Raw genomic sequence first — 56,025 nt, forward strand, 5'->3', positions numbered from 1 at the left:
AGGGCCAGCCCAAATCCAAGCTCTCGGAGAAAGGTTTGAGTCAGAGGGGACTGCGGGAGGGGGTGGGGTGGAGTGTTCAGAAAATAATGCATTTGCGGGGTGGTTGTTTCTATGCTCTTGAAAAGAAAAGAGGAAAAACATTCCTGATGTTTGCTGAGAAATGACGGTTTTTTTTTTTTTTTTTTTTTTTTTTTTACACCACGTGGGCCATTTGTAAGGCCCAATAGACCTATCCAAGTTACTCGCTGTAGACAGCGCTGGAAATAATCAGATTAAGGCCAATTATGCGTGAGATTATAAAGGCGAGTGCTGAGCGGCGGCGCGCGCTGTAGACAGACAGCAAGACATCTGGCCACTTCCCGAGTCACTTTTCTGGTCCTGCGGGCGCCAGCCGCGCGGAGCCCCGCCTGCCTCCAGCCGAGCCGGCGAGCGGACTGGAGGCGGTCACGCTCTGGCCTTCCTCGCCAGCCGCTCGCCGAGGTACGCGCGCCTCCCGACCCGCTCAACGGGCCCCGCTCCCGGCCTTGGGGTCGGCTGCCTTCCTGGCGGGGGCTGCCGCTCGCGGAGATGGCCTGGGGTGCTCGCCCGACCCGGCTGCGGTGGCCTGAGTGCGGGGCTGACGGCGGGGACCCCTGAGAGCCAGGAACCAGGCTGCGCGCGTTTGGTATTGGGGCCGAGGCGGGGGTGAGGGAGGTGGACCCGATCCGAAAGGCCGTCCCGCGGGGGGCCTGGCTTGCTACGGCGCTGCCACCCCCACCTCCAGTCCCCACAGTGGACTGAGCGCGTTGGGAGGAGGTTTTCCAGGAAGGCAGCGCCCGGTGCGCTCCAGGGCTGGGCCGGGGCGCAGGCAGAGGGAAATTCAGACTCTGTCAGTTTGCTTGGCAGCCAGGCCGGAGCTACAAGCGCCTCGTCGATCCCGCGATCACCCTCCCGAGTCCGGGCTGTCCAGCGGATCCGGCCGTCGGCGATGTTTTATTTCCACTGTCCTCCACAGCTAGAGGGTGAGTAAGCGCTGCGCGCCCGGGGCCGCTCCGAAAGGCTGGCGCCGGCCAGAAAGGGCCCGCGCGGCAGCGGGGCTGAGGTGGTGGGGTTCCCGCTCCGTGAGGGGCTCAGCCGCAGGGCGGTGGGTAGGGGCGTCCCTGGCCCCTCCCCCCCATCCCGCTCCAGCCTCCCGCCCCGTAGCCACCTGCCTCCCACCTCCCTCCCCGCTTGGGCCTGCGGCCCAGGGCTGTGCGCGCCGCAGGGACCGCTCGGGTCCTCCCAGCACAGATGCTGGTGTCACGCCTCTAATCGGGGCTCCCCTGCCCAGGGGGCCGCATCAATCTTTCACGGTGTTTTGCAAACATCCCGAAAAGCCAAGGTGGACTAGGGAGTCGGCCCCGCATTGGCCCGACCATGAGCCATGAACGACCCGTTACCAGCTTGTTCTCTCTACCAGCGCAGGGCAATACTGCTCCGGGCCCTTCACGTCTGCTCCCGGACCCCCGGCCCTCCGCAGCTAGATGGCCCTGCCCACCACGGCGCCGACTGCCCCGGCATGGCTCCTTCTCTGTGACTCGCTCGCTTTCCTGACCCCAGATGTCAACTACTCTCCACTCCCAGGGGCAGCCCCAGGGCCAGGGTTTGGGTCTTTTAGGGTCTCCAGGCCTTGGAAGAAATTTTGCCTCCCAATCCCTGGTGCAGCCTCTGCTCTGGATTGTTAGGTGGGGGGAGGTTGTTGAGGAGGTGACAGCTTGGATCTCTGGTGGCCCCACTCAGGGCCTGGGGGATCCCCAGGGGTGGGCCCTCTGGCCATGGGGGGATTATATGCATCAGGCAAATGCAGAGGCACAACCTCTGGCCTTTTAACAGCGCCATCCTGGGCGCAGTCATCTCAACCATAGGATGTGGACTTTATAACTGAGAAGGATACGACTTCACTTGGCAGCCCACTGCTTTGATTGATTTGTTGGGTGGGAGAGTTTTGGAGGCCAAGAAATTGAGGGATACATGGAGAGGGGCAGAAGGTGGTGAGACACTGAAGGACTTGAGACATCAGAGGATGCTCTTCCACCTTGTCCCATTTTTCCTGAGCAGTAGCTGAACCTCAGCTGGCCAGTGCACACAGGGATTTCAAAAAGTTTGTTTTTGTTTTTCCCATGGAATCTTTTTTTTTTTTTTTTTTGATGAGGAAGATTCGCCCCAACATCCATTGCCAATCGTCCTCTTTTTGCTTGAGGAAGATTGTTCCTGAGCTAAGGTCTGTGGCAGTCGTCCTCTGTTTTGTATGTGTGATGCCGCCACAGCACAGCTTGATGAGCGGTGTGTCGGTCTGCCCTGGGGATCTGAACCTGTGAACCCCAGCAGCCTAAGTGGAGGGGGAGAACTTAAGCACTAACATCACCAGGTTCCCCCCCACTCCCCCCACGGAAGGTTTTAAGAGTTCAGTAGGATTTTCTGAAGGGGGCTGATGAGCACCAGCATCTGAGCCCCACCAGCTCAGCCAGCGTTCCTAAGAGGGGAAGACCACACATTTGCCTGCATTTCACCTCCTTTATCTCCCAGGATCTGTGTTGATGGGCTTTCTGGAAAGAGGTCAGGTGCCTCCCCTGACACTGTAGCCCGGGACTGGAGGACGACCCTCCCCATGTGTGCCGGGCACGCCTTCTCTGTACTTCTGCACCTGGGGTTTGCACTGACTGACTTCTAGTGGCCCACCCATCCTGTCAAAGTGGGGAAAGCCAAGGTTTGGGGATTTAGCAGGTGGTAGGCTGCCTGAGTGACCTCAGGGGAGAGTCCTGTCTGCAGGGTGGGTTGCAGAAGTCACCTGGGGAGAGTCCTGGCCCAGCCCCTCCTGGCCCCAGAGCACTGAGCTGCTCGCTGCTCTCAGCTCAGCTCGGTCAGTCGGCGGCTCTCCTTTCCTTCCCACACCCCAGGCACGTCTCAGCGCTGCTTCGGCCTGCTGTGACCAGAAGAAAGGGAGATGGGTCCCTGAGAACGTTTATCCCTTTGCAGCTGCGTTCCTAAGCCCGTTTTGCAGAAAGGGGTGTTTTATTTCCATTTAGTGTTGCTGGGGAGGAGGTGATCTGTTGCAGACGGAAAGGCTGAGAACAGACCTTTGGAATAGGATGTCTCCTTATAGCCAATCGGCTTTTTTTTTTTTTGAGGAAGATTAGCCCTGAGCTAACATCTGCTGCCAATCCTCCTCTTTTTGTTGAGGAAGACTGGCCCTGAGCTAACACCCGTGCCCATCTTCCTCTACTTTATATGTGGGACGCCTGCCACAGCATGGCTTGACAAGCGGTGCCGTGTCCACACCCGGGATCTGAACCAGCAAACCCTGGGCCGACGAAGCGGAATGTGCGCACTTAACGGCTGCACCACCGGGCCAGCCCCACTGATCAGCTTTTTGATTTTTATTTTTTGTTGATCTAGAGAGGCGTAAAGGAGAAAGCAGAGCTTGGCGCATCATCTCTCTTCTCAGATAATTTTACTGATATGAGAGTGAAAGGTACAACACACACCTGCTTAGGAAATTCAAACAGAACAGAAACCTATAGGCTGAAAAGTGAAATCCTCTTTGTCCACCTCTTTTTCTGAAAATCCTCCCTATTGTTGGTTTCTAGTGATTCCTTCAAGAAAAACATGCTCTCACCCTCATTTACGTATTTTTCTCTCTGCATGTTATGCCTTATTTATGCTGAGACGGCACTGCCACACCATTCGACGCTTTGCTCTTTTTTGCTTCATAATATCTATTTTGGGGAGTTTTCCATGCCAATGTCTATAGGGCTACCGATTTATTTTCCACAGCTGTGTAGTATTCCCTTATATGTTGTACAGAAAGTGCCTGCTGATGGGAACTTTCGTTATTTCCAGTTTTTTTCTATTACCGTGTTTCCAGGAACATTTTTCTGTCTCTATTTTGGCACACTTTATAAGTATCTTCATAAATTAAATACCTGTGCGTGTGCTTAAATTGTTGAAGGATATTGTCAAATTACCCCGAATAAGGCTGCATCAATTGATGCTCAGTTGGTTAACCCACAAACTAATTAACCTACAAACGATTAATGAGCCTGCACATTTTATTACCCTCTTATCTGTATTGGGTATCATTATGCACCTTATTTTTTTTTTTTGCCAAAATGGTGAAAATACTGGTTCATCGTTCTGTTTTGTTTAATTATCAGCAAGGCTTAGCATTTCCGTAACATTATCGACCATTCTACTTATTTTTAAGTAAAAAGTCTCTCTTTATATTTTCCTCTTTTCTAGTTGTTCTTGTTAATTTGTTGAGCCATCAGTCTTTTTTAGGGTTCGGTTTGACCCACACTGTCTCACTGAAAGGCATACTGTGCACACGTTGTGAAACAGGTTGGGACCAGCAGCTGTAAGTTAGAAGAGTGAGGCTGAGTGTGATGACAGCACTTCAGAGTTTGTGTTTCGTCCTCACCAGTCAAGTGTTTTGTTTCAAAGGGAGACAATTTGGTTTCCCCAAAAATAACGGAAGTAAGACTGATTTGAGGCCGTCCCTTTGAGGTTTCTGATGAGCTGGAGAGAAATGCCTGTAACTAGGGATTTGAGGAAGAACATATCTGGACAGGAAGCTAGAGGGAGCGGGCTCCAGGAGACGGTGGGTGCACTGAAGCCAAGGATGTGGGCCTGGAGAATTGAATCCTAAGTAGGAGGGACTCTCTTTAGTAGATGGAGTTTTTAAACGCCCAAAGGACGTTGCTTCTTTGGGATCGAGGTCCTTCTGAGGGACGTTGTTTGGGTGGCGTGGTTTGTCAGCTCCTAATGCCGAACGCCAGAGATTCTGAGGCCAGAGCCCATGGCAGGTACAGCAATCACCGGCTAATGGGAACTTGCTCATTTGTTTTGCTAAGAAGTCACTGTGGACCGTCAAGTAAATGGCGCGCATTTGGAAAATAAGCTGAAGGCCCGTTTGGGGCCAAACTCTGTTCTGGCTTTATACGAGCTATGGAGGCTGCTGGGGAGGACAGTGGAAAGGACGCCTCTCTTCTTAGGGACATGGGAACCGTGGGTCCTTTATGAGCCTGGCTGCAGGGTGGGGTGCCCTTTGAGAGTGGCCCTGTCTGTCTGCTTGGAATTCAGGCCAGCTGCTGTTGGTGCAGCTCTCCTGTTAATTGACGTCCATATAACAGATCCACTATGGTGCTGATGAGCTGTGACCAATGGTAATTAATATTCATTTATAAACTTCTTACCTCCTTGTGTCCTGAAGTTCTAGGAGAAAAGTGCTGTGAAAGCTCTTGGTGGTTTCTTTCCTCCCCCATCCCCAGCCTTTATCCTTGTTTATAGAAACAGGGGAAAGGAAACTAACAGGTGAGCAAAAGGGAGACATAGAGGCTCCTATTAAAGGAGCTGAGGTAGAGGGACAGAGGTGCAGCTGGGAGCCAGAGGGCAGGTGAGGGCACCACCTCAGCCAATGACCCTTCCTGGCTAGAGTCCCGACTTTCAGAAGCAGCGGGCTTGGCTGTCTCGGGCAGTAAGGATGCCAGTCGCCCTATGAAACGGGCATAGCTGGGCCTACAATCAAAGGTTATTGGGAGAGAGAGGGCACAAGAGAGAGGAAGAGAGGGGGCCTTCATAAGAAGAAGGGAGAAAGATGCTTTGGGACAGACAGGGCTCTGTCTGGAGGGGACAGGTCCGTGCCTCTGAACGCGCGTGTGTGGCTGGGAGTTGAGGTGAGGACCGGGGACCTCTGGCTCAGGCTGACCCAGTGTGCTTCCAGTAGGCACGGCACCCTTTGGCAACCACTCTACGGGAGATTTCGACGATGGGTTTCTGCGCAGAAAACAGCGCCGGAACCGGACGACCTTCACTCTTCAGCAGGTAATGAGCCTTCTGAGACTCAGCTACTTCCTGCGTCCAAAAAAAAACCAAAAAAATCAGAGTTTCAGCGGCTCTTCTTTGTCTTTTCAAAGACGTCAACTGAGTGTGTTAACCAGATCTTTCCGTTTGCTTGAACAATTTACGTGTCAAGGACTGGGGCGAGAGGGCAGATGACCCTGACCTTATGATCCCAGATAGTGAGTGAAGAAGCTAGCCAGTAGCTCCCATTTGCCTTAGGCTGATAGTTTGAGGAATGTGCCCCATCAGAGATATCATTTGAACGTCGAAATAACCCTTTGAGGAAGGCAGCTAGGACATTGTTATGCCCAAAAGATAGATGGGTAGACTGGGGCCCAAGAAGTTGACTGATTCGTAGAAGGTATTGTCACCCACAAATTGAAGGGCTATAACTGGAACCCCAATATAGTGTTTCCTGGCCCGGGCTCCCTCTCTTAGGTCTATCCTATTCTTGGGGCAGACTGGAGTGTTCAGGAAGTGATCCAAATACCCTCACGCGGTTTCGGTGGGACTGACATAGCCAGGGCATCTGCAAGGTGTCTCATTTTCCCATGCCCTGTGGCAAGAGCTGTGAGGATTGCTCTAATTCACAAGGCCTCCTTAGATTTTGATTCCTATGAATATATTGAAATGTAAATGCCTATAAATCTTTGCGCCTCTCTTCTTATTTCTACTTCTGGAGAGAGCACTGAGGTTGTTAGCAAGTTTTCGCTCCTAAGTCATCCGTGGTTGAAATTTTAATTCTGCGGGATGTTTGCAAAGAGCTCTTTTCTTTCTCATCTTCCTCTATTTGATCCGTGAAACTATTTCCTCACCACTTATAGCAAATTTGAAATATGTATCTGCTTCCTCTCCTCAAGCCACAGCCACTCCCCAGTAAATATTTCTTCCTTTTACCAGCTGGAAGCTCTCGAGGCCGTTTTTGCTCAAACGCACTACCCTGACGTCTTCACTAGAGAAGAGCTAGCCATGAAAATAAACCTCACAGAAGCCAGAGTGCAGGTAAACCTTCTTTTTAATTATTTAACTCTCTGATATTAAAACTGGCAAACTTTTTTTTTTTTGACATCATGACTGCAGAGTGCACATTTGGCCAAAGAAAGCAAATGAAGACTATCTGTCATTTTCATGATGCACTTTAATAACATCAACATAATGTGGAATATTAGATTAGGTTGATTAATCGGTCATTCATAATTAACTAGTGATAATGTTCTACACTAATTTGTCCGCGTCTCTAAGGTACTAAATTACATCAATGCACATCCATTTCCTTGCTTTGGAAAAAAAAAAAAAAAGAGCTGAGATGCTATTCTCAAAGCTGCTCCGACCGCTCTGGGGTAAGGCCGGTCAATTGTAGAGAACTGTGTTTTCAGATGGGAACAGGATAAGGATCCGCTTTCCAGAAATTGCATCATGTCCAACTTTTCTCCGGCACGCGCACTCTTTTAGTGAAGTGGATCCGAAGAACATGGGCAATTTAAAAATCTTTAAACGGCAGCAGCGAGAGGGCTGCCTCAAAGGCGAGTGGGGCCCACGGTGACCATCTCTAAGCAGGATTTCTTTCTAGAAGCTACGCGGTGATTATGTTTAAGTGCACAAACCCGTCGAGCCCAGCAGATGTGCCCGAGTGCGAGAGGAACAGATTTGCAACGCCACCTCTCCGGGCGAGCTCTTCTCTGAGCACAATTATATATTCATTTTATTTATGGGGTTTCCTCCATGCTGTTTCTGTTCTTTTTTTATGTAGGGGCTTGGGGTTAAGACTATGCAAAGATCTAATTGTAGGAAATATAATAGTTTGCTTTCGGTTCCCCTGGGTCATGTTAGTATCTCTTAAAAACCAATGGCTGAAGAGAGATAATGGAATTCTGAGCAGTAAATTGGGGGTTGTAAACAAATTATTTCCCCTATAATCAGATTATGTGATCCTGATTATTAAATCTGAACATGAATCATTGGTCATATGCGGGCAAATTAAACTGATTATTATTTGGAAATGAAAATCTCCTTTGGCCAGGATGCCGTCTATCCTTTCTCCTTTTTTAATGCCGGCTTGCCAAGAGCTGCCTAAAGACTGAACTGCAAATTGAGATAAATGACACAATTATTGAGCATTCAGAAGGGGAAGATCATAACTTCTTCCTGAAAGGTGCAAGGGTGAGATAGGAGTGGCCACAATTAAAGCTGGGAATTGTTGTTCGGGTTGTTGTCGGCTATTATGCAAACAGACAATGGCCGTGGAGCGTGGTTTAGCGAGCCTCCGTGCGGGGACCAGGCTGGGCGCCGGTGGCGGGAAGGGAGCTGTGTTTACATCTCTACCCCTTGCTCATTCAAATATGATTAATGTTCTATAAAGCAGGGTCTTAATCGAAGCTGATGTTGTCAAACAGTAACTAAATAGGGAAATAAACGACTCCATCATGCTCTTTCCTCAGAAGCAGGCGAACTGTCAGTGCAAAGTCATTAAAATATGATAATGAAAAATAGCTCAATTAAATGTTGTTATAGCTGTGACCTTCATTCAATTAAGACGCAAGAAAGTGTCTGCATTTTGCTTTGCATTTAACTGCCCTAAATTTAGAATACAGATAAAATCATTATTCAATGGTTGCTGATATGTGCAATTAAAAGCCAACTAGATTAAAAAAGAAAGAAAGAAACCCAGTGAAAGGAGAATGAAAATTCAGAGGTGGGGTGGGCTGGCAGAGGGCTCAGCCTCAGGATCCGGGTTCTCTCCTGGGCCAGTGTGCCGGCAGGAGGAGGAGAGGATGCTAGGTGAGTAGGATAGAGGTCCAGCCAAGCGTTTTTTTCAGCCAGGAATTATCTCCCAGGGGGGAGAGAGGAGGTCTTGCTGGATGGAGTAAAGAGCAGCAGGATTTCACTGACCTCTGGGAACACCTTGGGCCCGAGGTGCCTGGCTCCCGTGAGGCTGTCCTTCTGCAGACGCAGTTTTGGTTCCCAAGGCATAAAGAGTCCCACAGCAGCCTCTAAGAAGGCACTCAGAGCAGGGGGATCATAAGCCTCCTCCTAAAACTAGCTAATGCTTACCGAGTGAGTGGTTGCTCCGTGCCAGGCACTGCGCTCCATGTTTTCATGCATCTCTGCGTTAATCTCCCTAAGGATGCCTGGGAGTGGCCACTGTTATTGCCCCCACCCAGTTTGGATGCTGGTCCTCAGCCAAGCCACTGGACTTCAAACTGTGGATCTGCCACTAACCATATGAATGACCTTGGGCAAGTTAATTAACCTCTCTGGGCTTAGTTTTCTCATCTGTAAAATGGGGATAGTGGGACTGCCTGCTTCGTAGGGTTGCAGTGGATTCTAAACCAGATTCACGGAGGGCCAGAATTCCAACCAGGGTTGACTCTGGAGTCAGTGTTTCTAACGGGTGCCCTGGGCTGCTGGTTATGAGCTTGGCACAATGTGTAAGAGATGATTTCCAGGTTAAATGATAGGTACCAGGCCAGACAGGCTCAGCTGCTCAGGCCAAATCTGCCGGCAGAGTGAAAGAGTATTTTTGAAGAGGAAAGTCCAGAGCAGTGTACGATCCTCTTTAACTATGACACCTCTCCTGCCCCGGGGAGGAGATACATTTCACATCATATCAGTGTCCTCGCCTACACTGAGATTTTCCACAAGATAACACTTTGCCCTTATTATGGGCAATGCATTTGGATACTTTCTATGGTTTCACACTCATTAAAAAATGCCCACCACGCCTTCTACACTGATCTTCTGACCCGTCGTGGGTCTGAAGCTGGAGTTCAGAGAGCTCTGCTTTGATAGATCTCTTAAAAAGGGGGGGCTGTGCCTTGCACACTTGGCTGCAAAATGCCCAGGGTCCAGGTCTTTGGGTTTGGGTTCCGGTTCCCTCCTGATGTCTGATCATCTGCCTCCGTTGCGTGTGTGTTTCTATCGGCGACTCAGGTTTGGTTCCAGAACCGAAGGGCCAAATGGAGGAAAACAGAGAGAGGAGCCTCTGAGCAGGAGCCAGGAGCCAAGGAGCCCATGGCAGAGGTGACGCCACCGCCCGTGAGAAACATCAATTCCCCGCCCCCCGGGGACCAGGCCCGGAGCAAGAAGGAGGCCCTGGAGGCCCAGCAGAGGTGAGGCTGGTTGGACCCCTGGGTCTGAAGGGCCGATGGGCACACAGGGTTAGGAACTCATGTGATTTTCCTTCTCTGCCAGCCTGGGGCGAACTGTGGGTCCCACAGGACCTTTCTTTCCCTCCTGCTTGCCGGGGACCCTCCTGAATACGGCCACATACGCCCAGGCCCTGTCACATGTCGCCTCCCTGAAAGGTGAGTTTTGGCTCTGGTGGGGCGGGGCTGGGGCTTTGCTGGCCTGGTGACGTCTCCGCGGGGATCCGGGATTGTCTGACTGTCCTGCTTTCTGGGTTAGGGTCCTTCTTGCACTGTGGGCAGGTGCAGCTCCTTTATTCCTTCTGTCAATCACCGCCAGCATCACTAACAGCATCCGTTTCCACACAGTCCTGTCTGGTTTGATTTCTGCATGGCTCGAGAATGTACGTGAATCTTGTAAATATCACTGTACCTGACGGGCTTGTCCGAGGGCTGGTTGTTTCCAGAGTGTCCACTCCCTGCTCACAGATTGCTCCCTCAGTGGATGCAGTTTTTGGTGCTCACCTGCAGCTCATGGGCGAGGCCCCTGAGTGGCAATCCTCCACCTTTTGAGGACACTCTCCCTATGTGCAGCTACCCACCTGTCTCCCCCGGGAGCTCCTGACGTCAGAAGTCTCAACTGTTAGGATTTGTGGTTGTCCAAGATTTGCTCTCTTCTCAGTGGCTGTCGTTGGCTGAAGGATGGAAACCATTAGTGATGTTTTGTCAGGCCGAGAGAGGAACGCCTGTGGGGCTGCCCCTTCCAGATTTCCTGGGTGTCCCTGCTGGATGAAGGGGCCCATCTACTGTCTCTCGATTTCTGGCCCAAACCTGCTCCTCGTGTGATGGGGTCAGGAGGCTGTGCTGGCCAGGATCAGGTTGGACCCCAGAGTGGGTCTCGGGGAGCCAGTGCTAGCATCCCCCTTGGGACTCGTCTGTGGCAGGGGTCTGGGAGCTGGGGCTGCAGGTGCCAGCTTGTAGGCTTTTTCCTGATAACAGGCAGTGGGAGGAAACCCCCCTTGGGTGTCCCTTGCTTGTCTGTATTAGGGTCTGGAGTCTCCTGCCCTTGAGGGGGTCCCCCTCCAGCAAGTGGGTCTCACACACACACACGCGCACGCGCACGCGCACGCACACACAGAGTGGCAATCTGCATCGCAAATGTGGTTTCTGGAGGCTGAATGAGGGCATGGTGGAGCCTCCCTAGGGAGTCTGAGGGGAGAGAAAGGCATTCTAGGCACAGGGAACAGCACTTGCGAGAGTGCCAGGAGGGGGAGGGGAACCAGGCTTGTCCGGAGAATGGCCAATGTGTTGGGGGCCCATGGGAGAGTGCCCAGAGATAAGGTGGAGGTGCGCGAGCTTGAAGGCCCTGAATGCCACGCTCCTGGGTTTGCACTTTCCACAGTAGGAGCTGGAGCTCCGAGGCCCAGAGCCTCTTCTGAGTGGTCCAGGTGGCTGGGCAAATCCCGGTGCTCAGCAGGCTGGCATGATTGGACGGGCTCAGCTCTGTCCGGCTCTGGACTCCTAGTGTTTCCTTCAGCTCCAGGGGCCCGTGCTCCAGGCTGTGCGTATCCCCTCAGAGCGGCCTTGGGAATATTCACAGGACACAGGCGGCTGACAGGGCCCTACGGAGGTGGGGTCGGCCAATTAGAAGGGGCTTCCAGAAGGAGACTGCCAGTGGGACTCGGGGATCACTCAGGGATCTGGTCCTTGCAGAGGAGTGATCCCGTGTCCATCCTTTGAATCCTCTCCGCCTTGGTGAGGGCCAGCTCAGTTCCTGAGCATAGCCATCTCTTGTATAAACCTTCTTTGCTTGCTCTGCTCCAGCCTCATGAAAGGGAGGCCATTCTCGTGTCTCTCTGCCTTGGAACCACTTGGGGGTCTCTGGCTAGCCAAACTGAGGCCCTGGTGAGGCCTGCGGTGGCTGAAGGAGGGGCAAGACAGCCAGACTGCCAGGCAGGGAGAGTGGGACAGCATCTGGGGCTGGGAGACCAAGGGCAGTAAATCTGTCACTCTCCTCTTCGTCCCTCACCACTCCCCTCTCGGGCCCTTCCCTAAGCTTTTCTAGCTGGGCTCTGGCCCCTGGGGCCTGCCCTGTGCCTGCTGGAAACAGATTTCCATTTGATGCTGCTCTTGCCATGGTGATGGGGGAGCTTAGGGCGTGCAGGAGCCTGCAGAGGTGACAGAAATCACAGCATGCTTACCAAACTAGGGTCCATCTTTGTGCATCGTGGTGGCACTGCTTGGGAAGCCTGTGCATCCCCATGAGAAATCCTTCCTGACTACAGTTGGGGGTGAGGCATGCTGGAGCAGGGGACACGCTCAGATGTTTCCAGAGCCTGGCAGACGAGGAGAGAAATGAGCATGTGCAGGCATTGTCTTTGCTTCCCCAAATACAGAGGAGCTCTTGCTCACTTTTGTTGAGACATGTAGCCTTCTTGGTCTATTTGTCATTTTCCCACTTTTTTTTTTTTTTGCTGAGGAAGATTAGCCCTGAGCTAACATCTGTGTCAGTCTTCCTATATTTTGTATGTGGGATGCCGCCATCACGTGGCTGATGAGTGGTGTAGGTCCACACCAGGGGTCTGAACCCGTGAACCTGGGCTGCTGAAGTGGAGTGCGCCCAACTTAACCGCTACTCCGTGGGGCCAGCCCCCATCATTTTCCCACTTTTGAAAGGCGCTGGGAAAAGGCACATTTCTCTACTGTCAGAAACACTTATGCAAGGAGCATGCTAGGGGACACCCTCACATCCGGGCTGGGCAGAGTTGGGAGGGGGGACTGAGGAGCACTTGCCATCAAAGGTCAGCTATTGCTCAGGCCAGCTGATCGTGTCCACGTGGGAATGTGGATGCAGCACTGCCAGAATGTTGAATTTTCAGGACCAGCTGGAACTCCAGATTTTTATTTGAAATATTCCCATTTTCAAGGGTTGCCTTCAAGTGTTTGGGCCAAATCGGCACATCCTTGGTTAGACCAGCCTGTGCCCGGCCGTTTTGTGAGGGGGGCTTTTCCTCTGCCCCCTCCCATCTCTGCTTTCCACATTCTTCTCCCTGCACACTCAGCTCCTCCTCGGGCCTTCACCCCAGCAAAGTTCCCTTCCTCATCCTGACCCCATCACCCACCAAGGCACATACCTGCTGGCCTCTCTGAGCAGCTTGCTTTAGTCTCTGGTCTGCTAAGTCATGTTGAAAGGAATGGAAATGAGCAGTTATTGAAAACTCCTGTGCGCTGCCAGGTGGTCTCACGTTATAGCCTCTTTAACGGTTGTGATAACGCAGTAAATATTAGACAAGGAAGGCTTCCGGAGTTGCGCAGCTGGTAAGTGGAGCTGGGATGGCTCTGAGATAAAGGCTGGTATTGGTTGGGGAACTTTGTGTTGTGAGGTATTCTGAGTTGGCAGTCTCTGGGCTGCCTTTGGGTCGGCTGGGCGGCATAGCCTCGCTCCAGTCTGGGTGAGCTGGGCGTACCCGGAGATGTGCATGGGGAACTGGCCTCTGCTTCAGGATTTAGGGGTAAGTGTGTACCTGCAAGTCAGGTTCTAAACACCCCGAGGGTCAACCCTCAATTGTTTTGCAGAACATTTGTTAAGTAGTTGGGGCCAGGATGTCTTTCTCACTCTTGCAGCCCACATCTTCCTCTCCCAGGCTTCCCCAAGCCATAGAGATCAAGTGCATAGCCCAATCTGGGCCCAAGAGAGGAGCACGCCCTATTTCCTGGGCCTGGCTCAGTGCCAGGAGCTCTGACCTGGGCTATGACCTGGCCTCCCTCACCTTACTTGCACCCCAAGAGGTGGCTGGGCAGCCAGATGCTGGCCGAGCTGGTAGCTGCACCAAACTCTCCTTCTCTCAGAGCTCTGGCCTGAGCTCTGCTTCCAGGGGCCACTGGCCAATGAGGGGACCATCTCAGCTAGATGGGAGGAGCTTTGTTCAAGCCAGGGGGGCTACGCGGCCCCTGGCACCCATCTGGGTTTCTAAGCCCACCCGTTTTTTTCACAAATGCGAAACTGAGGCTCAGGAAGGGGAGTCACCTGCTTGCGTACAGTATACCACTTCTCCAGCTAGGTCTCCCCCGTGAGGTCTAGGCTGCTCTCCACCGGCTCCTGATGCACCCTTTCCTGCAGACTCCATGCATTCCTTCATTCCTCTGGATGAGCGGGGCCCTAGGCACCTTGGACCCCCACCCTGCTTCTCCTCCACAAGCGAGGACAGCTGTGAGTCCACTCGTGTGAGCCCCGGTAGAGGGGTCTAGAGTCACCCAGGACTACCAGAGACCAGGACCAACGTGAGCTGAGCCCCACAGCCCCTTCCAGCCCAGGGATTCCAACCCTCCTCTCCAGGCCTCTGGCAACTTGCAAATGACCCGGAAGAAATAATCAAAGCGAATTTCAGTTCCTGAGTCAAACGAGCGCCCAGTCTCCTTCCCCAAGCGTATGGTTCTAGTGGGATCATACAGCCCTGGACTGATAGCAAGTGGCCTGGGAAGGCCACTGAGGTTCTGGCCCCACCCTAGACCTCACCCTAGGAGCTGTTCCCCTGAGACCAGGGCCTGGGGATCCACGCCATGGCTGTCCTGTGCCACACCAGCATCTGGCCAGCATATGAGGAAAACGCAGGGCTCCCAGTGCCCTGGGGCAGGATCAGTTCTCCCAGAGGCACATGGAGCACCCAGGGAGTGGTCCCAGAGCTAGCTGTCTGCAGAACATGGTGACAGGTACACAGCGAACTAGTGGAAGGACTCCTAGTTGGGGTCCTGGTCTTTGGGTTTTAGGCATTGTTGTGACAGCTGGGAAGTCCTTGCCTGGGAAGCATGAGAGAGCCTTCAGGAGTGTTTGTGGGGTAGCTTGAGGTTTGTCGAGGTCCACTTTGCTGAGTAGTGGTCCTCGAAGTCCTTAGGTCCTTGAACGTAGTTTTATGACTTCACTTGCCTGGAAATTCCTTGGCTTTCGTTGCGCTCTTGGAATACTGGCTATCCACTCCTGGGGGAGGGGGGAAGAAAAGGGCAGGCAGGGTAGCTCAGGGGCGCTGGATGTAGAGGGAATGTGTTCCAGGGGCCCCCACACCTAGACTTGCGGGGTGCGTGTGGAGCTGCGTGGTGACGCCAAGTGCCGCCTCCAGCATGAGTCGGGTGGACAGGCCGGGCCCTGGCAGCTCCCAGTGGATCTAGACTCTGCTTTTTCATCTTTAGATCACGGGAAAAGTGGCCCAGAAAATATGAAGGGGAGCAGGTCGCTCGGCTGCTTTTCTGTGCTTTGGCGCACAGACTGAGAAGTCAGCAGCAAAAAACTCCAGGTGATGGTTTTCTTGGGAAATGAGAGGGACTAGTTTTCATTTCTTGGAGATACCTGTTGAGGGCAGGGGCCAGTGAATTGGAAACAGCTGGAGGGCTGGGGAAACCAAGATTGGGCTCGAAATTACCCCTGTCTTTGGACAGTCTGCACAATTTTGAACTGCCACGCATACCCCAAGGCTCAGCTTGGCTGTTCTGCCTCAGGCCCAGGGGTGAGGGCAGAGACCTTCTGGAATTTCGCCGTCTGCTACAGCAGCGTCCTCCTGAGTCGGGGGATTGCGTCCTGCTGCCGGGTCCCGGAACTGGGTCAGGAGTCTGGGCTACATCTCAGGCACTGAGCTCTGGGGATGCTCATTCAGCAGGCACAGTATTGGGGTGTGCAGGCTGCGTGGGGTGGCATGTGCACAGATGTGTCTGGATGGTCAGCAAGGCTGCTCAGGCAACAGGGAGACAGGGGAGGGTGGGATGCGGGCATGGCAGCCTTGAAAGGCAGGAGGCCATGGCCCCTCCAGGGTGGCAGGTCAAGCAGTGTCCGCACATGGCAGACTAGCCTCCAGGCTCTACTGGGCAGGCCCCCGGGACAGGCATTGGGCTGCCCCCATCAGGGAGAAGAGCAGCTAGCTCCCTCAGGCCAGGAAGCTAACTGCCTGCTGGGGACGGAGCCAGGTAATTGAAAACCAGGCACTTGTGGGGGTTTCCTCCTTTAACTATCCTTTAATTATCAAGCAGCTGACTAGTGCAGTGGCTTCGAGCAAGGGCTCTGGGGTGGCCAGCCTGTGTGAGTCCTCGTTCTTCCATTCCCTAGCCCCCTGTCTTGAGTAAATTAGAGACCACCTCCGCTTCCTCATCTATCAAATGAGGATCTTGATCAGAAATAGGCCTGAATTCATAGGATTGGATGAGGAGCACATGAGTTAGAGCATCTGAGGCCCTTGGAACAGTGTGTGGCACATGGGACGTGCTCGACAAACACCGTCATTATTAACCAGACTAGCTCTGTTTTCATTTTCAAGTGACCAGTTCCACTCACTTTTAAAAGACCCGACGAAATGTCCGCTTCTCCCAAACTTCTCCCGTATCTCTAAACTTTACTGCAGTTGCCACTCCCCGTTTCCTTGTAACCCTCACTGTTACAATGTTGGCAATGATGGGGGCTCCTTCTGTCCCTGGGAGGGTTTCCTGGTTCTGGCACCCATTGCCCCCCCTGGGGCTTCACGGGGCTGCATGTGATGCGCTTTGCATCCTGGGATGGTCAGAGATGACCCATCCTGGCCAGGCATGCAGTCGGTCTTTCATTATTGGGGGTTCCATGGAAACTCTCAAAGAAAAAAGCAGCAGGGCCCTGCCCCATGCCGGCAGGATTTGCATAACAATAGTGGGTGTCCGGAGAAAAAGGCTTAGCAACACAAAGAATTTTCCTGCGCTGTCTTAATGGCCAGCCTGTGTTCACAATTCATTAATGCAGAGGATGGTTATTAATGGCCGAGGGAGGCACTCGGGTCTGTTCGGGGAAGCGCGAGCCACAGGACCACGGCGCGCTGGGGGCGGGACAGCCACAGTCAACAGAGGCACTGTCCCCAGCGCACTTAGCCCCCTGCCTCTAACCTGTGATTCAAAGAGCTGGGTGTGAGGTGGGAGCTAATCACCGCTGCCCGAGGAGAGCGTTCATCCCTCCGTCTGCGCTCACACCCGGAGCACAGCCACTCTCCAGTGCTGGCTCGGGCAGCGCGCAGGCCGAGGCATCTCGGCTGACTTTCCCGGAGAGGGGCGGGAGGAGGGCAAGGCAGGCGTGTAGGGACACTCAGTCTCTGGTGTGGTTCCCCGGAGTCAGGCCTGAGCTGAGCGAACAGCAGCAGAGCGAGAGGATGGGGTCAGACCCCATCTTAGGCTCCCCTCCACATCCCCTCCTGGGGAGGAGAGAGGGCCCCTCCGCCGTCCCACCCCACGTGGGATCCGGGATGGGAGGAGCCTGGAGGCAGACAGATGGGGCCCCACCTCCGTAGCTGAGCTGCGTCGGTCCATCCAGGCTCAGAGGACTGAAGGTGATGCTGTGTGTAGGCACCCCGCCCCGTGCTGGCATGCAGTGGGCGCTCAGGAGATGCCAGCAATCGGAGTAGCATCGCGTGTGTGGGGATGAGGGGAGGCGAGGGGCAGGGGTCTGTGCTGGGAAAGGGTCGGGCCCTGTCCTTCCTGAGAGCAGAGCCCCTTAATTAGCCCAGGAAGTGAATGATTTTAAGCACTCACATAACCACCCTCTGGACTTGCCTATGCCCCAGGGGCCCCGAATCCCGTGTCCCTTTCTACTCGTGTCACTTTTCCTGGCCCTAAATGAGATGCTATGCTGACTTTTATGGTAATAGGGCTTAGCTGTTCCAGACACTATTGTCTAGTCTTGACTTTTCTGAACTTTACATGTATATACATATAAATGGAATCGTACAGTGCACATCTTTCACGTGTGGCTTCTTTGGCTCAGCATTATGTTTGTGAGATTCATCCATGTAATTAGGTTTAGTTGTAGATTCTTTATGATATTTTATGCACATGATTATCTATTTTTCCTTTCTTTTTTTTGTCTGACTGTGCTGGTCAGCACCTCTAGTACAGGATGGAACAGAAGTGGTGATAATGGCATCCTTGCTTTATTCTATCTTGTTTTGTAAGATATATTTTTTTTTTGGTGAGGAAGATTGGCCCTGAGCTAACCATCTGTTGCCCATCTTCCTCTTTTTTCTTTTTCTCCCCAAAGCCTCAGTACATAGTTGTATATCCGAGTTGTAAGTCATTCTAGTTCTTCTGTGTGGGATGCTGCCACAGCATGGCTTGATGAGCAGTGGGTAGGTCCACGCCCAGGATCCGAACCTGTGAACCCTGGGTCTCTGAAGCGGAACGCATGAACTGAACCACTCAGCCACAGGGTTGGTCCCTATTCTACTTTTTATAACAGCTTTATTGAGATATAATTCACCATTATACCATACAACTCATCCATTGAAGGGGACAACTGAATGATTTTGAGTTTATTCAAGGAGCTGTGCAACCATCATTACAATGAACATTAGGATACTGTCATCACCCCATACCTATTGTCTGTCACTCCCCGTTTCCCCGACAGCCCCAGCCCCAGGCAACCGCTAAGATTTCTGTCTCTATAGATTGTGGACATTCTGCCGTTGCTCTTGTGGCATTTCATACAAGTGGAAACGTACACTACATCATCTTTGTGATGGATCCTTGCCTATTCCTGAGCTCAGGGGGAAGCTCTCGGCGTTTCACAATTGTGTTTGCTGTCTTCTTTTTCCTTCAGATACCCTTTATCAAGTAAAGATATTTTCTTCTTGCTCTGGTTTCCTAAGCATTTTAATTATTATTTAAAAAAATCGTGAATATGAATGGATGTTGAATTTCATCCAATACTTTTTCAGCTCTTAAGACAATCACATGATTTTTCTTTCTCAATATATTAATATAGTAAATTACGTTGATTGATTTTTTTAATGTCAAACCAACTGTGCATTCCCGGAATAAACCCAAATTAGATGTGGCGTGTTATCCCTTCTATGTGTAGCTGGATTCAGCTTGCCGATATTTTGTGCAGGGGTTTTGCCTCTGCAATCATGAAGAGATTGGCTTGTGATTTTCTTTTATTATAATCTCCATTCCTGGTTCTGGTATTGTTTTCCTTTACCTCAAAACGAAGTGTAAGATAAGTGGCAGCACTACCGCTCAGCTGTTTTATTCCCTCTCCTGATGCTGAGGCCTGGCTGGGCTCAGCCAGAAAGTTCTCCTGCTGCTTTTGCCTGGGGTGTCTCCCGAGGTTGCAGTCGGATGGCAGCTCGCTGGTGCTTACCAGATGGTGTCACTTCCTTGTCTGGTCTTGGCAGGGATGTTGGGAAGCTTGGGGTTCTCTTTTTCTCTCTCCCCATGGCACGTTTGTTGGTTGATTCCCAAGAGTATAAAAGCGGAAGGTGCCAGGCCTTCTCAAGGCTGCACTCAGAACAGACACAGTGTGGCTTCTGGTGTGTTCTATTGATTAAAGTGGGTCACAGGGCCAACCCAGACTCGAGTGGAGGGGCCTGCACACAGGCGTGAGTCCTGGGAAGCTGGTTCATTACAGGCCCTCTCGGAGACTGGCGGACACAGGCATTGGGGATACTCTGGCGTCTTGACATGAGTTGGGGGGTTTTTGAACCTACCTTACTTCCTGATCTTGACTATAAGCCCCTCAAGGGCACTGGCCATATGTCACTCCCCTCTAGGTCCTTCCAGGCCACTCCCTTCTGCCCCCAACATGGAGTCTGGTGCAGAGTAACAGGTGGTGGAGTTTGGGTAAAGGAGGAAAGCAGGTCGTGCTGCTCTGGGCCTGGGAGATGGGCCTCACTCAGAAGGCTCCAGTCTGCTGGCCCTGGCCTCCTGGACCTCAGAACCCACTGGGCCCTCCTGTCCTTCATTCAGGACTCGCTGAGCACCCCACTTTGTCAGACTCTGAATCGGGAGCTGAGCATCTGTTGATGAATTAGACACATCTCTACCCACAGGCAGGGGCCTGTGTCTGGCTGGGCTTGGAGAGACAGACGGGTCAACAAAGAATTCCACCTCATGTGACACAGTCATGTGCTCTCATAGAGGAGAACAAGGGCATGCGAGGTGAGGGGGAAGCCCAGAGGAAGGAGGAACTCTTTTCTCTGTAGGAATGAGGAGGGCTTTCCAAAGGAGATGCTTGAGTTGGGCTTGAAGGAAGCATAGGAGTTGCCCAGAGGGTGAGAGCAATCCAGGCAGAGAGAATGGCATGTGCAAAGGCACTGTGGCTGGCAGGGCTGGTATGTTGAGGAAAAGGCAAAGCATAAGGTTTGATGGAGCCAGAGTCCTAGGAGAGGACAGCATGGCTTGAAGGTGAGCCCAAGTTCTGGAGTCAGACCGGCCATGGTCCATAACTGTCTCCTTCTGGTTATAGTGTCAACTTAGGGCAGACTCCAGTCTCGTGATCTGTGAAATGAGGATCCTGCTGGCCATACCGAATGGTGCCTGTGATTGGAAGGGTGTGTATCTGTGTCTGGCACATCCAAGAGTCCAGGAGGTGGTGGCAATTGTTGTTAGGGTTGTGATGATGAGGCTGAGAAGTCACTTGGGGGTCTGGTTAAGGTTTGGGTCTGAACCTCTGGGGCCAAGGGTCCTGCTTCCTGCAGGCACTTGCCCCCAAGTGGGAGAGGCTCCCAGCCTCCAAGGCACAGTTCATGAGGTCCTTGGTGTGTGCAGCTGCAATAATACAGCACAGCCCTCTCAGGGCCCTGGCTTGTCTCTGAGGGTACAGATGTTTGGGGAACAGAGAATCAGAGGGGCAGAACATGGTCTGTCCTCATGGGGGAAGTGGCTGGGTCAACCCTAGGCCCCCCATGCCCAGCTGATGTCAGGAAGAAAGAGTAAAGAATCCTAGCACTTGAGATTCAGAAGGAGTCTCTTTGAGAGTATGTTACCACTGCTTCTCCAGAATACAGTGAGGGAAACTGAGGCCCAGAGAGGGGATAGGACTGCCCAAGGTCACGCAGTGCATTTGTGTGAGGTAGGACAACTCAGGGACCCAGGTGTCCTGCCTTCCAGCCCCCCACGCCCTGTATTGATTCTGTTCCTTTTACAGGCACCTGCTGTCATCCTCTGGCTTTAAAAACTGCAGCTCACTTTCCAGAAGCCATTTCCTATGGGTGCTGATGGGTTTGCCCTTCCTGCTAATCAATGGGGCCCTGGAGTGCAGGGAGCTGAGCACAAGCTTTCTGGCCTGTGCCCAGAGGCAGCGGGAGACGCAGCCTGTGCATCCAGAGCTCAGGCTGCTGCTGGAAGGAGGGAGGGAGCGCAGCGCTAACTGGCATGGGACTGCCCCGAACATGTGTTCCTCTTCCCCTCTGGCTGTGCCAGAGCCCTTGGATCTGGGTGCTGTCACTATCTGTTTACCCTTCAAAGACATCCAAGCAGAAACGGGACATTGGTGCTGGTCCTGAGACTATCTCAGCACCAGGAATGGTTGGCTGAGCCCACTCCCGCCAAGGAGCGTTTGCTGAGTGAATAAGCAGGTGTCGAGACAGTGGTGGTACATGTGATAGGTAGAATTAAGACATGGGTAGGATTTAGCGTCCATTCCACCAGAATCACCTGCCAAATTCACCTGGAGACTTGGGCGTTAATCAGATCGGGTCACTTTGTCATGACCGCAGCTTTTCTTTCCGTGGGGCATTGGGGAAACTTAGAATCTGAGAGAGAGACACTTTGAGGAACTGAAATACGTCAGCTGGTCCGGAAAGATAGCTTTTCCTCCCTTTCTTCCTTCTCCAAATCTTTGAGTCTTTGCTTTGTACCCAAATGGGACATTTTAGTTCTGGCATCAGGAGGATGGGGGTGGGGTGGGTGAAGGGCACTCAGAGCACGTTTGGGAAATGAGGTGGGAAGAAAAATAAACACAGCTCCTGGCGGAAGGGACATATAAGCCATTCAACAGAGACAAGCGCTTCTGGGTTCCTTGGTAGAAGACATCCAGGAGTGAATTCAACCTCGTGTGTCTGACCGTTGGTGAGCACACTCAGCCACAGCATCTGAAAATCTATGCTTAAATATTGCAGGCATCCACCAACATCCCACTCAAACGTTCCGTGTCAACTCTCGGAAACCGCTGTTACGAATCACAAAATATGTTTGTTTATCTATGGTACTATGAAGCAAAGAGAGATGAACTACGGTATTTGCATTAAATGTCTCCTAAGTCCACACACTCATTTCCTTGTTCAATTCTGTTACCCTTAACCTGACCATTCTACAGGAAATCAGAGTGCGAGCCACTTGGAACCAAAATTGTAGTTCACGTGCCTCTATGGTGAAAATGTGCTATCGGCAGAGACGAGACAGAACTAACTTAATTTTTCCTGTCAGTCTGTGTAGTAGATCAATTAAACTGCCAAGGAGATCAAATATTTCAGACTGTATTTATTACATTAAGTATTTATGTTCAGGCCAAGCCTTTAAAGCATGATGTCATATAGGAATGCAGGCCGATGAGATCAATTCGGCAGAATTTGCTGTAACTTAATGGAAATCTAATTGTGTGTTTTAATTTAGCGTCCGGGAGGTAGTATGTTTTCCAAACAAAAGAATTTTCAGGCTGCATTTAGGGCCAGATGGCTCTTGCACAGACTTTAGTGATGGCACATGTTGTGGGGCCAGAGGGAGGAAGTCATGGCCTTTTTGGGGGTCCGCTGGCTGGGGGCTTGGTCGCGTCCCATGCAAAGGGACTCACTGCCTTTGATCCCCACAGAATGGGAGATGGATGGAACGTGCCTGGTGGATTTTCCATGGTGCTTCCTCAGCTCCATGTTCGCTGGTCAATAACTGCAGTGCAGACTGAGGCCATTAGCCATCGTGGAGTGGCATGCAGGGTGCTGAGGACTAATCTGTATTCCTCAGCGACTGCCATGGGACTCTGTTCTAGAAGAGAGCATCCCTTCCCATCATCTGAACAAAAGGAGACCAGAAATTACGAGTCACAAAAAGGACACCATTTTCATGAGCATAATACCTGGCCAGTTTAGAAAGGATGCCAAATACAGTAAAACACACGGAAGAATAAAAAAATCACATCACTCGTAACCTTAGTACCCAGAATCAAATCACTATGAATTTTTGGTATTGGTACATTTGTTCTCTTCTCATTTATAAATGTATAGCTCTAATAAATTTATGTATTTTATAACTTAGAAATTAAAAAATTTTAAAATAGTTTAAATTTATAAGTATTTTACATTTCTAAATAAATTTATGTATATATACACCTATGATCCCATGGTATATGGCCATACATATACACATCTGTACTGTGTGTATATATGGACGTATTATGGATATATGGATATATATGTATACACATATACATACATATACACATATACATACAAATACCAAAATGGGATCATATTGATTTACTGTTTCTTAACCTGCCTCTTAAACTTAATATTTTATTATATTTTTTTTCATGGCACTAAATATCCTCCTGTAATACAAGTTTGTCGTAGCTTCAGTGCGTTCTCTATGACTCTAACCTGTTCAGTCAATTCCCTATTATTGGGCTATTCGGTTATTCATAGCTTTTCGTTGCCATATGCCACACTGGGACGACTTCCTTTGCAGCTAATTTAATTTTTAGCCCATTCATGATTATAGCTTTTTGATAGATTTTCTTTTAAAAAAGAAAGAAAATTAGAGCCCCAAGACTGGAAATCTATTAATTAAAAGATGAGACTTTTGAAAGTTTGTTTCGCTTACTCCTCAAAATTCTGTTGGCAGAATAAATTACTCTACTTGTGGTCAGGTGGGAAAGGCTTCACGGAGGAACCGAGAGAGCTGTGGAAACGGTGGAGGGGCTGTGTGTAACGCGGGGCGGAGGAGCTGCGCTGAGGAGGACGCTCCGGGCACGAGGGTGCATCTTGCAGCCGATCTCGGGGTTTGTCCTGAGTGTCCTCCGGGGGATGCTCGGAACAAGCTGAGCTCTTCAGCTGGTCGCTGAAACGAAAGCTGTGAATTGTGACTTAGACTTGCCCTTTAATTTGTGTGGGGTTATGGACGTAATAGTTGTTCGAGGACTTGGTACTTGGTGCTCTATAGGATTTCTCCCACAGGTGGCTCTGTCACCTCCTCTTACAGACGAGGAAGCTGAAACTCGGAAAGATGATGAGAAGTCCCATGACTGGTTAGCGGTGGAGCCAAACTCCAAAACCCACTTTCTTCTGCCTCAGCAGGATGCACCCGGCTTTCAGGCCACAGAGAGGTCTTCTCATCACTCTCATTTTATAGGATTTTGATAATGACAACTCAGTTTCGAGGTAGACATGTTCTAAAGTGTCATTGCCACCTTCCTGATGCAATTAAGAGAGGTGCTGGGCCTCTCTCGTGACTGACTCAGCGTGGCCCGTCACCAACAGTGGCAGGCATGGCGCAGTGTTCAAACGTCATCTCTTGTGACAGGTCCTGCTGTCGCCCAGTGCCGCTCGCCCATCCTGAGGGTCCTGCTTTGCTTGCCCATGTACTAAAGGCTCCAGGTTATGGCACATTTCGAGTTTTTTGGCTGTCTTAGAAATTTGGGTCTCTTTTCTCAGTATTCCCCATCCACGTGTCTGCCATTAGCAGCCATCTTTCTTTCTAGTTTGTGGCGGTCTTGTAAGTGCAACAACTTTAATGCTGGAAGCGTGCTTGGGAGGATCTTTGAGCACTTGGTGAGGGCCTTGCGCCTGCTTTTCATGGGCAAAGGGCATGCACTTGGGGGTCTGGGTGTTTACTTGGTAAATATTTGTTTGTCTGTCTCCCTGAGCACCGCAGAGGATGCGTCTCCATCTTGTTCCTTCTGGGTTTCAGTAGTGCTCCGGGTCGATGAAGTGGTTCGGGCCCCGGAGGCCTATGGGAAAATCTGGTGTTGCTATGGGTACTTTGAAATGAGGGAGAAATCTAGAGTCAGTTTTAAAAGGATCCTCCTTGTGGAGATCATTTTTTTCTTCGTTAAACAATGATTGCAGGAGTTAAGAGAGATGCTAGTGTTGGACAATTTAGGTTAGATTGAAATCAGTTGAAATTCTGAAAACATACTTTAAAGTTGGAAGGAGAACTCAGTTTGATAATTCACATCCTATTCTGAACCCACTCCATTTTTGTTAAAAGGGGTTTAAAAATTTATCTTTTCCGATAGCCCATATTTTGCATGAAGATTCTCTATGACATCTTGTCAAGGGGGCTTCAGGGTGTTATGAGCAGAAACCATCACCCCCAGAGAGCTCTCTGCACATGCATAGCATGCTGCTGGTAAAGAAAAGAAAACCTTTCTTTCTCTCACTTCCACCCATTGCTTCTATTCCAGCCTCCGCAGCTAGAGAGAGAGAGTGAGGCAGTAACCTCATATCCATTGTGCCTTGGGGTCCACTCAGCTACACAGCACAAGTTCTTTCACTTTTCACCCCTCCCACCCTTCCTCCTTTTCTCCCTCTGGTCTGATGGTCTGACTGTGACAGAGGCGAGAAGGACTTTACCCTCCCTTTTTCTGCAGGTTCTGCCTCTGTGAAGGCAACCCACAACTGTATGGCATCTCTGTGAGCTTATTGTGAAGTCATACTGACCACAGGCTCTACTGCCGAGCCATGTCCTCCTCTGTATAGTTGGATCCTAGGCCACAGATCATAGACTTTACACTTTTCCCTGATAAACATCGTCGCGTTAGATTTGCCTCCTTGTTCCCTTTTGATCTTGTCTGTTGCACAGATCGCCTCTCAGTCTTGCCTGTGTCTACGTTCCGGGTTGGCACATCTTCCATCTTCTCACCCAGGTAAGGGCAGGGCAGAGAGAAGACGGCTCCCAGTGGTTCATATTTCAGCATTCCTCGACGTGGCTGTTTAGACATTTATGAGTCCACTGATAAGCAGTGGCCCCCTGTGATGGACACGTGAGCTCCTGTTTAGACTTGGGGTGTAGAGAAGGAAAGAGGGTGACATCTGTGAGGGGCAGTGTACCAAAGACTCTTGTTGGCCTGGGTGCCTCTCTCAGGGTCTGCCGCCCTGCTGTGGGAATGCCTGCCCGGCGGGCACGGGGCAGAGTCCTGGGCCAGAGGCAGGGCTCTGGGGAGGCGTACCAGCCGTGCAGCGCTTCCTCGGGGGCTCGGTGAGTGGGGTGGGTCGAGGACCTGCCCAGGTATGTGAGGTGGTGTGTGGCCCGGCACGTGCGCGGGGCCCAGGGGACTTCGGAGGTCCTCACCCGCTGGAAGAGCCAGGAGGCAGTCTCGATAGCCACAGGCATCCTCCCCTTGACTGACCTGAACTCTCCTTTGGCTCTTATGGTTTTGTTTTTTCAAAAATTTAATCTAATTGATATATTTATTTATTTTTTGTGAGGAAGATTGGCCCTGAGCTAACATCTGTTGCCAATCTTCCTCTTCTTGCTTGAGGGAGATTGGCCCCGAGCTAACATCTGTGCCCATCTTCCCCTATTTTACGTGGGATGCTGCCAGGGTGTGGCTCGGTCCGTGGCCGCCGAAGCCGGGTGCGCAAACTTAACCACAACGCCACCGGGCTGGCCCCTAATTTAATTTTTAATTATGGTAAAATACACGTGAGGTACAATTTACTGTCTTAACCATTTTTAAGTGTACAGTTCAGAAGTATTATGTACGTTCCCATTGTTGTGGAGCCATCATGCCCACGCATCCCCAGGCCTTTTCATCTTCCCAAACTGAAACTCTGGCCCCATGAAGCAACAGCTCCTCATGCCCCTCCTCCCCCAGCCCCTGGCGGCCACCGGTCTACTCTCCTTCTCTATGAATCTGACCGCTTTAGGCTCCTTGTGTAAGCAGAATCGCACGACATTTGTCTTTTTGTGACTGGCTTAGTTCATATTGTGATGTCCTCAAGGTTCAGCCATGTTGTAGCCTGTGTCAGAATTTCCTTCCTTTTTAAGGCCGAATAACACGCCCCTGTATGCATAGTCCTCACAATTTTTAACCACAGGGTCTCGCAGAGCGGTCGGACTCATCTGGTCCTCAGTTTCCCCGTGTCTCTAGTGTGGGGGTGAGCTAGATGATGTTCACAGCCTCTTCTCCCCTCTGCAGCCTTGGTTCTGTGAGGTAATTTATTTCTCTTGCCCTCTGAGTCTGGGTTTTGCAGGCCAGGGGTGTCATTATCGGTGGCTTTCTTGGGGGCTCACCCATAGCAGGTGCCACCTAGCAGGTGTCAGCTGCCTCATCCCAGGGGCACTCCTTCCTCCTGCAGGTGACGTCTTATCCTGGAGTCACAGACCCTTTAACTCCCCCTTTGATGCTTACCTTGGAGCGAGGCCTTACTGGGGGCAAGAATCAGCCTGCGACACGGTAAGCCCACCTTTGGCGTGTTGGCCTGACACGGGGCCGGCTGCCTAGGGCTGAGCCTGAGGACCGTGGCCCCTTCGGGGTCCCCGCCAGCCCACAGCCCCATGAAGTGCTCTCAGATCTCCAGCACCTGGGCTCCCCAGCCCCTTGCAGCCCCTCTGCAAGTGTTCTGGTGCGGGGCCCTCTAATTTCAGTCTTCTCTCCTTTTAACATTCATTTAAAATTAAAATTACGGTTCTGAGTTTTAAAAAAATTCATATTTGTTGTAGAAAAATGAGAAAAATTCTAGAAAAGACAAAGAGAGGACAAGCTTCAGTCTGCCCACTGCTGAGGGGGTTTGCCATTCTTTCTGTTTTGATCTCTTCACCCATGAGCTCCCCTTTGGAGGGGAGGAGGGCCTCCCCCAGGGGGTGGGTGCCGGCCCTCGGGATGGCTCCCAGCGCTAGTGCACAGGCACAGTCCTGGCAATGACCGTGCCTTCTCACAGAGCCCTGACTGCTGTCATTGTGCCGCTGTGTCTGTGTGAGAGCCACCAGGGGAAGCGGGACAGTCGGGACCCGGGAAGTGACCCAATGTGACTCACTGTTGCTGGAAACGTCACCAGGCTTGGGGCCGGCCAAGGTGTGGGCTGTGGGACGGGCTCCCAGAATTCCCCTTGTCAGCTTGGCATCTGTGGTTTGTCTCGCGCACATCCTGGCAGCTGCTGCCCACTGGATGGGCCCCTGGGTCAAAGCTGAGGCCTGAAGTGATGGCTGCATTGTCACCTCCTAGTACACTCCTGGAGGAGGATGGAAAGGCCACCAGAAGGTTCTGGTTCCACCTCTGCAATGAACTGTGCAAACGTGGGCCAGTCACTCCTGGAGCCTCAGTTTCCTTACCTGGAGAGTGGGGATGAGCCGTGTACGTCCACCCCTCAGGGTGGCCAGAACGGTGATGTGAGCCAGCAGCGGGGCTAGTGGCTGGTCTCTACAGGTGGAGCCGGGGCTGCGCGGCCCTCATCCTCCCTCCTTTCTTCTCTTCCTCCCTTCCTTTCTCCCTCCTTCTCTTCTTTCCCTCCTCCCTCCCTCCTTCCACAAATATTTCTCAAGGGCCTGGCCCGTTCCAGGCACTCTGCTAGGTGTTGGGGACAGAGCAGTGAACGAGACAGAAGGGAACTTGCCACCTTGGGAGCTGATGGTCTTGGGGGAGGCTGTGGGGAGACAGACACCATACAAGTCAACAGCCACGAACAGTCCACCTGCCATTCATGGCCAGTGCTGCGCAGGTGTGAGCAGCGGGCTCTGACAGAGTGCGAGCAGGGAGCCGACACTGCGTGGGGGTCCTGAAGGGCTCACTGAGGAGGTGACATCCCTGAAGGCTTACAGAGAGACAGAGAGGTGTGAGCAGAGCTTTCCAAGGCTGAGGGAGCGTCTCCTTGCTCACAGGCAGAGCCTGGTGAAGGGCCCAAGGCGGAGGAAGGCATCCTTTTTCCCAGACAGAGGAACACGGTGGTTAAGGAGCCGGCCCTCTGCTTGGGTGCGGTCCAGCTCTGCTACTCATTATTTAACCTCAGTCTCCCCATCTGCAAAAGGGGATGATGACAGAGCCTACCTCTTAGAATTGTCCCCAAGCGGAGATGCGTGAGGCGTGATGTGCTTAGAACCTGGTACCCACGACTGTTGCTCTAGTCAGTGCAGCTCCCTCCTAGGCCTTTGCTGGGACGCTGGTGTGAGCATCTGGAAGGGGGCCTGGGCGGCATGTAAGAGGGAGTAGGAGCCAAGGGCTTGACGGCTGCAGGCAGGAATTTGGATTCACTCAACAAATGTGGCTTTTGGCTCAAAAATACTGCCTAATTGCAATGCTGCTTCTTCCAAAGGCAGTGAGCACTGTCAGAAGGAGCCGAGAGACTGGCTTTGCTGACCCTCCCTCGCCAGAGAGGGAGAAGTGGTTGGCCTACCCACATGGAGCCAGTGGCCATGGTGACCCAAACGTCAATGTCAGGCACTATATCCCAGCTGTTCTTGGCAGGGCCACGGTGGGCCATCTCCTGCTCCCCTGGTGGGATCGGACTCTGCAGCTGGCCCAGGCTCGTAGGGGAAGGTGGGGGGGTGGGGTGGAGGCCATGGGGATGCGTGTCTCCTCCAGGGGTCACACATGGGGGGGGGTCCCCATCTGACCTATCCAGGGGCTCAGAAAATCTCTCAAATAATGTCATGCTGGCAGCTGAGTCTGCCCACCATGTCTGGGTGCAAAGTCTGTGCGACTCCTGCCTCCACATCTGCTGGTGGTGGGCTGTTGGAGCCCAGGGGTGTCCCTTAAGGATGGGCATGGTGTCGGCACTGCTTAGTTCTCCCCTCGGAGCTTAAATGGCCAACAAGACCACAGATTCTACAGCCAGACTCTCTAAACCCCCCTACACACACACACCTCCCTTTCTCTTTGTTTGCCCCCATCTCAGAAGTTGCACCCCCATTCAGTCGGGTGCCCAGGCCCAAACCTGGCATTGCGTGTGAATCCTTCCTTTCCATCACCTTCTACCTGTAGTCCATGAGCAATTCGCACAGGCTCTAACCTTCAGTGTAAATCCAGAGTCTGGCCACCTCTCACCACCTCCCCTCCAGCCACCTCGGGCCGAGCCCCGTCCACTGGGCCTGCATTATCCCAGCAGCCTCCTGCCCTCTCCCTGATCCAGATAACCCTCCGCACGCTCCAGTCAAACTAACTGAGGCTGTCCTGCACTGTGTCCTGCAAGGCGGCCCGGCGCTGGGGGCCCCTGACCCCTCGGCCACCCCACTCGTCTGCATCGTCTGGCTTCAGTCCCTCTGAACTCCCTGCTGCTCCCTGAACAGGCGACTCTGTCCCCAGCTCCGTGCCTTTGCTCTGCTCTTCTCCTAGCTGCGTGCTGTGCTCTCTCCGGGACATGCACATGGCTGTCTCTCTCTGACTCGCTGCACTCAGGTCTATGCCAAGCATCGCCCTCCACTCACGGTTTCCATGGCGCTGACCCCCGCCTGCCTCTGCACTGGGGATGCTCAGGCTCCCGTGTGCCTGTCCCCAGAACTGGGCTCCCTGGGGCCAGAGTCCTGCCACCTTCTTCCTGCAGATTAGTCACTAGGGCCCAGAACAGCGCCAGGTGCTCATGGGGTAGCCGTGGAATAAACGCATGATTGAGGAGGATGCCTGAAGAGGAAGGCTCCTCAAACCCAGCCCAGCAGAGGGTCTGTTCTTGGAGTGGTTCATGCAGAGCTGGCCTGCAGGCTTGGGGCTGGCACTTGTTCCTGAGGCCCATTCCATACGGCGGACCTGTGCTAAGTGCTTTCCAAACCGATTCCTTCAGAGGTTCTCAAATCTCCGTTCATGGTGCCCTGAGGGTCTCAGTTAATTTTTCAGGACACTCTTGGGCCACAAGAAATACCTAATGGTTCTCTTCCTTAAAGGGTTAGGTCCAAGCAACTCGGTAAGTATTTAGGTCCCAACAACATAGTAGCTATTTGAAGTATAATATTTATGAGTCAAAGAAAAATAATATTTTCCTTTGATTCTTAAATAGCCATTGTTACTTTCCGATGAGCTGTGTGCCCTGTGGGCCCTGTGCGGCTTCTCCGACCTTGGAATCACATTGGACACCATCACCCTCATTTTATGTTCCATGTGGATTTTTGTGTGGTGCTTGCAAAACATTGCAAAACTCAGCTTCACAAAAATACGACATCCTTGAGAGGAGTGCAGCGTGATCTCGCGTTAGAGCTGGGAGCTGCCTCCAGCCAGCAGCTTGTACGGCCTCTGATGGATGTGGCTGGGTGTCCCTTGACTTCAGAAATTTAGCACATCCCTCCAGTGGCCCTGCGAATTCTTAGGGATGCTTGGGCACATAGTTTGGGGAGTGTGGGATTCCTTCATTGGATCCTCATAATGATCCTGTGAGGTAGGTGTGATTCCATTTTACATTCCAGAAGGAGAAGCCAAGACTCAGAGAAGCTAAGATACTGGCCTAAGGCCACACAGCTGGTTGGTGAGGGAATCAGGACTGACTAGGCTCCCTCACTCTCTGACAATCCCTTGGACAGTCAACTGGATCTCTTAAACTGTGCATCTTTGGGGTCCTGAGCACTTGTCGTCGCTCGCTTTACTGTCTAGAGCCACAGTCAGTCAGCCCCTTGGCCCCACCCCAAGTTCTGAGAGACAGAACGTGGACAGTGACGGCAGCCTGTTGTTTTCTCCCTCCAGGGGGCCCGCTGTGCTCCTGCTGCGTCCCGGACCCCATGGGGCTCTCCTTCCTCCCCACCTACGGCTGCCAGAGCAACCGCACAGCCAGTGTGGCCGCGCTGCGCATGAAGGCTCGCGAACACTCGGAGGCTGTCCTGCAGTCAGCCAACCTCCTGGGCTCCAGCAGCAGCAGCCCCAGCCCTGCAGCCAAGCCGGTGCCCCCCGACGGCAGCCAGGACAAGACGCCCCCAACCAAGGACCACAGCGAGGGGGAGAAGAGTGTATGAGGGTCCCGGGAGCCCACGCCAGGCACCCTCCCCGCCCCCTGCTTCTCCCAACCTCAGCCCCTGTGGAAAACTCTCCTAAGAGCAAGGAGAAGCTTGCAGCCCAGGGCCTCCTCGAGGACCCAGGAGGGGAAGGAAGATCGCAGCCCCCTCGGCATCTGGAGGGTGCCTCTGGAGTCCCGCCGGCGGGGCTGTGTTGTCCTGGCTTCTCTGGTGACAGGTCCCCAGGGTACTGAGAGCCCACCCTGTGGTGAGACCCCTGGGGTCTCCATCCAGGTCCAGAAGCACTGGAGGGAAGTGGAGCTGGTCATCAGCGCCTTCCTGTTCCTTTCCTGGGCCACCTTTGAAGGTCTCGTCAACCCCGAGAACTGTGGCACAGTCGTCCTTGGGAGATGCCCGGGGCTAAGTGTCATGCTCTGAAACAGGACCGTCCCCGTTACATTAAGAACCAGGAAACTGCTGTAACCCCGACCCCCTCTTGTTCCCCTCCACCAAGACGAGCAGCAACGCCCTCCTTTCTCCCACTGGAGGATGTTGGTTGGGCGCTCGGTTGGGTCTGAAGGTGAGAAGATGTCAGGTGGGAAGGGGCTGATGCCACACAGCCTGTTCTAGGGGTCCGTGGTGGCTCTGCCCCTGGCAGTTTCCACTGGGCACTTCCGGCCAGGGAGGCCGGGCCAATCAGGCAGGCCATCAGCTCCGTAACCTGGGGCCACCATCTTGACACTGCAGGCACAGAGCGAGTGTGAGCCCCCCAACAGCACTGGACTAGACTCCAGGTCGGTGGGCAGTTGACCAATCCGGAAGCAGTGTTCCGTCCCTCGGAGGAGGAAGGACCCCCAGGACCGCCTCTGACGCGAGGACACGTCCGGATGAACTGATTTCCTAAGGTCCCTGGCACGTGGAGGGGCCCCCTCAGTGGTGGCTTTTTTTTTTTTTTTTTTACTGAAGAAATAGTGGGAAATGAGACGAGAATGGCATATGTGCAGAAATGGAGCTTGGGAAGAGGGCTTCCTTGGGGCGTGAAGAGGATTCATTCCAAAGGGCCAAATTTCATGGGGATTTCCGTTTCCGTCTAGCGTGTGTGTTTTCTCCCGTGTGGATGGTCAGCTTGAAGAGCTCAAAGGGGAAATGTGCAATAGTGTCAGCTGTGTCCCTCTGGCGGGGCGTCTACCGGAAAGGTTGCCATCTTTGATGGTTTCCTGATGGTGTTTCCATGCAAACCGTCACTGCTTTCAGGATATTTTCTGTTTGGTTATTATAATCAAAAGGTTCTCCCTTCAGATCACCTCTTTATCCTTTTTACCCTTTCCCCCAAGAAGACCCCCAGAATAATACTCCTCAGTGCATTGTGCCTCGTCTCTGATGACCGCAAAGCGTTGGATAAAATACACTGTCTCTTTAAAAAAAAAAAAATCAGCTCCTTCCTCTTGCTGTATTTTGCTTGTTGAGTACAAAGATGATGCGACTTGCCAAAAAGCAGCGAAGTCGCTTCCACTTCTTCCCTGTAATTACGAATGTTCTGTGGAACGATGTAAGCTTCAGCCCTTATGTACACTAACTCTTCAATCTAATTGTTTGATTAAACTCGTATTTCCTCCAGAAAGGTACATAAATAAGTGAACTGTTGAGCAAATTAAGAATACTTAACAGCATTGCATCTGAAAAGTAGTTACGCTGATTAAATTTTGTGTCCTTGAGGACGTTCAGGAAATTACTTTTGATCGTCAATAACACAATTAAGTAAACTACACACACATTAGCATGAATAATTGATAAGAAATTATGTATTACCACGAAGCACTGATTTAATAATTCATGATGCGACACTCTAGTGACTGTGCAAAACTGGGTAACATCAAAAAGTCTGCCTCATGTTCCTGAAAGGAAAAAAAAAAAGAAGCACCAGACCTCTGCAGAGATGGAGTCCTTAGTTTTGTTGTACAAAGGCAAAAAGTAACCATGCATGATGTAGTTTCTGTTTGTTTAAATACCCAAATAAATTTAGAAGAGTTAAAAAGAAAGACAGAAAGAGCGCATCTCCTCTCTTTGTTCCTCGTGGCCCTTGGGCGCCAGGCCTGGGCCGGGGCGCTTCTCCGCTTTGGTCAGCGCGCAAATGGAAATGGTGGAGGGCTCTGAGATCTTGGTTCAGGAACCTTGTAGCCGATGCCAGGACAAGACAGGGCCTCTGTGCAGGCTGGTGCCCTCCCCGAGCTGCCGGCGCCCCCAGGACTCAGCCTTTTTGTCCTGGGACAGACAGAAGGATGGACGGATGCAGCCTCATTGGGGATGGCATCCTGCTAGGACCAGGAGCAGCAGTGGGGGTGGCAGGGAGTTGGAGGTGGGCAGCCCTGGCATAGGATACTGGGGGCTCAGAGGCCCCGGTCCCCATCCCGCGGTTGGCACTCTATTTAGGATACCCAGCGCTTGGCCTCTCAGTTGGGTAGAGAGACCTCCCTCAATAACTGGTCCCCATTTGTGAAGCCCCTGCCCCTGCTCACACCTGGGAACATGACAGAGGTTAGCTCAGTCAGGCCCAGCCATCAACCAGAGAGGTAAGTCTTACTCTCCCCATTTCACAGATAAGGAAACCGAGGCCCAGGAAGGTTGGACGACTTCTCCAAAGTTACACAGCTGGTAGCCTCCCATGGGAAGAGGGAGAGCTGGGCCTCATTGCCCGCCATATAGGGAGTGCTAAATAAGTGAATTAACGAGATTAACTGGGCTCGGTCTTAGGGGCCCAAGAGGGCAGTGGAGACCTACCCAGGGTCAGTGTGTCCTGGCAGGTCTGGCAGGTGGAGAGTTGGGGTAACTATGCTGTGCCTTTGCTCACTGTCTCTGGGCTCTGTCTTGGGCTGGCCTGTGGAGCAGAGGACGGGCCACCCCACCATCTGCCTCTCCTGAGTCCTGCCTGGCAGGGGCAGAGGTCGCCTGACCCCACTTTGTCCCTGGCCAGCACACCTGGCCTTTGCATCTGTGCCAACCTGTCCAAGGGCAGACCCAGCAGGGGTTCCCAATGTTGATGGTGCTCAGAGCTCCTGGGCCCCTCAAATGGCTTTTCCAGCAAGAAAGGGCCCTGGGAAGGGGCCAACCACTCCACATCATGGAAACTCGCTCTCCCTTCTTCTTAAAGTTTTGGCTTCACCAGGAAAAGTGACACTTTTTGAATTCAGAACCTGAGTGAAGTGATTAAGAGCTCATGCTACCTGTTCAAAATCCCACCTCTTCCAGGCTGTGTGACTCTGGGCAAGTCACTCAACCTCTCTGTGCTTCCATGCTGTCTTATGTAAAACGGGGACCATAATGGTACCAGCCTCATAGCGTTCTTTGAAGATTACATGAGTTGGTTGCTAACTGGTGCAGAGGAAGTGTGGTATGAATGCTAGCTCTGTTCCACCAAGCCTCGTACACGTCAAGGGCTTGAAGACGTTTTTCATGTGAAAACCTCCCGTTCTCAAGAAGGAAACAGGTGGGTTGGCTCTCAGAGCCTGCGGATGCGCCTTTCCCGGAAAGTCACGCCCTCCCACTTGCTCAGAAGGGGGATGTGGCAGTCCCCAATCCCTCCGCAGGCTCGTTGGTGGCTGAGAGCGTGGCATCTTGCCAGCTGAGTCTCCGGATGGGGACCTGTGGTGCTGGGAGGCAGGTGTAGGGGGCCGGGGCGGGGGAGAGGGAAAGAGGATGTCTTAGAAAAGCCTCTTTAGTTGCAAGTAATGGGAACTACTGAGGTCAGTTTTTTGTGAGAAGTATATGAGCTACGCCGTGGAGCTCAGGATGGCTGGGCCTCTAGCCCTGGGACTGTAGTGGGACAGGCACCCAGGGGCAGGGCTGTTGGTCCCTCCGTCCTTTCTGCTTCTCGCTGGCTGTCTGCTCTCTTCTTCCCCCTGCAGCTCTGCCCCTCTGCTGGGTCGCTCGCAGGTTCCCCAGGTGGAAGTTCACTGTAGTTTTGGAGTCCTTCCGGACCCTGGGAGAACGAATCTGCTTGGCCCACTTGGGCCGGGCTTTGGCGATGTGTTTGGATAGACCAGGATCTACCCCCTAACCCAGCAAGCAGGACACTTTAGAGAAGAGGGGCTGCTCCCTGCCTGGACTGTTAAGTTGCCTCTTTGTGAGACGCAAAGCAAGGCATCTCGGTGGGATCAGCATTGTCTGGTACCCTGGAAGCATCTCGTGTCTTCTCTTTGCACTCTGTTGGGTGGGCCAGAGGAGGCTGGGCCTCAGGGGTGAGCCTTCTCTGGCTGCTGCAATGTGCCCTCCGCTCTCAGGCCTCCAAGTCGGGAGGACAGCCCCTGCTGGGCAAAGCTGCTTCTTTCCCGAGCCCGGCTGTGGGCGGGAGACGGGCCGTTGCTCTTGAGTGTTCTTCCTTGGGACTTGGGCACTGCCCCTCCCTCCTGCCTCTGGTTCCCCCGACTCAGCTGGGTGCATCTGGGCTCCAGCACTGGGGCAGGAACCCGGAACTGTCAGACAGTGCTGGGGCTGCGGCCCGGATCAGCTGGGTGCCCCGGATGGCACAGCGTCTCTCTCCTGGGAGGCCTGTGCTGCTGGCAGGAGAGGGCTTTGCCAGCTGTTGAATGGCTGCAAAGCCGTGTCTGGGCTGCACGAGTGGGAGGACACTCATCAGGCTGGAGCAAAGGGTGCAGAGAGTGGGGCAGGCATAGGATGAAAGGACCCAAGCTGGGGGCCCACCGGGTCAAGGGCTGCCTGGGCTCTGCCAACGGGGCAGGCACTCCCAGGGAGCAAGTTCTCATGCCTCCCCTCGGCAGAGAGGAGTGGCCTTAGCCCTGGCCCTGGAGACCCTGCTTTGAGGCCGTTTGAGTTCCCCATACGTGATAACACCCCAGCAGGATGGCGCTGGTGTGAAGTGGGCAAAGTACCACAGGTCTGGCAATCAGAGCCCTCAGGTCAACCCTTTCTCTGACTCTGTTAGCTTTGTGACCTCGGGCGAGCTACATAACCCCTATGTGCCTCATTTCTTTATCTGTATAGGGGAAATAATAATCCCAATTTGGATGTCATAGGCTTGCTGTGAGATAAGGGAGATGCTGAGTCTGAAGCAGATTGTGATCAACTGTCAGGAGAACAAGGTCACTGGCAGCACGTTGAGACCACACTGTTGGAAGCTGCTGCCCGCTGCAGCAGCCCCGGCCTGGCCCAGTGCTGCCGAAGGGCAGAGAGGAGGCGCGCGGCCAGGAAGTGAATTGTGCAGACTCTCCCTCGGGCTTTGCAGGCCTTGGGCCCCTCCCCTTCCCGAGGTCTGGATGGGGCAGCGAGAGGGGCTAAGTGATTGTGTAATGGCCACATCTGTCAGCGCTGGCCAAATGGTTTTCCAGGAGTCAGCGCGCTAATGGCCCCGCAGCCGGGAGAGAGCTCTTCCTAAGTGGACCACTCCATCTACGGGAACAGAAGAGCGGCGTGGCCCCAGGCCGCCAGGACTCAGAGAACAGCTGCTCTGCCCGGCAGCCTTGAATTAGCACCCCGGTCCCACTGGCTTGCCTCGCACCTGCTGCCAGGGGCCGGTATGGCGGCACAGGAGCCCAAGTGGGGGTGTTGCCAGACCTGGCCTTCAAACCAGGACCTGTCCCGCCCACTGGCTGTAGGACCTCAGCAAGTCCCTTGCTGTCTCCAAGCCTCAGCTTCCTCATCTGTGAAATGGAGGCAAATGAGGATTAGGTGGGATGAGATGATCTGGGGTGCCGTGCTGGCACTCGGGGTTACGGTTGCAGAGGAGGGCCCAGAGCTCTCCCAGGTGCTGATCAGACTGATAGGGCGGAAGAGCCCTGTGGGCCCTGGAGACACACCCAAGGGTGGAAGGGATGCTGGGGCACCAGGCGTGCTGTGCAGACAGACTGTGTTTCCACCCTGGCTGCACCTGGGAAGCATGAGAGTCCTCTGTCCAGAGGTCGAACTGCATCCCATACCTGATAAAGTGGGGTCTGTCTGCAGGGAGCTACAAAACATCACGTATTCTCCAAACATTGGAAACGTCTTTTTATTTTGAAATACTTTTAGACTCATGTGAAACTTGCAAAAACAGTAGAGTTCCTGTCACTCAATTTCTCCTAAAGATAACGTTGACATAACCTGGTACAATGACCAAAACCAGGAAATTGACATTCATACAAGTCTATTAACGGAACTACAGACCTCACTGGATTTCACCAGTTTTTACACGTGTTAATTTTCTTGGGAGGGATATTGAAATCTCATCACGTATATATTTTCCTGTAACCGTATCACAATCGGGGGCTCTGTCAGATAACATACAGTGACACCTATGAGACAGAGGAAATTCATTTTTATTTATTTGTTTTTTATTGTGGTTAAATGTGTATAAAATTTATCATCTTAACTATTTTTAAGTGTACGGTTCAGCAGTGTTAAGTATATTCATATGTTCTTAACATATACTTGTACAAACAGTCTCCAGAAATTTTTCGTTTTGCACAACTGAAACTTTGTACCTATGGAACAACCACTCCCTCTTTCCCCCTCCTGCCAACCCCTGATAACCATCATTCCACTTTCTGCTTCTGTGAGTTTGACTACTCTCGGGACCTCATCTAAGTGGAATCATGCAGTATTTATCCTTGGTGACTGGCTTATTTCACTTAGCACTGTGTCCTCAAGGTTCATCTATATGGTAGCGCGTGTCAGAATTTCTTTCCTTTTTAAGGCTGAATAATATTCCATTGCATGCGTATACCACATTTTGTTTGTCCCCTCCTCCATCAGTGGACACTTGGGTAGCTTCTACTTTTTGGCTACTGTGAATAAGGCTGCTATGAACATGGGTGTTCAAATATCTCTTTGAGACCCTTATTTCAATTCTTTGGGATATACACCCAGAAGTAGGATTGTTGGATGATACGGTAGTTCTAGTTTTAATTTTCTGAGGCGCCACCACATCATTTTCCACAATGGCCATACCATTTTACATTCCTGCTGACAGCGCACAGAGGTTCCAATGTCTCCACATCCTCACCAGCACTGGTTAGTTTGTTTCATTGATGGTGCCATCCTGACGGGTGTGACGTGATGTCTCCTTCTGGTTTTGATTTGCGTTTCCCTGATCATCAGTGATGTTGATCATCGTTTCATGTTCTTCTTGGAGGAAACTGTCTCCAACGTGAAAAAGCCTGGCTGATGGGGATTCTGGAAAGGATTGAATAGGAAAATGTGAAGTTGACTTTGGTGATGTCATGTTAACTTTTTGGGATAATTTGTCAAGAGGAGATGGAATGCCAGCCTGTTTGTCTTGGCCAAGGAATCTATGGCAAGCTGTGAGTATGACATATGGATGCACGAATTTTCTCTGCATTTGGATCATTATACTGCAACCTACAATCACCTGGTGAGAAAAGAAAGGAAGTGGGGCAAATTATAGCTTCTCCCCATTGCCGACCTTTCCTCTTCTGGCTTCTCTGTCTAGAGATGCCCACTGCTGCCTGGTTTTGCGTATCTGTCCAGAGATGTGCATATAAATAGTAGCACATCACACACACTGTTTGGTTTTTGCTTTTTTTCTCTTAAATGCATACTCTGGGGACGGTTCCATATTAGTGAGTGTAGCTCTGCTTCTGGAATGTTCTTCTGAAGCTAATTCTCAATCCACATGTCTGCATTCCCTCTCTCCATGCACTTAGCCTCGAGAAGCTTGCCCCCATGTTTCCTCCTGGTGTTCGGCCAATACTTTTCAAGTGGTTTCTTCCTCACTCACACAGATAACACCCAGAGCTCAGGTCGATCCCATGAACATCAGAGCGAAAGCAGAGGTTTGTGGGAGCAGCATGCCTCTTGACGTTTGTCTTTTCCTGCTTTAATTCCAGTTAGCAACTTGATTTTTCCCTTTACATTTCTTTTAAACATAATACGGGTCAGTAGCGTCTGGTGTAACACAAACACTGCTGTCTTAATAAGTATGTTGATACTAAACTGTTGACTACTTAGCTTAAAACGTTCCTTCATCAGCTGAGGTTCCAAAGCCTTAACTTTGGCCTGAGAAAGTTGATCTAGAGGTTGCCGTATGATGTTTGGAAATCCTGCTTGTGGGAAAGTCGATGTGTTCATGTCAAGAGTCAGTATCGGGGCCGGCCCGGTGGCGGAGCGGTTAAGTTCGCACGTTCTGCTTCTCGGGGGCTGGGGGTTTGCTGTTTCGGATACCGGGTGCGAACATGGCACCGCTTGGCACGTCATGCTGTGGTAGGCGTCCCATGCATAAAGTAGAGGAAGATGGGCACGAATGTTAGCTCAGGGCCAGGCTTCCTCAGCAAAAAGAGGAGGACTGGCAGTAGTTAGCTCAGGGCTAATCTTCCTCAAAAAAAAAAAAAAGAGTCAGTGTTGCCCCAAGTGAGAAGAGCAAAGCCAGCCGGGGAGCCCTGGGGTGGAGAGAGAGGAGTGGAGGATGTGGGCTGAGGGCGGACAGCAGGGGCCTTGTGAAAAGTATTGGAATCCGCAGTTGTCAGTTGACTTTGTCTTTTGTTACAGAAGTAATGATCAGTTACGGGTATTACCCACATGCCAGGCATTCTGCCTGACGCTTCTCACCTATGGTTTCTGATGCTCACACACATTTACAAGGTTAGCATTGTTTTTCTCACTTTACATCGCAAAGAAGTGCTGCTCATCCGGTTTGAGTGACTGATTCAGAATTAAGCAGCTGGGGATGGGCGGAGCCAGAATTTCTACTTGGTGTCATCCAATGCCAAGGCCCTGGCTCCTCGCCTTTGCTACACTCCCTTTCCTGCTGTTCCTGTCTCAGAGTGGAGGCCCGGTCTGTGGGGACACCAAACTGTTACGAGCCCTCCCGCCTGTTGGAGAGAGAGGTGTGTCCTGCTGTCTGCAGCGTCGGTCAGCAGACTGGTTGGTGCGCCTTCCCGGGGCTTCCAAATGGAGGCAGGCCCTTGGCCCTGCCAGCGCCAAGGCAGATGGCCTGATTCTCTGTCTGCTGACGTGGGGAGCCAAGCACCCTACTTCTCATCCCTCGAAAGCCACTGCAGAGGTCATGTTCCAACCTGGGAGCAGACTGGGTGTCCCCAACAGGGCCCCCTGGAATGTGGGCTGCACTGCACACTGACCTCAGCCTGTTGAGGCAACCAGACACCTCTGCACAGCCATCAGATATACCTGGGCAGCTCAGCGCATGGCCTTGGGGCCTGCCTCCTCCTCCATCCAGTTATCACTCCTGCCCTGGCTTCACCAGCTCCCAGCTCTTGGCTGATTCTGAGCCATCTCTATCAGTCAGGGTCAGCAGGCACCCTCCCACAGGGGACAGAGGAGAGCTTAAGAGAGGGACCGTTTTCAAGCGTGTAGGTGGCATAAAGGGAAGCCAACCAGAGGTGGTGAAGCACCCAGGGGTTGGCGACAGTGGAGAGCCATTCCCTCCCTGGACCTGATGGGAGGGCACTGGAATCAGTGGGTCCTGTCACTTGGAGAGGGCTGCTGGACGGGAGCATCGGTCTTCGGGAGAGGAATCCATCCACTGCCTGCCCACAGTCTCCTGGAGAGAGAGCCAGGGGAATAAATATTTCTGCCTGCTTTCCTCCTGCTCCTGGTTCCTGGTCAGTTCTCCATCGTCTGAATGGAAGCCAGAGGACAAGGGAGCCTGTCAACGCAGCAGAGTGGGCTGGAGGATATGGAGCTGGGGGCTGGAGGCCAACTGGAACCCAGGATGCACGCCATCCCTCTGGTCCCTTTGGGATGTGGGTCTGATTCAGTCTCCCAGGCTGTCTGGGCTGGTCCTCCTGCTGTTCCAACATGCGGAGGAAAACTTGACCCTAGCCAGTCCTCCCCAAGCCTCCTTGGAGGTGCATAGGTAGGTGGTGCAATGGGGACAAGATATGGAAGAAAGTGTGAGAGTTTGGGGAAGTCCTGAGCAGAGTTATGAGGGCCTTTGGGCCACTTCCGTCCAATCTTTGGGACCCACGGAGGCTGTCTGCCACTCCCGCTCTATCAGTTCCCGGAGCTCCAGTTCTGCTCCGCCCTTCCCTCCCTGGCTAAGTGGTCATCAATTACTCAGGGAAATGAATGGCGTGTCCACTCTCTTGTTTTCATTAGTGTCCATTTCTCTTTCTCTAGATGTCTGTTCAGAGCTGGCTCCCCAGTGACAGTCCTGGGCCAAAGGCCCGTGTTCTTTCTGAGCTCTTTCCTCCCAGGAACCAGCCAGGGCCGCAGCTGCTCTGGGATGAGCCCTGCATGGGGCCGGTGAGATGGAGCCCTGAGGACAGAGGGGGACCCCCATCGCTGTCCAAGTTGGGTTGGCTTGTTCCCGTCCTGAAAAGATGGTGTGTCTGTTGGTTCCTGTTTCTCTGTGGGTCAGCCCCTCTTGTAGGGGCAGGATTCATGCGTGTGGGTGGAGGAGTGCTGGCGAGAAGAGGAGGGACATAGGACAGCCAGGCTGGGGCTGCCGGCCACGCCCACTGCCCCATTTTCTCCAAGGAGTCTTTTCACTCTTCTTATTTTTTGGTATCTGCACCATCCCGTTTATGGGGCAATTAAGGAGCAGATGTGGGGTTGATGCGAATCCACAAATTCCTTGTTAATTTCTGAGCATTTTGTGCTGCAGGAGGAAATGCAAATAAACTTGGGAGAAAATATTCATCTTTTAAAAAAAACTTTCTTCTTCCCTCCCTCCCACCCTCCCTCCGCTTTCTCTTACCTTCTTTGGCTCTGTGGCTTCTTTTCAGCTGGCGGGCCCCTCTGCCTGTCAGCCCATCTCATCACCCTCACTCACTCACGTGTAGCCGGTGTGGCAGGCAGCTTCTAAAATGACCCCCGCCTGCCGTGTAATTTCCTTCTCTTGAGTGTGGACCGGATTTAGTAAGTCATTTCTCATGAACAGAAGAAGTTATAGGATGTGGCTTCCCAGATTAGGCCACGAAAAGATGGTGGCTTCTATCTTGGAGACTGCTCACTGTGGGGAGGGGGAGCCAGCGGCCACGTCACTAGGCCGTCCTGTAGAGAGGGTCCCGGGGTGAGGAACCGAGGGAGGCCTCAGGCCAACAGCCGCGAGGACCACAGGCCCACCCGGACGAGCCTGGACAAACCCTTCCCCAGGGGCCTCCAGATGAGACCGCAACCCAGGCCAACAGCTTGACGGCAACCTCATGAAACACCTTGAGCCAGACGCCAGCCAGCCATGCCCAGCTCTTGACTCGCAGGACTGCATGACAGTGAACATTTGCTGTTTTAAGGTGCTAAGCTTTGGGATAATTTGTTATGCAACAATAGTAGGGGAGACTCATTGAATCATGGAAAGGAGGACTGGACCCCGGTATGAGTTGGCAGGAGAAATCCAGGGAGTCCTGCCTGCCTCTCAGGAGTGGCAGAACGGGAGCTGGGCAGCTCCCCAGGGTTGGGGCGTCATCCAACAGCCTCACCAGCCTCGGAGCTGATATCAGCCGGAGCTCAGTGCCAAGTCTGAGGGATGGTGGGAGACTTTATTGGGGTGGGGGAGGCTGGGGTCCCCTTTCCTTTTATTATCGACTGAGCTCCATGTCTATTTTATGAATAATGCATGCCTGGTGGTAATGTCTGTGAACGAATGCTCATCTCCCAAGTCTGATGGCTCTGTGGGGCATCCCTCCCGGAGATTTATCATTTTGTCTCTGTTCTTTATTTAGCGGTTTTATTGCCAGTGATTAGCGATGGCATCAGTTGGAGTCCATCTTTATGGGGAAGATCTTCTCTGTTTACTGGTGGGATGACTTGGGAATGATGGGGCTTGTGAGGCCGGGAGCCTGTCCCCACCCTGGGCTCCCTCACCCAGCAGCCCAGGTGCCCCAGTGCCTCCACGACCTCGGGCCACAGACGCCCCTGCAGGCCCGCCTTAGCCTCGTTGTCATCGGAGGTGGGGAGCACGTGAATGAAGAGCTCCAGGCTTTTCTCTCCCCTTCCCCCTCTCAGAGGAACTTGGAATGGTGACACGCCTGAGCTTCCCTCCCGGCCCCTCCTCCAGCACCATCCCCCAACATCTCACATTCTTAGGAGACTTTGGAGCTGAGGAGATGCCCCTGTAGCCGACCTGGGGGCTGGGTCATTTGGGGCTGCCACTACGCAGTCTAACATTCTCCACTGCCTCACCCACTGTTCCTGCCCGTCCAGTCCCCTGTCCTGGGGGTGGCACCTTCTGACGTTGGGAGAATCCGACCTTCCTTTGCAGTGTCCCTGATGATAGCTGGGCCTCCAGGCATTGCCGGAAGCCGCAGGACCCAAGGCTGGGGGCCAAGGTGTGGGGCTCTCATCCCCGGTGTAACCTGCCTAGGCACGTGCAGCTTTCCTGATGGACCTGTCCCCTGTCTGCTCCCTGAGAGCTCAAGGGGCCATAAAGTGAGCCCCTCCTGTTCATGCAGACAAGGCGTATAGGTGAGGCAGGTTGGCAGCCAGGGGTGTGTGGGGAGGAGTGCATCTCTGTGGCTGGATGGCCTGGAGGGCCCAGCCGAGCTCACTGGGGTTGTCTGCAGCCAGGCCCCCCGGAAGCCAGGCCTCTGCCGAGCAGTGAGCTGATGTGGTCGAGGGGAGCACACTGATGAGGACTTAGTGGGTGTCAGGCAATAGGTTAAGTGCTCTACCCACACTAACCCAGCTGATCCTCATTACCATCACACGAGGCTGGGATTAGAATGATCGCTATTCTACAGATGAAGATACTGAGGGTCAGAGTGGTCTGCTCAATCACTAAGTGGTCCACTGGGGATGTGGACTGAGGGAGCCTCATGAGAGATTGAGCCAATAAGCCACTTCTGCATTCCTGACCCAGGATAGTGTGAGAAAATAAAGATCTATTGTTCTAAGCCATTAAATTTTGTGGTATTTTGTTGCCCGTCAATAGATGACTAATACAGTGTTTATATTCTTGCAAGCAGGGTATGGGAATGCCCATTGCTCTGTATCCTTGTTAACACTTGGGACTGTCAGAATTTTCCCAATCTGATGGGTGGGTGATGCTACTCATTACCCTTTTCATCATGATTTTAATTTGCTTCATATACTTAGAGCTCTGTTATTAGTGTAAACACATTTAGGATTGTTATGTCTTTCTGATTAATTGGCCCCTTTATCATTATGAAACATCCCTATTTATTCCTTATTCTAAAATCTACTTTCATTGATATTAATATAGCCACTCTAGTTTTGTTTTTTAATTCTTCTGTAACTTGATTTTATTCCTGTAATTATTAAACCAGTAAGAGTCATCTCCATGTGCAGTTTAAGTTTATTCATGCTTCTTGTCATGTGATAGTCAATTGTAGGAATAGTTCATATTCTTCATTTCCAATATTTGATTGATTTATAATTTATCTATTTATTTGTTCTTTAATTTTTGCAATTGCAATCAACTTCTGAAAACCTTTTTTGCACTAAGAGTAAGGAGTGTTTTAAGCATGAGATTATTTCCATGGATTTTTCTTTTCTTTTGTGAGGAAGATTGGCCCTGAGCTAACATCTGTGCCAGTCTTCTTCTACTTTGTCTGTGGGACGCCTCCACAGCACGGTTGATGAGTGGAGTAGGTCCATACCCGGGATCCGAACCCACGAACTCCGAGCCACCCAAGTGGAGCACGTGGAAATTTAGCCACTCAGCCATGGGGCCAGCCCTGGATATTTTTTAATTTAATTTTTTTGTTGTAAAAATTTCATACAAGAGACCCAACCAGTCCAGGATATGTGGAGCATGGACATGCTGGGGAAGTTTCTGTAGTGGACGGACTGGAGAACACTGACCGCTCCTAATGCGCACGAGTACAGTGTCTGAAGCCACTCAGTGAATGAAGTGGTTTATTCAGATATTTGCCTAATAATGAGACTTGGGATTAGATTTTGTAGATTTGAGCTGCTAACATCTCAAATGTGTTAGAAAACACCAAATTGCTTCCCCTATTAGTTGTGTCCAATGTGAGCTCTACAAGCAGTGTCGAAATCTCTTCTTTACGCCCATGTTCTCTGAACAAGCTATTGTCAGTTATGCATCTATCTCTATGTCTGTACCAATACCTCCATCTATCTATCATCTGTCTATCTATCATCTATCATCAAATTATCCATCATCTATTTACCTGCATACCTACCTACATATCTATCTACCTGTAACCTAGATATCTTGATATTTTACTAAACTAATGAGCATGAAATATTATCTCATTTTGGTTGATAAAACTCATTAACAGGGTATAACACATAAACTGCATAGACCATGACGCAGAAAGGTAAACATCACAGAATTATCCCAAAGTGGACACACCTGTGTCATCATTGCCCAGTCGCCGAAAATAAAATGACATTACCACCGTGCAGAACTTCCTTAGTTTCCCTCTCAACACTGCTCCTCCCTCCACTGTCCTAGCTTGTAGCTCCATGAAGAAATTTTGAGATGGGCATGGATGTTAGCTCAGGACCAATCTTCCTCAGCAAAAAAGAGGAGGATTGGTGGCAGACGTTTGCTCAGGGCTAATCTTCCTCAAAAAAAAAGAAGAAGAAAAAAATTTTGACTGCTTTTGCACATTATAGAAATGGAATCATACATTTTCTTTTAAATCCAGCTTCTTCCACTTAGGGTGGCTGATGAGTTTCCTCCGTTGCATTGATTGTGCCTGTAGTTTGTAGGATTTCATTGCTTCATAGGTTTCCAATGAATGAGTATTTCACAACATTTATCCATTCCACTAATAAATGTCACTGCATCCTTATCAGTTTGGGGTTTTACAAAGGATGCTGCTAGGAATATTCTGTTACCTGCCTTCTGGTGAAGGTGCGTACACGGTTCTGTTAAGTATATACCCAGGATGGAATAGCTGGATTTAGGTATACCTGTGACCAGCTCTAGTAGAGAATGCAATACGGCTGTTCAAAGTGGCTGTGCAAATTCCCCCTCCTAGCAGCAGTATATAAAATTCCCTTTGCCAATGCTTGGCACGGACAGTTTGGAAATTTTAGCTATTCTGATGGGTATATAATAATACTCCTTTTTTAGGTCAGGTTTTTGGAAGAATAATTAACTTACAGTAAAAAATCAACCTTTTTAGTGTACAATTCGACAAGTTTTAACAAAACATAGTTGTGCAGACCCTACCACAATCAAGATATAGAACATTTTCATTATTCCCCCAGATTCTCTCGTGCCTCGTAAACACAAACTCTCTTTAAACTCTAGTTGCTGGCAGCTGCTGATCTGTTCTCTGCCCGTATATTTTGCCTTTTCTAGAATGTCATATAAAGGGAATCATACAGTATTCCATTTTATAGGCGGTCTGTTGCGATTGGCTTTTTTCTCTTGGCAAAAATGCATTTGAGATTTGGGGCCAGCATTCATTCCTCTGTATCGAGTAGTATTCTGGGGTGTGGATGCACCAGCCTGTTGATCTATTCATCAGCAGAAGGACATTTGGTGGTTTGGGGGTGAGTAAAGCTGCTATAAACATTCAGATACAGTTTTTTGTGTGAATCTAAGTTTTCATTTCTCTTGGGTAAATTCCCAGAAATGAGATCACTCAGCCACATGGTAAGTGTGTGTTTAAGGTTATGAGAAACTACTAAACTGTTTCCCGAAGTAATCTTACCATTTTGTATTCACCAGCAATACGTGACTGTTCCGGCTGTTCTGCATCCTTGCCAGCGCCTACTTCGCTTTTTTGTTTTAGTCATTCTCATAGTTGTGTATAGGTATCTGATTATCTTAATTTACATTTTTCTAATGACTAATCAAGTCGAACATCTTTTCATGTGCTTATTTCCTATCTATATAACTTCTTTGGTGACGTATCTCTTCAAATCTTTGCCCATTTCTTGTTGGATTGTTTGTTTTCTCGTTTTTAGACAAATCGTGGATATAAGTCATTTGTCAGATACATGTTTTGTAAATAGTTTCTCTCATCCTGTGGCTTCTGCTTTTCCTTCTCTTAATCATGTCTTTCACAGAGCAGAAGCTTTACATTTTGATGAAGTCTAATTGATAAATGCTTTCTTTTGGATGTGCGTTTAGTGTAGAAGCTGAGAAATCTTTGCTCAACCCAAGGTCGTAGATCGTCTTCTGTGTTTTCTTGTAGAAGTTTTATGATTTTAGATTATACATATAGGTCTATGATCAATTTTGAGTTAAGTTTTGTATATGGTAGGAAGTACGGGTTGAGGTCCTTTTTTAAATTTGATTTTCAGCTGTTAAACCAACATTACATTTCTGGAATAAATGGCGCTTAGTCACGATACATTAAAGGTATTGGTCTGTATTTTCCTTTTCTTGTAACGTCTTTGGTTTTATATTAGAATAAAGAAGAGAATGGCTTGCAAGGTTTTTTATCCTCTTCGTATTTTTAGAGGAATTTTTGTAGAACTGGCCTGATTTCTCCCTTCAGTGTTTGGTAGGACTCTCCAGGGAAGCTGTCTGGGCCTGGGGAATTTCTTGCTGGAAAGCTTTTAAGCTACGAGTCTCGTTTCTCTAACAGACATGGGGCTGTTCAGGTTACCCAATTCTTCTTGAGTGAGCTCCGATACTTTGTGTCTTTCCACGAATTTGTCCATTTCATCTAAGTTGTCAAATTTCTCCGCGCAAGATTGTTCATGATGTTCCCTCTGTCTTCTTTTAATTTCTGTAAGACTGTGGTTGTGTCCCCTCTCTCATTCCTGATACTGGTAATTTGTGTCTTCTTGCTATTCTCCTCCGTCTGGCTACACGTTTACTAATCTTTTGAGCTTTTCCAAGAATCAGCTTATGATTTCATTGATTTTCTCTGTTGTTTTTCTGTTTTTTAAATATTTCATTGATGTTTATTATTTCCTGTCTTCTGCTTATTTAGGGTTTCATTTGCTCTCCCTTTTTTTGTAGTTTCTTAAGGTGGAAGCTGAGGTTATTGATTTGAGAATTTTTCCACAAAAAATAGGCATTTAGTGCTATAAATCTCTGCCTCTAACTAGAACTTTAGCTGCGTTGTACAAATTTAATATGTTGTGTTTCTATTTTCATTCACTTCAAATACCTTCTAATTTTCCTTTGAATTTTTTTCTTTGATCCATGGCTTCTTTAGAAGTATGTTACATAGCTTCCAAATATTTGAGTATTTTCCAGATATAGTTCTGGTATTGATTTCTAATTTAATTTTATTTTGATCAGGAGACATACTTTGTATGATTTGAATCCCTTTTTTTTTTTTAGAGATTGGCACCTGAGCTAACATCTGTTGCTAATCTTCTTTTATTTATTTTTCCTTCTTCTTCTCCCCAAAGCCCCCAGTACATAGTTGTATATTCTAGTTGTGAGTGCCTCTGGTTGTGCTATGTGGGACACACCTCAGCATGGCCTGACAAGTGGTGCCATGTCCATGCCCGGCATCTGAACCAGTGAAACCCTGGGCCACCAAAGTGGAGCACGTGAACTTAACCACTCGGCCACAGGGCCAGCCCCTGAATTCCTTTGAATTTATTGAGACTTGCTTTATGTCCCAGAATGTGGTTCATCTTGGTAAATATTTCATGTGCACTTGAAAAAAATGTTTATTCCAGCATTGCTGGTTGAAGCTGTATAAATATCAATTACATCAAGTCAGTTGATATTGTTTTTCTAGTCTTTTTATGATTACTATTTGTTGTTTATCATGACTGGTTGTCCTATTAATTATTAAGAGAGGGATGCTGAAATCTTCAACTATAATTAATTATTTTTCTATTTCTCCTTGTCATTTTATCAGTTTTTGCTTTATGTATTTAGAAGTTCTATTTTTTGTTGGGTCCCTTAATCATTATATATAATTACCTTGTTTGTTCTTGGTAATATTTATTTCTGCTTTGTTTGATATTAATGTAGGCATGCTCACTTTATTTTGATTAGTGTTAGCACGGTATATCTTTTTCTATGCTTTTACTTTTTTAAACTGTTTGGAACTTTACATTTGGACTGAATGTCTATTTACAGGTTATAACTGGGTCTTGCTTTTTCTTTTTCTTTTTTAATCCAATCTGACCATCTCTCTTAATTGAGATTTTTAGGCCATTTCTATTTAATATAATTATCTATTTTGGGTTTAAATCTACTCTCTTAATGTTTATCCTATCTCTTCTTTGTTCCTTTTTTTTTTTTGTCTTTTTCTACCTTCTTTTGGATGAATTATTTTCTATAATATCATTTTACTCCACTCTTGGCTTATTTTCTATATCTCGAGTTTTATTTTCTTTAGTGATTGCTGTAGGGTTTACAATTTAATCTTTAATTTATAATAACAACATTATCTTTCTTCTCTTGTAGTGCAGGAACCTCTCAACAGCATTCTTCCCTTTACCTTCTTTCATCCTTTGTGTGGTTGTTGACATATATTTTACTTCTGTTTATGCTACAAACCCCACACCACATTGCCATTATTTTTGCTTTAAGCAGTTATCTTTTCAATATTAAATATAAGAAAAAAGTGTTTTTAATTTACTCACATATTTATCACCTTTTAGGCTTATAATTCCTAGCGTAAACCCAGATTCCCAGACTTTCATGTGCAATAATTTTCCTTCCTCCTAAAGAACTTGTTTCTATATTTCTTGAGGTACAGATCTTCTGGAGATGAATTCTCTCAGTTTTTTGTCTGAAAGTATTTATTTAACCTTTATTTTTAAAAGATTTTTTTGCTGGGCAAAGAATTCCAGGTTGACAGAATTTGTCTTTCAATAGTTCAAAGATGTTGCTCCACTCTCTTCTTACTTTAATAGTTTCTGGTGATAAGTCTGCCATCAAAAATCTTTGATGTTTTGAATGTACTTTTTTTTGTATGGCTGCTTTAAAAATTTTCTCATTATCACTGGTTGGCATCATTTTCTTTAGATTTATTCTGCTTGGGGTTTGTTGAATTCCTTGGATCTTTGGGTTTATATTACTAATTACCAATTTGGCAAAAAAAAAAAAAAATCACTATTTCTTCAACGCTTGTCTTCCCTCTTTCTTTTCTTTTTTAAAAATTCCAATTAAATGTATATTACATCCCTTGATATTGTCCCATAATTTGCTGACGTTCTGTTAATTTTTTAAAGTCTTCTTCTATGTGTCTTATTTTGTATAGTTCCTATTGCTGTATCTTCTAGTTCACTAATATTTTCTTCTAATTATATAATTTGATTTTAACCTCATCCAGTGTATTTTTTCATTTAAGCTATTGTAGTTTTCATCTTTAGAAGTTCCACTGGGCTATTTTTTATGTGTTACATCTCTCTCCTCATTATGCTCATGTTTTCCTCTACATTCAGGAACATATAGCATATATTTAGAATAGCTGTTTTGACGTCCTTGTCTGCTCATCCACTATTTCTTTCATTTCAGGATCTGTTTCTATTGAATGATTTTTTGCCTGTTATGAACCATATTTTCATGCTTTTTGCATGCCTGGTGATATTTGACTGGATATGGAACATTGTGATTTTTATATTGTTGATTGCTAGATTTTCTGTATTCCTGTAAATGGAGCTGGGTTTTGCCTGGTGAGCAGCTAAGTTACTTGGAATCAGTTGGATCTTTTAGAACTTTCTTTGATGAAGAAATGTTCTATGATCTGTGCTGTTCACAGTGGTAGCCACTACTCACCTGTGGGTCTTGAGCAATTTCTATATGGCTAGTGTATATTTTTAAATAGCCACATCTGGCTAGTGGCTACCATATTGGACACTAGCTTTAGAGGCTTGCTTTCAAGTTCATTAAGGGCATATCCAGTGAGCCTTTATTCTAAGATTATTTAGCCCCACCTCTAAGGTGATGTCCTTCTGAAGATTCTCCCTAATGCCCGCTGTCTTAGGAAGTATTTCCTTTCTGATTAGTGGGACATGAACTATTCCCAGCTTTGTGTGAGCTCTGGGAATTGTTCTGTCTATGCATTTCTGGTGGTTCTTTTCCTGGTATCAGTGGTTTCCTCTTATACATATGTGTTTCACTACCCAGCCAAAGACTTGAGGGGACCCCTCTGTGGACTTTTGGAGCTTTCCTTCTGTACGGCCCCCTCCTTTTCAGTATTGACAAATAGAAAAGGCAAGCAATAGGATATATTGGAGAATATGAGGAAGCCATTTGGTGTAAACATAATTTGGCCTGACCTTGTTTTTCCAAAAGGGCCTGACCATGGCGGTTGAGCATGCATTGTATATCTGCTTTAGATATTCCCTATGGCAAGAACAAAGGCTCTTGAGATAAAGGTGCAACTTCCCTCCCCCTCCCAACGTTGGCATTTCCTTAAGGATTAAGCATCTTTCCTTAGGCTAGAAACTGATTGCTATGCTCACCTGTGACCACCCAGCTCGAGACAATAGACTTGCCTCCTGCTACGCCCTCTGAGACAGCAGACCCACTATCTGCTTTGTCCATCAAGCGCTGTGCAGACAGGGCAATCTTGTGACTATAGTGGGAGGGACATTTCAATCATATGTGAAACGTCCTGCTTGGGGGTATATAACCACTCTGTACACCTCACTTCTTTGGTGCCCTTTCTTGCTTTGGGAAGAAAGGCCCTGGGCCATGGTCCTCAGATTTCAGCTCAGAATAAACTCACCCAAATTTTCATTTATAGATTGGTTATGGATTATTTTCATTGACAGTATTCTATCCTGAAAATTCTGGTTTTCTTGGCCTTTCCAAACTCTAATCTCTGTATGCACAAAGGCAGACACCAGGCTCTGTTTGGGGTCCCTCTCCCTGGAGGGAAGCTTGGAAATTGCCGCCCCACAGTAAGCTGGTATAATCGTAGGGTTCACCTTGTTTGTTTCCCTTCTCTTCAGGATCCCAGTCCTACACTGCCTGTCGTCCAATGTCTAAAAACTGTTGTTTCATGCAGAAGAATTCCCGTTACCGAGAGCGGAGGCAGAAAGGGTCTGCTTTCCAAAGTGCAGTTCAGTTAGTTATAGTGACTAATAGAAGTGTTTGGTAAATTCACTTAAGAGCTTACTCATGGAATATGATAAAATGATCCTTAAGCAGGTTCCTTTTGATACTAAGCTCCCATCTAAATCCTAAAGACTCTTGATTTAAATAAAAATAGCCAAAGAGCATGGGCCTATTGAAGAAACACACCTTGGAGAAACACATCTTTTCTGGTTTGTTGGAGTTCCCGTTTGAGTGGCAGAGAGAAGGGAGTTACCGTGAGTTATTTCGGGCCTAGAAAATCTTCTCCAGGGCCATCAATATGGGCTCAGATTTGCTTAGGAAACCCTGTCCCTTAGCACCTTCTGTCAACAGCTTGGAGGATTGAGATTAAATTCAAATATATTGTGGGCATTTTTAGAGGGAATAGCATATGGCTTCTTCCTTTCTTCCTCCTGGCTCCTGGTGGCTTCTGCCCTGACCCCCTCCCTCCCCACCAGGCAGAGGATAAGAGGGAAAGCTCTCTCCTAGGGCTGGATAGACCAGCCCTATCAGCAAAGACAACATGTTCTGGGAAGACAGCGTGGTCAAGGTTTTTTTTTTTTTTTAACAAATGTGCTTGGCTGGGGTCGACTAGTTTTGAGTTTCTGAAGCCTCAAGAACATGCTCAGAGGAAGCTGTTGGAAATTTGGGGGGCATGAAAAAATCCCTTCATGGCCGATTTGACTTTCCAAAAACCTTTGGAGTCACCCTTTTCAAAAACTCATAAAGAAACTGAGATGTAAAGATGTCACGCAGTTCCTCCTCTAGAATTTTCTAAAGCTTTGCTGTGCTTGATAATATTCAAGTCCTACTTACAGAGTTACAACTTAGATGTGTGGATACCTTAGAGAGTGATGCTATTTATCTTTTAGAGCCATTTTTTTCTGTAGTAATATTTATTTCTCCACCTAATAAACTAAAATTAGACAATTTCATTGGATTGAGGGGAAATGAGAAGAGATAACCAGCTTAATTTACCCTCTTTGTCCTGAAGGAGAGCACCTTTGATTTTTCTTAGGTGACTTAAGAGTTAGGACCCCATCTATACCAACCTGGCTTTCCCACTTGGCAACCAAACACGACGAAATACTTCAGAAGACTGTGGCCTGATGCCGAGTCCTCTCCGTGGCAATAAACATGGAATTCAGGTGCATTCACCACTTTCGCTTAATACAATTTGTCTAATGTCCTCATCATTTCATTGTCACAAACCCAAATAGTAACCTGGTTCTAATTTGGGTTTTGGATGGCGTTGTCAGTGTTAGGCAAGACTTTTGGCCTCTTTTTGTTGGCAGGTGTGGAATTTCTCATCAAAGAACATTGGTTACGTGTGAATGCTGACTTAAGGTTACGTTGTGGGACATCTGTGCTTGGGCCTTGGGTCCCAAGGACCCCATTTGTGGGATCACAGCCAACTTAGCTGCCCATCATGCAGGGTCGGGGGAGCAGAGTGCCTACCCTGGCCTGGGAGTGGGTTGGCTCATCTATGTGGTGTCAACAACTAGTTGGAAAAGTGACGAAATAAGGTCAAAATGGCCTTGGTTGCTCTTCCCAAAGATTCTTTTTACTGGTTTCAACTCTGTATTTTAAAATAAGAATTCCCCTGAATTCAGTGATGTTTGCCTATTGCCTACCTCAGACCTGGCACTGTGTTAGCCGCTGGGGATGCAGTGATAATGTGGATGGGCAAGATTCCTCCTCCAAACTGACGACTGAGTGGGCGAGGGAGACAGACAGTCAAACAGGCTATTACAGTATGTGCTGTGATGGGGGTAGGGGTACCACATGCTGGCAGACTTGGAAAGAGACGTGCACAGTCAGGATCAGAATTGAGGGCACTGGGCGGCCTCCTGGGTGCTGCCGTGTGTAAGGTGGGGCAGCTCTGGGTACATAGGAGTTAGATAAGAGGAAGCTGGAAGGTCAGGATCTGTAAGAGTTAGTCAAGAGGAGGCTGGCAGGGAGAGGGTGAGAGTGGAGAGGGAAGCGAGGCTGGGAGAAAGAGAGGGAGCTGGATATCTGTCGCTGTGTAATATTCCACTCTGAAACTCAGTGGCCTAAAACATCAGCAGTTTTTTTACCACCTCTCCCGGATGTGTGGGTCAGGAGTCTGGGAAGGGCCTGACCAGGTGGTTCTGGCTCAGGCAGCTGGTGCAGGAGCTCCCACAGGAGGGCTGGGCTCTCTCCCTCTCTTTCCATGTCATCTCAGGGCCTCTCCAGGCCATCTCCACATGGGCCAGTGTGGGCTTCTTTACAGCAGAGTGACCCTGGTATGTGGCCTGCTCCAAGGCAGCTGGGGACTTGAGGAGCATGCATTCCAGGGGACCGGGGGATGTAGCCTCAGAATTGCACATTGACTCCATGCTGCTGGGCACAGGACAGCGGGTGAGGGGACACAGACTTGACCTGCTGGGGAGGGGATCAAAGAATGCACAAAGGGCTGGACACGGCCCATCTGGTCAATTCAAAGAAGCTTGTGGTAGCTGGAGCCTAAGGGAGCTGTAGGAACAGGCAGATGATGAAGCTGGAGAGGACCGAGGCGCCAGCACGTGGCAGCCTTCTACGCCCTCCTCTGGAGCCTGACCCTTTGCTGAGGCGAGCAGGAAACCCAGGCACACTCTGGATCAGGGGTCAGGCATCACTCAGGGAGGGAGTACAATATGTGCCGTGGGGAGCAGTAGCTTGGCAGGCGGTCAGATTGGGAGTGGGGCAGTGGGGGGTTCTGTCAGTGGTTGGGGTGAGGGCTGGTGGTGGGGTGCAGATGAGCGATGTATTGATAGATGCCTAGAAGTAGAATTCAACAGGTTTGAGGTCTCACTGAACTGGGGGCAAGACATGGGGAGCAATGGGGATGGTGCCCAGGACTGTGGCTTGGGCCACCAGGGGGCAGGCACTGCGGCCGCGGAGTGTGGGAGCCAGGAAGGAGAGGACCTAGTTTGGGACAGAACCCTGGAGCTTCCTCTTGTTCAGTTTTTCTCTGTGGAGTCAGGTGTCGTTGCTCTGCCATCATGAGGGCGTGAAACTGAGCCAAGCCCACCCACCTCCCGTGTGGCCCGCAACCCCGAATCCTGCCTCACACTGGCTCTTGGGCCTTTGTCGCCAGGAGAAGGTGGAGCAGGAGGGCTGTGGTGTCCAGTCTGTGCTCATCCCCAATGCTGAGCTGGGGCCTCGGGGTGACTGGGAGGTTTCCTACTGGTCAAAAGGCTTTTTCTGCTTTGTTTTAAAATTGTGGCAAAATATACATACGATAAAATTTACCATTTTAAGTGTACATTAAGCACATCTATCCATCTCCAGAACTTTCTCATCTTTCCAGACTAGAACTCTGTACCCATTAAAATCAACTCCCTATTTCCCCTTGCCCCAGCTCCTGGCAACCACCATTCTATTTTCTGTCTCTATGAATTTGATGACCTTAGGTACCGCATATGAGTGGAATGATATGATATTTGTCCTTTGGTGACTGGCTTATTTCACTTAGCATAATGTCCTCAAGGTTCATCCATGTTGCAGCGTGCGTCAGAATTTCCTTCCTTTTTAGGGATGAATAATATTCTGTTGTATGTATCTACCTCA

The 56,025-nt window shown here is 50.0% G+C and overlaps 1 protein-coding gene across 9 annotated transcripts; it reads left to right on the plus strand.

The window, feature by feature from the left end:
* The first annotated feature begins 345 nt into the window (after window positions 1–345).
* Window positions 346–33,506, plus strand: DRGX (dorsal root ganglia homeobox). Of its 9 annotated transcripts, none has more exons than XM_070264784.1 (7): window positions 346–480; window positions 886–1,001; window positions 5,738–5,838; window positions 6,757–6,858; window positions 9,787–9,965; window positions 10,048–10,160; window positions 31,348–31,755. In XM_070264784.1, the coding sequence occupies exons 2-7, from the start codon at window positions 968–970 to the stop codon at window positions 31,611–31,613; spliced, it is 795 nt and encodes a 264-aa protein (XP_070120885.1). In that variant the 5' UTR covers window positions 346–480; window positions 886–967; the 3' UTR covers window positions 31,614–31,755. The 9 variants fall into 9 exon arrangements, with proteins under 9 accessions (XP_070120885.1, XP_070120906.1, XP_070120895.1 ...); XM_070264805.1 differs by having other exon boundaries at window positions 5,741–5,838; XM_070264794.1 differs by having other exon boundaries at window positions 348–480; window positions 874–1,001.
* Window positions 33,507–56,025: the final 22,519 nt, after the last annotated feature.

Source organism: Equus caballus, chromosome 1 (assembly GCF_041296265.1).
Source record: "Equus caballus isolate H_3958 breed thoroughbred chromosome 1, TB-T2T, whole genome shotgun sequence".
Classification (NCBI taxonomy): domain Eukaryota; kingdom Metazoa; phylum Chordata; class Mammalia; order Perissodactyla; family Equidae; genus Equus; species Equus caballus.

Bases quoted from the DNA above. Each gene is read 5' to 3' on its own strand.
- DRGX (XM_070264784.1), top strand. From the start codon at position 968: ATGTTTTATTTCCACTGTCCTCCACAGCTAGAGG. The intron at 1,002-5,737 runs GTGAGTAAGCGC...GTGTGCTTCCAG, and splicing joins CTGTCCTCCACAGCTAGAGG to TAGGCACGGCACCCTTTGGC. The intron at 6,859-9,786 runs GTAAACCTTCTT...TCGGCGACTCAG, and splicing joins TCACAGAAGCCAGAGTGCAG to GTTTGGTTCCAGAACCGAAG.